Source organism: Phocoena phocoena, chromosome 3 (assembly GCF_963924675.1).
Source record: "Phocoena phocoena chromosome 3, mPhoPho1.1, whole genome shotgun sequence".
Lineage (NCBI taxonomy): Eukaryota > Metazoa > Chordata > Mammalia > Artiodactyla > Phocoenidae > Phocoena > Phocoena phocoena.
Window position 1 is genome coordinate 5490583 of NC_089221.1, and position 69761 is coordinate 5560343.

The window sequence follows — 69761 nt, forward strand, 5'->3', positions numbered from 1 at the left end:
GCTCCAGTGAGCTAAGCTGAAAGTTTTAACAGCCGTTTCTGCATATAAAGTCATTTCTAAATGAAACTAAAAAAGCCTGTGAGGAAACAGGCAGATTAGGGCTCTGCCAGGGCACCCCTGGGCCCCGCTCCTGGCAGCCGCTCAGGGGCCAGTGCCGGCCGGGCGCAGGGTGTGAGACCTGCTCCTCCGGGAGGACGCCGGCGAGCACTTGTGAGGGCGCCGACACGAGGGACCGCAGCGTGACCGGCGGCACGCAGGACCCTGATGGACGGGAGGGGTCTTCGGGCATCTTTGTCCTTTCCCTGGAGCAGCGACGGGACCGCAGTGGGGCCTGTCAGTTCCCTACGCAGGTCTGGAAGGCCGGCCAGCGGAGGGCGAGGACCCCGCACGGGGGTGCGGAACGTCCACCGGCAGCGCCGGCCTCCCGTCCCTGCGCACGCGCGGCGCGGCTAGGCGGCTGCCGGTACCCCACGGCCAGCGCGCATGTCTCCACGCCTCAGCCTTGCGCGGCGGAGGGAGGTAGGGCTGTTGGGGCAGCCCAGTTTGGTCTAGAAAGGCCCACGAAACCGCCGCCGTCGCCGCCCCCCTCCAGCCCCTCCCTGTCGCGTATCCTTCCGTCGCGGTGCCCCCCGCGACCCCCCCCCGGCCCGCGCCGAGGAGAACCCCAGTACGCAGGCGCGGTAACCAAGGCGGCGGTGTCTAGTGAGGATTTGAAATCGGCCGCGCGTGCGCACTGGCGTTCCGGCCCCGGCAAGGGCGGCCGCGCTTCCTCCCCGCCAGCCCCCGCCCCGCTCCCTCCCCGCCCCTCATTGGAGCGGAGGCGGCGGCGCCCCCTCCTTCCCCCGCGCCCTGTCGCCGCCGAGAGTGTCTTTTCGCCGCCGCCGCAGCCGCTGCAGGAACGCGGAGCGAGCGGCGCGAGCGTGACCGAGGGCCGGGTGCACGGCGGCGGCCCTCCCGCGGGTCCCGGGCTACGCGGCGCCTGGGCCCGCCCCCTCGGCCCTGCCGCCCGCCCCCTCCGATGGCCTCTCCCGCCGGCCCGAGTGGAACGCCGCCGCCGCCGCGGCCCCCGCGCCCGCCTCGCGCCGCGTGAAGGGAGCCCGACAGGCCTGAGCAGCCCGCCGCGGCCTGCCCGGGCCCCTCCAGGCCGCCGCGAGCCGGGACCCCGACGGGAGCCGCCGCTCGCGAGCCGGCCTGAGCCGCGGCGCAGGCCCGCCCGCCCGTCCGTCCGCCCGGCCGCGCGCGGCCCGTCAGTCCGTCCGTGCGCGGCGCGGCCGGGGCTCGGGGCGCGGCGGGGGCGGGGCCGGGGCGGACGGGCGCGCGGGCCCGCGGGGCGGCGCGTGGATGGATCCGCGCGTGGCCTGGATCCAGCCCGAGCAGAAGGGGCCAGCCAATGCCCTGTGGATGCAGATCTGGGAGACCTCGCAGGGCGTGGGCCGCGGCGGCTCGGGCTTCGCGTCCTACTTCTGCCTCAACTCGCCGGCACTGGACACGGCAGCCGCGGCGGGGACGGCCGGGCTGGGCGGCGGCGGCCTGGCGGGGCCCGCGCTGCCCGCCGCGTCGCCCCCGCCGCCCGCGCCTGGCCCCGCCGCGCTGCCCCCCGCACTGCTGACGGCGCTCGGGCCCGCGGCTGAGGGCGCCCGGCGCCTGCACAAGTCGCCGTCTCTGTCGTCGTCGTCTTCGTCCTCGTCCAACGCCGAGTCGGGCACGGAGAGCCCCGGCTGCTCCTCGTCGTCCTCCAGCAGCGCCTCGCTCGGCCGGGCGGGAGGAGGCCGCGGCGGCGCCTTCTTCCACTTCGCCGACGGTCCTTCGACCGGACCCGGCGCGGCCAACGGGCACCCAGGGCCGCGCGGCCCCGCGCCCGCCGGCTCACCGCCGCAGCACCAGTTCCACCCGGGCCGCCGGAAACGCGAGAACAAGGCCAGCACGTACGGCCTCAACTACCTGCTGTCCGGCAGCCGCGCGGCCGCACTGAGCGGAGGAGGCGGCCCCGGGCCCCAGGCGCCGCGGCCCGGCACGCCGTGGAAGAGCCGCGCGTACAGCCCGGGTATCCAGGGGTGAGTGCGCGCGGCGCGGCGCGGGGACCGGGGAGAGGGGCGGGGGGGGGGGCGGTGCCCTCCCGTGGGGATCCCGGCCCGGCCGGGCGCGCCACCCCGCCGCGCGGCTCCCCGGGCAGTGCCGCGGGAGCTCGGAGGTCCCCATCCGGGCTCCCGAGGGTGCATGTTGGAGGCCAACGTCCGACTCCCTGGGAGGTTGTTATTTCCATTTTAAACTCCCCTTGACAAACGAGTGAAATGTCCGGATTCTTGCACTAACAGTGTAGGAGAGGGACCGTTGAGTCCGATTTGTGCAGATGTTTTCCTTTTCTCCCTGGCGAAACTGGAAAGGAGGTCGCCTAACTTTCTCTCCATCTCCTCCCACCCCACCCCGACAGGTTAGGGACCTTTTGTCAGAGTGGGGTGCAGATAGGTGTGGAGTTTGTTACCTTGCAGACAATTATAGTATTGCCAGGAAGTTGAATTAAGTGGAAGGTAAATATTGGTTAAATGTTAACTTTGTTTCTCCGCGGAAATACATTTGAAAGAGGATTAGATTTTTTGTAACGATACAATTTAACCAACAGCGAATTTAAAAATTACATTTTCGGGAGGGGGTTTCAATGTTACGGTTTAATTTTGTGCCGAAAGTGACAAATAGCATCATCTGCATTTTTTTTTAAACGAGTTAGTATCATTCAAAGAAAGTAACAGAACGTTTGTAGCAAATACTTATTCTCTGGAAAGCGTCACTTCTGCTTTACGTATTTCCACATCAGCCTAAAGGGGATTAGAAGTTCCTTTTAGGGTTAGTGCAATTACAGGCGCAAGGACTGGTGAAAAAGAGGTGTGTGTGTGTGTGTGTGTGTGTGTGTGTGTGTGTGTTGTGTTGGAGCAGTCCCAGGTGACGATGCTCAGGTGTGAGTGCTACTTACCCAGCCCTCTTACCTTCCTGTGCTTTTCTGAGCACTGGAAACAAGATATCTGTATGTAGGTTTTATGTTGGTATTTCAGGACTTAAATCATAAACTCTCCTTGTACAATCTCATGCTGACTTAAAGGGCATCTAATGATTTTCCTGGGTGTTAGGGTTGGAAAACATTAGAGGCTTAGAAATCCCTCAATTGCTAGGTATTGAAATTATCTCTTCAAGTAACTTTTTCTTTTCATAGGTCTGTTTATTCTGCTTTGAAGTGTGTTGTAAAACACTTAAGTTGATACTACTTTAGAGAGTGTATGATACACAGTAATAGCTGCGTTCTGCAACTCGTTTCACCTGGTGTGGGTTGGAAGCATTATTACTTTCTTAAATTCCTTGAAGCGTTGAGCATGCACTCAGCCCCAGGGAGGAGCCCAGACTCCTTTTCCCTCTCTTTCTCCAGTTCTTACTTGTAGAACTTTCTGAGAATAGGTGGTGGGGACACAGTTTCTTCCTTTCTTCTTTTCTTTCTTTCATTTATTTATTTTTTGGGCCGCGTTGGGTCTTCGTTGCTACACGTGGGCTTTCTCTAGTTGTGGCGAGTGGGGGCTACTCTTTGTTGCGGTGCGCGGGCTTCTCATTGCAGTGGCTCCTCTTGTTGTGGAGCACGGGCTCTAGGCACGCGGGCTTCAGTAGTTGCAGCATGCAGACTCAGTAGTTGTGGCTCGCAGGCTCTAGAGCGCAGGCTCAGTAGTTGGTGGCGCACGGGCTTAGTTGCTCCGCGGCATGTGGGAGCTTCCCCGACCAGGGCTCGAACCCATGTCCCCTGCATTGGCAGGCGGATTCTTAACCACTGTGCCACCAGGGAAGTCCCAGACACAGTTTCTTGATGTATGGTGTTAAAACGTAAGAGTTCTTTGGGGGACCTGTAGGTTTCCAGCCTGCCTTGTAACTGGAATTGACTCTGTGTCTTAGCACTTGGAAAACAGAAGGCGCCTGGTCTTTGCTTGTAGAGCATTTTTGGGCCCAGACCGTCTGGAGTCCCGCTTCTTCCTCTCATGAGCTGCCAGCAGTGCCAGTGTGATACCCCTGTGCAAACTCCTCAGGCTCTGGAAGCTGTTTCCTCACCCATAGTTCCTAGTACGCCTCAGTACATAGGTTGCTGTCGCTTTCCTTATAAATGAGCCTACTACCTGCCAGGTGCTGCCCTGGGATCTGGGGGTGGGGTCGGCATGGGAGGCACAGCCTCAGGACCCTGACTTGGAAACCTGAGTCCGGGTTGCCCGCACCTAGGACCCATGAGCCCTGCCTGTCCAGTCTCTCTCTGCCTTTCCTCCTCACTGTCACGTGGCCTGTCGTCGTCTCTAGTGAGGTTGCTCATGAACCCCGAGGTGGTCATCACGCCTTCTTGCCCCCCTTGGACCGTTCCTGGCACAGCCAGTGGGCTTTTCTCCTCTGGCAGCAGCTTGGGTCAGGTCCCACCCCCGGGCACCTCCCTCGCCCCCCTTAGGTTAGAGGCAAAGCCTGATACCCTGCCTGCTTCCCAGGTGCTGCCCCTCTGGGCCCTGCCTGGGGTCTCCACTCCCTCTCTGTCAGGGTCCCCCGCCTCCACCCCCATCAGCCTGTTAGAAGTCGGCTCCAAGTCGTGTAGGGCTGAAGAGTGGGCTCCGAAGCGGCCAGGAGTTCTGTGTTTCGGCCCACACCTAAATAGGCGGGCTGTGTTGGCCGCCCTTCCTTGCCCGCCTCTATGGGTGGCCCTGGGCCTGTCCACTCCTACCATCCCTGCCTAGAGGAGGAGTCTGCTAGGACTGCTTGTCACTTGCCTGGAAGGGTGAATACCCTACGCTTGGTTCGCTGCTCTGAATCCTAGCGGACTGCCCATCTAGAAGGGCTGAGCGGAGGAAGAGTGCCCCGGAGGGAGGTGTCGTCCTTTGTCCTTCGCGAAAAGACATTGCCACGGGCCTGCTGGGCTTCTCCAACTGACTTTTTGGTATTAAGAGATAGCTGTGTCTGGAACTTTCTTCAGGCTGCCAGCCTACCCAGAGTGATGAGGAAGGCCACCAGAAGGTCCCTCACTTGTGGCTTAGACAGGGAAAGAACTGAGATAAGAGATCGCCTAGGCCAGCCAGCAGAAAAAAATCTTGTTGAAGAGATGTTGCTCAGCCCATCTAGTCTCAGGACAGCATTTCTGGAAAGACAGTGTCTGCAGTCATCAAGAAAGGGTAAGCAGTTGCTGGTGGTGGGGGGGTGTGAGTAGCATCAGCTGAACCCCACTGGGCCTTTGCCTGGTAGCCCATGTAGCAGCTGGCACCATCCCTTCTTTCTTGGGGGGGTTTCTGCCCTTGGGAACTTTGCCTGGCGGCCGCCTTGTAAGGTGGCCAACCTGTTTGCATCCTAAGACGAAGAAAAAGCAGGTGAAAGTGCACAGGAATTAGTGCGAGAACCTTCAGAGTGGAGAAGGTCAAATTCTTGTTTTGGAGCTGCCGCTGGTTCTAGTTCTTAGTCAGTTTCCTTGGTTGAGCTCTCAGTCTTGAGACTGTCCCTGAGCATGTGTCCTGGCCTCTGGCTGCCGCCACTCTCTCTGGCCCTTGTCTCCTGACCCAGCAGTACTTTGTGACTTTGCCTGGGTCAGTCTCAACAGCTTCAGAAACCTTGCCAGTTCAAAGGTAAAGAGAAGTCCTGCATAAGTGAGAGTGGGAGCATGAACCTCAGATACTCTGCCGCATCCTTCCTGGTGCCCTGCAGACCCCCAAGAAGGAGATCCTGGAATGGGAGAGAACCCAGCGCTCTGGCGGATGCCTGCAGTCTGGGCCCTGCCCTGGCTTATGTTCAGCGTTTGTCCTCTGTGGCCTGCCCGCAGTGTGCAGTCACACGCAGCACCCTCCCTGCAGGTCCCTTGACAGTATTTCATTTTTTAAACATCTGTTCCCTCAGAGAAAATTCACTTAGCCTGAAGTTTGTGAGAAGCTGACAGATGTGCCCTGCTGGGCCCCGGCCTGGGTTCTTTCTAACTCCACACATGTTCTCTTTTCCCCTTTCTCCCGAGTCAGTGCCTGGAGAAGATTCAGGATCCCTCCTCTCCCTCTGTGCCTCCAGCCTGACGTGACACTACCTACAGTCCAACGAATGGCCTCCCACGGCTCGTCCTTAGGGGACCAGTGGGAGGGCACAGGTGAAGGGCCAGCAGGACCTGCCATGGACCATGGCTGTCACCACTCTTGTTGCCTTTGTCTCATTCTCATCTCTTCCTGCAGACGTCTGGGGATGCACAGGAATGGTTATTGTGAGATGGTGGCACACGTGGGCCTTGTTTTCTGAGTCTTTATCCTTGGAGGCCCCGAGGGTGACGCGCTGGGCACGAGTTTGCTGCTGCACTGACCGTTCATGAAATTAGCTCCTGCTCGGACACTCCTCCCTGTGTGAAAGTTGCATCCTTGTCCCTGCCCCTCGCGCCACGGCCAGTCTCTCTGCTAAGTGAAATTGAAAATCCAGCACAAGATGGTGGCTGTGACAGTCAGGGAAAGTGATGCCTGGGTGCTGGTAAAGGAGGACAGGCAAAGCTAGCACAGCTGACGCTGGGAGACGGGGCTGCCGGGGAGGGGGAGGGGGAGGGGCGGGACGGAGCTCTGGAAGTGGAGGGTCAGGATATGAGGAGTCCTCTGAAAAATGGGCCCTCGAATGATCTTGTAAAGAATGGCCTCCCGACTGCTCCTGCTGTGGAGGTCAGGGTGGGATAAAGCGGACGTCCTGCTGCTGTGAGCTCTGGATGGAAAAGCAGTGCCAAGGCAGTGCCATTGTGGCCTCTTAGATGTGACACGTGGTTGTGACTTGATTGCTCCTAAACATATTCTTGAGTGTTTTAAAGTAAACAAGTTTTTCAGAACTTAAGATATGTTTTTCAAAGTAAAGTCTCAGACCTTCTTTTGGTTGCTGTTTAATATGAAATTTTGGTCCCCATTTTAAATGGATTCATGTAAATAGAAGGAGCGATAACAGTCATCCTTGGAAAATAAGGCTTTGTGTGCCACAGTTAGGTCATTATGGTTTAAGATTTGGGTTTTGGGTTGTGAAGTAGAAGAGGGTTGTAGTAAACAAACAAAAACCTGTGATGTTCGGATCCAGAAACTTGATTTTGATGGTACAGCCAGAAGGCAGGGTCACCGGGGAGGGGTGACTGAATCTCTCACTGGAGTCATAGGAGGTTGTCATAAGCCACGGCGTCACCTGGAAATTGCCACTGGCCAGCACAGCTGTGCAGAGGCCTGCCTAGAAGACTCTGGTCAGCTTGTCAGGGATTTCTCCTCTCAGAAGGCTGCTGAGTGGGTGTGGCACCCAAGGAAGGGCAGGTGGGTGGTCTCGGTAGTCGAGACAGGTGCCCCAGACATCTGCCCCCAGTACGAACGAGCCTCCCAGTGAGGTGCTCACAGGTGCCTCTCCCCAATGACTTGGGATTTGCACTAAAAAGGAAATATGCTAGGATTTCCATGCTGCACTGGTTTGCTGCTGCTGTGTAACAAATGTCCACAGGCTCAGTGCCTTTACAGCAGCACTCATTGATGTCTCACAGGTTCTGTGGGTCAGAGGTTGGCGCTGGGGGCTGGGTTCTCTCTGGCTGAAGTCTCGGGGCTGCCCACTGTGTTCTCTGCCGGGGCTCAGGGTCCTCCTGTGAGCTCACTCCTGTTATTGGCATGATTCCATTCCTTGCAGTTATAGGACTGAGGTCCCTGATTTCTTGCTGGATGCCCACTGGGGCCTCTCTCAGCTCCTTTAAGCCACCTGCATCCTTTGGCTCGAGGCCCTTCCATCTTCAAACCCACCACAGGGCTTTGAATCTCTAGATGGCGCTGCCAGCTGAAGGAAGCCTTCTGCATTAAGGACTCATGGAGTTGGGTCAGGTCCACCCAAGTGACTGTCTGTGTTTAGGGCATGTAATCATACAGCATAATCACAGGAGCAGTGACAATTTCCTCACGGCCGCAGGTGCCGGGGGTCAGGGGCTGCCTGCTGTGCATGCAGGTGTTCTCTCATACGTAGACTTCTATGCTGTGGGAACACAGGTTGTGTTTTTCTTTTCCAACACTTCTCTCCTTTGACTGGACTCCAGCCCATCACGATGACTCTTGCAGATTGTCTGTCCTCTGGCTTGGTTGTCACCCCTGAACTCAGGGACAGCCAGAGTGATCATAGCTGCGAGTGCCTTTCTGTGCATTTCTCACGTGGACTGTTGTTAAAATATGTCATCTGAGAAGAGGTTATGTGAAAGCCATGGGGATGAACATACAGAAATTACAGTGATTGAAAAGTCCCGTTTGTGAGGTATCCTGCACTGGTCAGCTTAGGAAAGGTGCCGTTCCTGTGCTGGGGGAGGAAGGTCGGTGACTCACCCAAGTCGCCTCCGTAGTCAGTACATGGATCCCCACAGTCCATCCTTGCTTTGCAGAAGACCCTGCAGCACAGGTTAACGGGAGTGGTGTCCTGCCCAGAAGCCCCGCCTCAGAGCTCTGTCCCTTCCTGTGGAGTCACTACTACTCTTAAAAACTGACCCCTGCTCTGCTGGGTCTCTTCGGGGGAAGATGGGCAGCGTCCTAGCCTGCATTCCCAGTGCCAAGCATGCACCAAGCCGCTGCTGAGTAAGTGTCTGGTGAGTGAGTGAATGAAAGAAAGAAAGGAAGAGAGAAGGACTCTGGCAGCTTAGAGGGGCAAGTGAGGTGCGGCCAGTCTGCAGAGTTTAAATAAACCAAATGCTAAAAATAACTTTTGCTGTTTGTCTTAGAATTTCTGCAGACTTGATTGCCAACTCTGAAGTTATTTAAATGCAGAATGAAGTGAAATCTCTTGCAGTGTATCTGCCTGCCTTCCTGAAGAGTGCGGTTAAATCAGTTTTATGCCTTGTGACAGAATGTAAAAACAAAGCATTCAACAAAATTCTATTCTCCATTAGAAAGGCATCTCCATTTAGTTCCAACTGGTCTTTTTCTTACTATAAAATTAATACCTGACATGAAAAGTTAGAAAACTTGGTACCTGGTGAGCATCCTGTCACCTGTTCGCACGCACGTGGCCTGGGCTTCCAAGGCCTGTGTTCCCTTTGCTGGTGGGAGGGGACGGAGGCTCGGCTCAGAAGTTTGTCCTTCTCTGCACTGACAGGGTGGACTTGACTGAGGGCTCTGAGGGTCCCCCTGGTGGGGAGTGGCTTTGATGATCAGCACCATGCCTTTTTATTGTGGGTTTGTGCTCTTTTTTAGTTCCCAAATCAGCTGCTCCGAACAGTCATTTAAGCTCTCTGTGGTTTGAGATCAGAGTTAATTTCCTGAGTGATAACATGTGGATGTAGGTAGTTTATATCTTTTCATGTTTGAAAGAGATTTCAGGTGATCTTAACGTTTCTGGAATCCTGGGAATCTGAAGGAATGGCTAGAATGCTAGTAGTTAAAGGGAAATGAAAGATCGAACTACTTGTGCGTTCTTTTTCTTCCATCCCTTTAGCATCGGGAAGCATGTGTGTGAGGCCTTGAGCTTGCCGGCTAGCCTGCATCTCGGGTAGCCTGGCTCCCGGGTCTGGACATGGCTGTCTTCATCGAGGGTTCTCACTTCTGAGCCTCAGCGTCCCACCCGTGGAGCAGGGCCTGCCCCATTGCCCTTGCAGGGCTTATTAGAGAAAGGAGACGTGGGCTCGCTGTGTGAGTGGTCACGTGGGGGAATTAGGAGGGCTGCTCCTTTCCTTTTCTCCTCTCTTCTCTAAAGAAATGGAAACCAAACTTCTTGTTGCCAACCGGATACAGACAACTTTCCCTCTCAGGCCAAAACTTTTCTCTTGGAGAGACTGCTGAAGACTTGCAGTTGGTGTTTTCAGGGCAGGCAGCGGGCACAGCTGGAGACAGACCCACCTGATGCGTGGAAATGCTTTCTCCTTTTGAGCCAAGGCAAACTTTTCTATTTTTAAAAATTTAAACAATGCCTGAGTCATGTGTCCTCTAGGTTTTTAAGTAAGAATCTTGTCTTCCCAGAGCTTTCAGGGTTTTCCTGATATATTTATCAGGTATGTGTGTGCTGCCCTGTGTAACTTGCTTAGAGTTGTTTGGGATTTTGGTCTTGTTTTCTGCAGAGTGGAAGGAGTGGATGTTATGCTATTTCTCTGAGCTCTTTGCAGCTTTCAGCACATGTTCTGTGTATAGTGCAGGAAGCAGAAGTGAGGGCCTGGGAAGGTCAGGACTAGAACAGCACCACCTGTGGAACATCCTGGGGGGCAGCTCTAGTTCTGTGCTGCCCAGTATAGTAGTCGCCGGCCACGTGTGACCACTGAGCACTTGAAATGGGACTGATGGGACTGAGGAACTGGAGTTTAATTGTTTTTAATTTTAGTTGAAATTTAAATGGTCTTTTGTTTGGACAGCACCGAACTGCAGTAACTTTAGATTCCTTACTTGGAACACAGATTCCTTACTTGATTCAGTAACTGCTGTCTGAATAAATCCAAACTCCAACAGCAGCAAAAGCTGCGCTACTCAGCAAGTTGCCACTGGAAAGCTCCAGAAATTGTTTCTGCGTTTCTAGTATAAATCCTTTTCAGAGGGCTGCTGTTTCAGTAACACATGAAGTATAAAATGGGTTCCTACGGCTCGGGGTGTCTGGTCCAGCAGGCAGGTAGTGGTTCTCTGCACCTGTGCACACGGGCTAATGACATAATCCAGCCTCTTCCCACCGGGCAGTGTCCTTGGGCAGCAGCAGCAGAGCACAGGGACTCCAGCATGGGGTCGGCCGTCTGCACGAGGTTCCTCCCTGAGTTCTCAGAGCAGGCCCATGAAACGGGTAGTTTTTCTCTTGCTTTGGAGACAGAAAAGCAAAGCCTAGACAGGCTAATGTGATCTGGCCAAAGGTGCTGCATGTGGAAATGTCAGTCTAGCTCTGACATTGGGGAGCTGCAAACAGTTCTTAAATGAAGAGCTTAAACGAAGTTCCTGAAACGAAGGAGCCGCCCCCAAGACGCGGGAATGGAAACTAGCAGCTTGCTCTGCAGACCTGGCTTTCGTGTGTCTGCTGAGGGCCATTTGCTTTTCTGCCTTCCTAGAGAGAGCAGACTGAGGAAGGGGGCCCAGCTCCTCCCATAAGGACTTTGCCAGTCAGGTGACCAATGACAGATATGCGGGAGGTGGGTGGGGGAGCGCTGGGGGAGGCCCCGGGGACCAGAAGCCCATCCTGCTGCTGTAGTACAAGGAGTTCCTGCTTCCCCCAGACGTCCGAAGCTGCCTGGGGGCAGTCGTGGTGGAGGCAGCAGGGCTCCTGCCATCTGGGTTATTCTTAGAAGTTACACTTTATGAAAAACGAAGCATCCGATGAATCGTTGGCTTGTGTTTTTCTGGAAGACAGTGGAAAGGCCGAGAAACAGGACTGGCGAGCGTTGGCTGACTTCCTCCTTGGTGTCAGGCGCTGCCTTCGCTGCAGATCCTGCTTTCTCCCAATTCCCCCGGACAGTAACTCGTTTTAAGTCTTGGTAGATGAAGAAGCATCTCGCCCAGGGTGCTACTAGAAGGTAAAAGAGCGGGCGCCTCAGCGCAGGCCTGCTTGACAAGAGAGCCCCTGTGTTCACTGGTGCCTCCCAGGAAGGGGTTGGTGCCCCCAGAGAAAGAGCCAGAAGCAGGAACTTGGTGTACTGGGGGGGGGGGGGGGGGGGCTTAGCGCCACGCAGTAAGGAGGATTTTGGTGACTGGCATCTTTTCTAAACGTAAGCAAACAGATCAAAAAATTGAAGTATAACTCTGAAATAGAAAAGAGGCTTGTGAAATGCAGAGAAATTCTGAAGTATTGTTAGAAATTATCTCCTGTAAAAACGTGGGTGAGGAATCTGTCTAAAGAGTCGGTGCCTCTCTTGAAGACTGCCTCACAAGAGACAGACGAACAAAACCTAAGTACAATATGATGGATAGAAATAAGAGTATAGAACTGAGACCAAATTCCAAAGAATGGGGACCTGTGAGAATTGTCATAGGCTAAGCCCTGGAATGAAGGGAAGCTTGCAAAATTGGTAAGAGTAAAAAGGGCCTCTTGGGATCAGAGTAAGCCCCTAGGAAGTAAGTAAAAAGCTGGGCTGGGAAGACGGCTCAGTGTGCGGCCGTAGCAGATGGATGCTTCACCTTTTCCTCTGCTCCCATCAGGTGAATGGTCCTCAGTACTTGTCATGGTGTTAATCCTCACTGGCCCTACTGAGCCCTCGCCCCTCCCAGGAGAGGGAGGGGCTCTTGTCTCCTTACTGTGTAGGAGAGGGTGGTGTAGGAGAGTGTGTGAGGCTCACACTGCCCATAGGTGCAGAGCTGGCACAGGAGCACAGGCAGTCTGATGCCACAGCCCGTCTTCTTAACTGCTGGACCCTCGGAGCAAAGAGGGGATTGTCCAAAGAGGAATAACAATAGGAAGAAAACACTTGCTTACGTTGAGTTCCAGTCTCTAGGTCAAGAGAAATGACTACTGGCTTCTCAGGAGGGGTAGCACATGACATCATGAAGCTCCGCCCCACCCCTGTACATCTCTCGGGCACCCCGCAGATGGACCCAGGAGGAATCTGAGTAGCTTCCTGCAGAGCCAGCAGCAGGCCCTGGTCTATCACCCTGCGGCTCTCCAGTGGCTCCTTTACGAACCGGTGACAGCACGGCTCTGTGTGACACCGTGCATCTATGGTTCTGTTTGCTCGTTGCTTTAAAATGAGAGACTGATTTGGACTGTGCTTTATGCTGATTTTTAAATAATGATATTGTTTTTATAAAACAGATTTGTGTGTATTTTTCGGTAAAAAGCAGAAAGCTTTAAAAATCACTCAACCCCACCACCCAGAAATAACCACGGACCCGTTAGGTGACTGCCATTGTAGACATCTCTCTAAGCCCTGTATGGACGGACACATGCATTGATCTACAGAAATACTTCTATTACAATTTATGTTCTCCTTAAATACAATTTACTAAATTACTAATTTTGCTTGAAAGTGAAAGTAATGTTCAACTTCAAAAAGAAATAATAGTTTCTAAGAGATGTTGCTGAGACTAAGAATATAAAGAAGATTAAAAACCTTATGTGGCTAAGTGCAAAGAAAAGTTAAAGTTTTAATGAAATCACTTCAGTTTGCCTGCTGCCATGTAGGTTAGCGATGTTAGCCCTTGCTATGGACTGAGTTGTCTCCACTCAGATCATAGGTTGAAGCCACAATGTGGTGGTATTAGGAGGTGCGGCCTTTGGGAGGTGATGGGTTTAGATGAGGTCATGGGTGGGGCCTCATCATGGGATTAGTGTCCTTATGAGAAAGACCAGAGAGTTCACTCGTTCTCTCTCCACCATGTGAGGAGGGCACATTGAGAAGTCGGCAGTCTGCGAGCCAGGAAGAGGGCCCTCCCCATAACCCGGCCTTGCTGGCACCTGGATCTTGAACTTCCAGCTTCCAGAACTGTGAGACATAAATGTCTGTTGTTTAAGGCGCCCAGCCTGTGGTATCCCTTTGCAGCAGCCCAGGCAGACTAAGACAACCCTTTATGTAGCCTCCCAGCTCCTGATTTGCATTATGTTGTTTGTCTGCCACCATGAGTTAGGCATTTGTATTTTGTTCTGCAATTATGATCACTACCATTTGTTGAGCTCTTACTGAGTGCTAGACCCCACTCTAAATACTTTGTCTGTATTCATTAAATCCTCCTGACAGTGCCACGTGAGGGAGCGCCATCAGCATCCTCATGTTTCACATGAGGAGACTGAAGCCCAGAGCAGCTGAGGGTCCCGCAGGGTTTCGTAGCGGATCCTGCCATCCTGCCTTGGCCCTGAACACTACAGTTTGCAGTCGATTAGTCTGGGTTCTGTCTTTGCATAGACTTCATGCTGTGTGCTAGGCTCTCACCGGGACGCCGGCAGCTTTCCACGTTCTGATGGACATCTTCGGCAGGGCTCCAGGGGCCGTACTGCCTGGCCCCACTGCGGGATGGGCTCTTTGCACAGCCCTTCACTCCACTCTGACCGGCCCGGCCTGGTAGCCCTCAGCCCGCTCCACGGGTCCATGCAGCCCTGCTGTGTTCCGTCTGTGCTGCGTGCTGGGAGTCGAGTTTGTACAGGAGAGCTCATGAGCTCCGCGTTCCTCGAAGCCTGCCGGGTGCCTGGAGAACGGGGTCCCCGCTTCACGACCTTGGCATGCTCCCCGATGTCTCTGGCTGCGAATGTTGTCAGAGATCTGGGGCGAGACTGATCCCGCTTCAGGGAGGTGGTTTCTTCTGGATGCCCGCCTGGCCGCGCCTTCCTCTTGTGCTCACCTGGTCCTTTCCGCAGCGTTGGCCCTGCATCAGCCCTTCCTGGACCGCAACTGCCCTTCCACCCGCAGGCCGGGCTCTGCCTTGACCTCAGGGGCTGGTCCCCTGTCGGGCCTTCAGCGTGGCCCTGGTTTCATCTTCCACCTTTTCCACGTGGACGGCTTGACTCTCTTTCCTCTCTGTCCGTCTTCCTTAAATGGGCCCTTCTCAGGTGTTGGCACAGTGGCCTCGCTGTCCTCTCCTGCAGCTCCTTGCCCTCTTTTCACCCTGTGTTTACGACCACGTTCTCACTGAGGCTTTCTGTAGCACGAAGCGTGGCAGTGGGTTTTCCTGATCCCGGCTGGCGTCTGCTCCCACACTGGGGTCCTTGTCCTCATGATGTCCTGGGCCCCTTTTTCTTCCTCTTTGTTTGTTGTGCCACGTTCATGGGTTGCCATCTCTGCTGATGAGACCTGAGGGTGTTCTGAGCCCTCCGACAACCCCTAGAACTTTCCCTCTCAGGTCAGGCTGCAGGTTTGAGGGGCTGCTGCGTCTTTGGCCGGCCTTCTGGGACCTGTCGGCCCCCGTGTGGAGAGTCGAGTCTTGGGGCGGGTCCGTGGGCCACCTTGTTGGGGGCCTGAAGTCTGTTCCCTGAATTAGTTCAGCCTCTTAGGGCCCAGCTCATCTGGCCCGGTCCTTTCATGGCCTCGGGGTCCTCAGAAGCCTGGTGTCGTGTGCTCTGAAGTCAGCCCGGGGAACAGAAGACCCTCGCTGCTGGTGTGTCAGACTCAGGCTCCCCCTGTCCTCTAGGCCCTGCTGACTTCCTCTCAGGGCCTCCAGGTTCGTCCCCTGATCTTTGCACATCTGGCTACTTCTTGCCCTTCTGTCTTGGCTGCAGTATCAGCTCTTTGGGAGGTCGTCCCTGACCATACAATATAAAGTAGCCGTGAGGACGGCCGTGGCCACCATTTGGGATCTGCGTAGTGTGCTTCTACTGGGGGTTGATCTTGGTTATTTACTTTGCTCCCTTCTCCGTGCCTCTAACCCAGCTCAGCAAGCATGGGGGACTTACTGATTCTGTCTTGCTCACTCTGTAGCCTGTGTCAGAGCAGCACCTGGTCCATCGTAGGTTGGCAGTAAATAACTGTGCAGTGATGACTTGCGTCTGCTTTCTGTACTTCAATATTGACTTAAACCTTTGGATCCGTTAAGTTCTTTGCTTTGCCCTCCCTTCCTCCCTGCCTTTCTATTTTTGCTAGTTTTCCAGCGCTGTTGTGTTGTCCTTTTTCTTAACATTTTTTTCTGGTCATCATGGTGGGGTCTTGGGAGGTTGATGTGTGCTCTTCCTGCCATCTTGAGCCAGAACCCTGGAGCCTGGCCTGTCTCCTGAGACTTGAAGAGGTAGACACGCCCAGTTCATGCTGAGCAGAATTGGTACAAATGATTTACGGCCTCCTTTACACTGGATGGAGACATTCCTGCTGATTGAATGAAAAGTAAACATTTGATAATTAAAAGTTATGTTTTTATTTTTCTGATACTGTAGATCAAGCTTTGATATATATGCAAATATTGGATACAGGGACGTTAAGTAGCTTTAATTACAGCAGACGCTCAGATATGCTGACACTCGGGTGTGTGGGGAGACCTGGCTTTCGTGTGGCCATGCGCACTGGCCCCTGGCGATGACGAGCGCCCACTCTGCTCACATCTGCAGGCCGCACGGGACTGGACACAGGCTTAACGAGTGCTTTGGTGATGTGGAAGGTGATTGGCATGCCCTCCGTCAGGTGCGTTACACACATGGGCTTTCCTGTCCTGAGGGTCATTGGGATGACTTATCCTGCCAGGACAGTGTCTTGGGGAGAGGCTGCGCACGTCTCGCATCACCTGGCATCACCGTCTAGCATCATCTAGCATCACCACCGAGGGGTCAGGGCCAGGGAGGGAGCAGCTAGTGCCGTGGAAGTGGAGCTGAGGCCCCAGAAGTCTGCAGGAGGCAGATGGGAGGGGCAGTCGATGGGGTGTGGAGGCTCCGGGGCACACTCTGAGCAGTGTGAGCACGGACACACTGTAGAGGTTTGTGCCAAGAAGTTTCACGCCAGACGTGAGGCTCAGGCTGGTTGTCCAGCCTCTGAGCATCTGTAAAACGGGAGGTGGTGGTGGTTCTCAGGATCATCCTCATGAAGCGTGTCATACGCTGACTGGACAGAGCAGGCAGGTGGTACGTGTCAGTTACTTATCATCGTAATAAGAATACTGGTAGGATAGTATCACTAATGAATTTTAAGTTTCTAAGTCTGAATATAGCCTCAGAATCCTACTCAACACAGCGGTCTGACAGCAGTGCCGTCAATGGGCGCTGGGACAGTGGGGAAGCCCGTTAGCTGTCCCTGGTGTGGTGTGGCCAGAGAGGGTTGGGGTACTTGAGAGAACACCCCCTTCCTCACAGGTCTCTGGGTTCAGTCACCTACATCTGCAGAGGTTTTTCTGGGATTGTAGGCTAGCTTTTTCAGGAGCCCTGTCTTTTGAGGGGGGCGTGTATGCTAAACCAGTGACTTGGGGTGGCACTAGAACCAGAACTTTAGGGGTGAAGGGGCCTTTAGCCTTGCTGGACCTTGGAGCTGAGCAGAGTCACACGAGTAGTTCCTTGGCCCCCAGGGTGCTGGGCATGGGCCGAGCCAAAGGGAAAGCCCACGTGGGTTTGGCCTTAATGTAAAGGCCAAAGGCAGCCAGTCTCAAAGAAGACTTAAGCACAGCGATGTCTGCCCTTTGATCTTTGGAGTAAAGTCAGTGTCAGTAAAGCTGACATGATGACACTTTTTCTTGGCTATGATTATAAAAGCAGTAAAGTACTTACTGAAGAAACTTGGAAAATACAGAAAGGAAACTACCCATAATTTTCCTGTTGTTAACACTTTCCTGTTCTTAACAAAGCATACGTCTCTCTTATTTTTAATGCTACTTTAAATGTGTCATTTTTTTTTTTTTTTTTTTTTTTTTACGGTACACGGGCCTCTCACTGTTGTGGCCTCTCCCGTTGCAGAGCGCAGGCTCAGTGGCCATGGCTCACGGGCCCAGCCGCTCCGCGGCATGTGGGATCTTCCCGGACCGGGGCACGAACCTGCGTCCCCTGCAGCGGCAGGCGGACTCTCAACCACTGCGCCACCAGGGAAGCCCTAAATGTGTCATTTTTGTATGTTTGTTTAAATCTAACTCTAGATAAGTGATTCCTCCTGTCTTAAAAAGCTCTTTTAGGGCGTCCCTGGTGGCGCAGTGGTTGAGAGTCCGCCTGCCTGGGCAGGGGATGCGGGTTTGTGCCCCTGTCCGGGAGGGTCCCACATGCCGCGGAGCGGCTGGGCCCGTGATCCATGGCCGCTGAGCCTGTGCGTCCAGAGCCTGTGCACTGCAATGGGAGAGGCCGCAACAGTGAGAGGCTCACAAAAAAAAAAAAAAAAAAAAGAAAGCTCTTTTAAACAATTTTTAAAGATGGAATTGATGTATATTATTTCCTAAATAACTAGGGAGAGATGTTTACAACTTTTCACTTTTTGTAAACAGCCCATAGTGCGTATTTCTGCATGCTTCTGTATGTTGGGCCACTTCCTGAGTGTGGCTTCACAGCCCTGTGGCTGAACGTCAAGATCGAGAGCTGCACAGCTCTGGGTTTGAGTCCTGGTCGTGGAATCTTGGGCCATTTACCATCTGTCTAATGAATAGTTTTCTTAAAATCTGTAAAATCTTAAAATCTGTAAAATGGAGAAAATATTGAATGATACTTGCCTCAAGGACTATTTGGGAGACTAACGAAAATGCTGGTAATATGGATGGTATTGTGTAGTATCTCAGGGTAGTCATCTTTTCAGGCTCTCACACATACTGCTTCCCAAAAGATTATCCAGCTCACCTTCACGAGGGTAAGCATCTCTGGAAATTAGGACAGAGGATATAGCTGTTTTCATCTCAAAAATGATCCAGCTACTTGAGCTAGCGAGCAAGGCCGGGCCATCCTGCTTTCAGACTTGGCGGTTCCCTCCGAGCACCGTGGCCTGCAGGGGTCTGTGCTGTGGCTGTCCGGTGAGGCTGCGTGGCCGGTGGCCTGAAGCAGTGCACAGGGCCCAGCCAAGTGCCTTCTTGGCACCCCTGTGTCCCAGCGGCCCTCCCGGCCGTGAGCTCCTCCAGATTGGGGGTCCTGGAGTGCACTGTGGGTTCCGTAGGACACCAGTGTTGGGGGGCTGAGGCCCACTGGTCGTTCTTGCCCGTGATGGGTTGAGGACGTACCGCGTGAGTGGGGTGCTTCCCTCTAGGTTGCTCCAGCTGTCCCGGCTCTTTTGTGGGTCTGAGCCCTTTCTTTCCTGGGCTGGCCGTGGCCTGGGCCGGGTGCAGTAGTGCCCCCAGCCTGGCTCCCGCTGCCGCCTCTTGTCTGTCACTCAGCTCTCAGGCCCCTCCCTGTGCAGCAGCTTCTCTGAGGGCCTCCCTCTCCCGTTAACATTTTAGAGGCTCTTTAGAGGCTCTCTCCCTCTAGAGAAGGAGCTGTGCACAGGTGGGCGCTGCAGGAGTGGAGAGAGGCTGAGGTGCAGAGCCCGCGGGCAGGCTGATGGGGGCGCTGGGAGGAACACTCTGGAAACACAGGCTTTCTGCTTTGCAGTTTCAGTCAGCTTCCTCCCACTTTTGAGCTTAGATTATAAACAACCTTTGAAGGTCTGATTCAAGACTTTCTAAATAGTGGTACAGACATTAATTGGCCTGTAACATAATTAAAAATAAATAAAATGATTTATAATTAGCTCATTAACTGTGTCAGGAAATGGGAGTTTTAAAAAGGATCATCTGGGCTTCCCTGGTGCCGCAGTGGTTGAGAGCCTGCCTGCTGATGCAGGGGACGTGGGTTCGTGCCCCGGTCCAGGAAGATCCCACATGCCGCGGAGCGGCTGGGCCCATGAGCCATGGCCGCTGAGCCTGCGTGTCTGGAGCCTGTGCTCCGCAACGGGAGAGGCCACAACAGTGAGAGGCCCGCATACCGCAAAAAAAAAAAAAAAAAAAAAAAAGGATCTTCCATCCCCAAAATAGAAGTGATTCAGTCACTCGCTGCAGGTCTCACTGGTTGCTGCCCAACAGAGCCCTTCTTTGCAGCTGGTGGAGAGGCAGCTGCCAACTCGGGCCGCCTGGGCCGCCGGGGCGCTCGGACTCCGCCGTCTTAGTGTAAGTGCATCCATGCGGGCTTGAAAATCTGCCGTAAAACTCCAGTAGTTATAACTCCAAATACTTTCCCAAAGCCGTTGCTTTTGGCAAAAACGCAGACAGTGAGCACTGTAGAGCTGAGGGGAGGGAGCTCCAGCTTCTGAGAAACCGCTGGCTTTTCAAGGCTTTTGAGGGTTTTAAGAAGACTTGGAAGGAGTGGGAGAGGGAGAGAATAAATTAACAGTTGAAGTGAGTTTCTAGTGTTTTCTGTGGCATTTTACATTGTAATCAGAAAGCCTGGTTTTCCACAAGCACTTGGAGTTGAGCAGGTTCCCGGAGGGTGTGGAGGGGAGGCGTGACTCAGGGCAGCAGTAGGGCGGGGCCCTGGGGACGGTGGGCTGGGAGAGTTGGATGAGTTAATACTTGAGAGCACAGCTCTTACCTACAGGACTGGGTGCTGACACGTCTCGTAACCACGTTGGAGGAGGTTGCGTTCATTCATCTGGCTCTTCTGTTCCTTAAAGCCGTGAATGAAATCTGACCTCTGACCATGGCTTTCCTTAGAAAAAGCTGTGGGGATATCAGATCTAGGGGAACAGGCAACCCTCTGTGCTTCCCCCTTGCAGACCCGCATCAGTAACTGCTTGGCCCGTTAGCTTTGCCCCTTTTCTGTCCACACTGTTTTATTTTAAAGGTACTTCACTGTCCTCGCTTCTGGTCCCTTGTGTCATCGTGTCTCTTACCTGCTGTAGTGCATATCTGCCTGTCCTCCTTGTTTGCGTACAGAGACGTCACCGTGGAACAACCTGCAGGTGGCGCTGGGCTGGGAATGGGAGAGGGAGCAGCTGTGCTTGGGGCTGGACACCGAGGCTCCCAGGCCAGGAGGCAGGGAAAAGCCGGCAGTGGGTGCCCCCTGCAGAACCAGCCAGCCTTCCCCGGCTTCCATTCAGATTTAGACAGAGTCAAGGACCCTGCAACCCTGCCAGCCCAGCTTCTGAAATCGAAAATCCTCCTCCTGCAATGGGTCATCTCTTTTCATGAGTAGCTTTATTAGCTATGAAAGTAGATAGTTTGGTTCTCTAACTTAACAGTCCATCTTTTGCTCTTTAAAAAAGCTCATTGAGTTGGATTTCATAAATGTTCACAGCAACCGTATACCAGCTGCTGAGATAGATACGGAAGCATTGCCGATCTTGATAAGTTGGGACCAAAAGCAAAAATTAATTTGGGACATGTACTAAAAATTGAAAAGTCAGTCATTACCTTTTGAATGGGTTTGGCCTCTTACAAGAGAGCGATTGTAAATGAGAAATGTCTTTTTTCATTTTCAGTGAACTTTATTTTCTAGTATCTAGATTAAAAGCATGCTTGGTAATAATGTTCAGAAGTTTGTTTTCCAGTAGTTTCATGATGAAAACTAAAATGCACTGAAAACTCTGGTCTCACCATTTTCATCTTTCTTAAAATAGCCAGGAAGTGAATCAGTTCAGGGCTTGCTCCACTGCATTGTATCAATTTGAGATTCTTCCAGATTGACTCTCAGAGTCGCGTGTGGTCTGTATGGGCCAGTAGCCAAGGCTAGAGTGTCTCAGAATCCACTGCTCGGAGACAAGGCATCAGGCGCGCGGCGCTTTCCTGCCTCCGCTGCCCGCAGGGTTCCTTTTGCACACAGACAGCAGACCTTTCCCACCGTGCCCCACCTGATGAGACCACTTAAGAGGCTCAAGCCACCACCACACAAAGCCATCCAGAGCGCCGCTCCTTGCCGACCTTATCCCTTTAGGGCCCACAGTGGCGTGGGCACTCGGGTCCTCAGCTTAGGATAAGGGCTGCGTTGTGCGGAGGTTTCCAGAGTTCGCTCTCGGCCTTGGGGCTGCAAAGTGGCCGCACGGGCCTCACATGCCAGTGGGTCCTCTCTGTTGCTCTTGCTGCCCTCTCCCCACAAGATGCCTTGTGGTCAGCTTCTGATTCCCATATTTCTTTGGATTTGAGGTGCTGTTACTTGCAAAAACCCAACCCATTCGAAGTTGTCTTTTTCTTGCAGGGCAGCAATATTGGGTTGGCCAAAAAGTTCGTTCGGTATTAAGTAAGAGACGCCTTTTTCATTTTCACCAAGAACTTTATTGAACAACATATGCATTAACCGAGCGAACTTTGTGGCCAGCCCCATAGAAACTTCATCTAGACAACTTCCTGCAGATCAGCCAACCTAAAGAGATGCGCTGTTATGAAATGTACCATGAAGAAAGAAAAATATTTAGTTTTGCATTGATTTGATGCTCAGCCATTGATTGAAAGATGTATCCCAATTTTAGACATGTTGAAATGTTAAGGAAAAAAGAGTACATTTTCGTGATGACGAAAGAATAGCCTTGCTCAATTGCACAATTACATCAGTTACTTTGGAAAATGCTTCAATCAGGCACCATTGTTACAAACATCTTGTGGGGTTCTTAAATCCTAGTTTCGTAAATGGAGCAGTGAGTATGTGTTTAAATTATATCAAGAACTATAATGCTTGCTTTTGACAGACATGGCTCTTATTTGTCCACATTTAGCCCTAAGATTCTAAAACGTTTACTTAGAGAACCTTTGAGAGCCCCAGGACCAGGGTGTGTTTTTATCCCTTGTCTCCCGTTGGAAGGTGTGTGGGCAGGGTGCACTCTCCCCAGGCCCCCAGGCCAGGCCTGTGCCCCCTGGGGAAGCCGCCCCTCATTCCTGGACAGTGGCGTCTCACGGGATGGAAGGAGTGAGGGTTGCAGAGATGACGTGCGGTCCTGGGGCCGCCTGCTCTGCCTGTATTGAGCGTAGCGTTGCTCGGCCGTCGGGGTGGAGACGGGGGAGCGGCGGCCAGGACTGCAGCCACGAGCCCCACGTGCTGTCGGGACTGAATTCAGTGAAGCCACAACCTGAGGCCCTCAGTCGTAGCAGCCACGTTGTGTGGCAGTTGAGTTGTCACAGGAGTCCTGTCCGCAGCCTGTGCCTCCCCACTCTGCGTGGATTTTAGGGCCTGGCAGAGGGGTCGGCACCAGGTACACTGAGGGGCTTGGAAACCTCGCTGCTGTTTAGGGGCGGGATGGGAAGAGTGGCGTCAGGGCTTAGAAGCCTGACCGACTTGATGTTCTTTTCTTTAAATTAAGCGATCAATATTCACTGTTAAAATTAGGAGATGAATACAAGCAAAAAGAATTTAAAAATTACAAGTAATCTCGTCATCTAGAAATACAGTTGACTTTTTTGTGTGTTGTATTTAATGTTTTGTTGTTTCCAAATGTTAAATATAATCAGTGGTGTAATGAGCATCCTCTCGGGCAGTTTTCCCTCGAAAATGTATCTTCTTTTCTCCTTTTCACTTTTAAATTTATACATATGATGAGTACATTCTTGTAAAAACCCAGAATTCCAGCAGCGCCCGCGTGTAGAGTAGGAGGTGGCCATTCTCACCAGCTCATCCGTCACCTGCAGGAGGAGGCCTGGCCGCCTTGGACGTGGCCTCTTAGACCTTCTCCTGAGTTACGTGCATGCGGGGCATGTCTGTCACCTGTCTGTCACGGAGCCTCCCCTTGCTCTTCTTGGTAGGCGGACGGCGCCCGTCCTGACCCACGGCCCTGCCGCGAGCGTGTGTGGGGGGGTCTGGAGCCCAGGTGTCCAGGCGTGGGGTTCCGGGCTCAGCGAGGGATGCCTTTCTCTTGAGATACGTTGTCAGCTGATCCCAGAGCGTGAGGTCCAGCCCGAGAGAGGCCTGGTCTTTCTGAACAAGTCCTTCCTGCTTCTGACATGTGCACTTGACGTTCGCTTTTTAATTTGTTTACAGTCCGCATGTCTTTTGTTAGAATTTCTTGGTAATTATTTGACTCTCAGTCTTTGCGTTGCGATTGTCATTTTTGTGTTGGAGTCTGGAAAGGCCTCCTTCAAGTTCGAGATAGCTGGTGATTTCCCTTGCTTTTTTCCCCTGACTTATTCTATTTGATGTTTTCATTTAGTAATTTAACTCTGCGTCTGTGTTATGTTTTCAAATGTAGAACAAGGCAGGAAGCTAACTTCATTGGTTTTCTGCTGCTGTGTCAGGATTAGGCTTGGCTACAAAGAGTGAAAGTAACAGAGTGATGGTGCCCTGATCCCAGGGGACCAGCCCACCTTCTCCCTCTGCTGCTTTTCTCAGCCTTGCGAGGATCACGGTTCTGGAGGCCGGCCACAGGCCAGCACGTTGGGACTAGGGAAAGGGAAGGGGAAGGGGAAAGGGCTGTGGGAGCTCTCCCCTTAGGAAACCCTCTGAGAAGGTCTCCCCGGGGCCTTCTGCTGGGGCCTGGCAGATGCTTCCTGGCCTCTTAAGTGGCCTGGGCCCTCCAGGCGATCGTTGTTCCTGCTGGTTTTGAGATACCACCTCTCTGACCCATGATGGAGGAATTTTTCCATGGTGGTCACAGCATAGAAACGTCCTTGGAAGATTTGGAGGCCGAAAGCTAGTGGGGTGACGTGAGCTGTAGGAGATGCGGTGACTAAATTGTGAACCATGGAGGAGACTTGGGTGTGGTTTTATGTAGACGTCTTGTCATCTGTGAGCTTCCTCTGAGGATCTGATATGTGAGAAGAGTAACTGTCCTCGTTTTCAAGTAGAAAAGATTAAAACTTTTCACAGACATAATTCAGCAGAGCACTTTGGAGAACCAAATGCGTGTGTATGTTCAGTGCCGGAAGTGATGGCTGCACACGTGGTCGCTGGCACTTACTGTGAAAGTGTGTTGTCCTGACCATCATGGAAACTACTTGTAATGTGGTACTGAATAAATAATCCCAGCTGTTTTATTTATCACTGTTTTACATTTTTTTAAAAGGACAGTTGGCCATTTAAGTAATTTCTGCTAACAAAGCAAGTTATCCAGTACAGGGGTAAACTATTTCTTGGATGTTGATTTTTGATGACATTGTACAGGGAAGGTAGATCTTAAGTGACAAAGTCATAAGCAAAGTATGCATTTTATCAAAACTTGATTCATCCCACACATACTGGTTGAATGCTCACGGTAAGCAAGCAAGGTCAGGCCCCTGGAGGTCACCTTCCCTGGACAGAGCCCGGCTGCGGGGGCGCTCACCACACCGGCTGGAGGGCAGGGCGCTGCTTCTCCCGCCTGCCGGCTCTGTTGGGCTGCCCCAACCCACAACTGCACTGCCTGCCCCACCCTTGCCAGCCCTCCGTGCTTCCTCTCTCCTCTCTGTGTTCCTTCCACCAAGAGCCTGAGCCGGAGGAGGCAGCTGCAGGGCTCTTTGGATCTGCCCGGGCCTCATGACGGTCGTTAGACCTTCTCGTGTCTTTCTGCTGCACCAGTGGTGCATCGCCCTCCAGAGCCACGCGGTCCTCAGGTGGCCCCAGCGGTCGCGCAGTGCCTCCCGGTCCCTGCTTGCCTCGAGTAAGAGCCTGCAGGGGCTGGGCCGGAGCCACCCTGTCCACCCAGGCCGCCAGCAGGACCCCTTCCATTCCCAGAAGGCAAAGCAAAAATACTCTTCCTAATATTTGTTACAGCCGTTGCTAATTTTGAGATGCAGTTTAACACAAATCTCAGGCAGGCGTTTCATTCGTGTATCTTATTGGTGGAGCCCAACTCTGAAACCAGGAGGCGTGTGCTCTGCTGGCACTCCGCTCTGGGATGTGGGCACGCCTCGGCCTCGTTACTCATCTCTCCTGAATCAGGAGGGGAGGCGTGCTTGCCTGTCACAGAGAAGGGGCGCCCTTCTCTGTGACAGGCAAGTCAACAGACATCTGACGAGACTGACACTGTCACACTGGGCGGTGTCCGTGCCTCCTGGGAAGCTGACGGGCGACTTTTCATGTTGCTCTTTCACATGTGACAGTTCTCTCCACCCTGCAGGCGCAGACTGGCAGTGACATTTTGGCAAATCGGAATGGCCTGTTTCCTAGATGCTTTAATGTGTTACATTTGTGGGGTGTGGATAGGGTTTTGCCACACCAGGTTTGCTGTCCTTCCGTGTCTCTGGGCCAGTTGCTTAGGTGCTCTAGGCCCATATCCTTATCTAACGTCTCTCTGCTTCTGTACTCCTGGTGTTACCAGAGCAGCGCTGAGCTGCAGGAGACCGTGTGCTCTTAGTGCTTTGATGGACTGACTTCTCAGCGAGGTGACGGCTGGTCCAGTGGCACATGCTGTTGCCCCGAGGAGCCCTGTGCTGTCTCCCGACAGCTGCCCGGTGACAATGTTACTGTCACTTGTTAACAGGGGGAGGTCCCCGGTGTGGTCACTAACGTGACACATCTGGTCCTGCTGACGACATTGCCGAGCGCTGGGAACCATCGGCCACGCCGCCGACCTGACGTGCCTGCTGAGCTGCTGGAAGAGATGCAGTTAAAGGCTTAGGATGTAGTTGGCGCTGGGTAGTTGTTGAGATGTTAGAAGCTCTACCTGATAAATCGTGGAGTTGGGTAGATATTTTGGAAAAATTACTGCATTTTAATGTTGCCTGACTTTCTACCTTTTTGGGCTTACTAAAAACAGGATTCATGGCTGAATCAGCAGCATGCTTGGGGTGAAGTTTTGCGTGATTTTTTTTAAAAAAATTAAACGTGATAACGTCAGGGCTCCAACCAGTGATGGCCTCACTGACCTTGCAGATGCACCGTGAACAAGCGTGTCGGGCATTTATTTCCTGTGTGTGTCCCATGTGTGCTGTCAGCGGTTTCGAGTAGCTTTTAAACTGTCAGGATGGTCACTTCAAGTGAGTAGTGGGGGTGGCAGTCCTGAGGGTGAGAGAGTGAGGTTGGCCTCAAACAAGAGCCGAGGGCAGGTGAGATGTTAGACATCCTGTCCTTACCTTTGTCGTTTGGCGCTGGAAGGTCCTGTTAAGTGTTGTCTGCTGTCGGGTGGACTGTCTTGCTAGCTGTTGAGCTATAACATGATAGTATTATTGAACAAATTTCATTTTGTCTTCTCTTTTCCATGCTAATAATCAAACTTAGCATGGAAGCAGCTAGATTTAACTTGACGTAATTTCTAGGATCGAGTTATTTGCTTGCCCGTCTTTAAATCCCTAAAAGTAACCGAGGGTGACCTGTGCTTCCTTCCTGGGTCTGCGGCCCAGATCCTTGGCTGAGACTTAACTCCCCGTTGCCACCGCCGGGGACTGGCAGAGACGTGAGTTTTGGGGCAGGGGTGTGAGGCAGCTTTTGGAGCCCGCTCCTTTCTCCTGAAACCATTGCTTTTTAGACCTTTGTTAGGAAAGACCTAGAGGGAGAGAGGGCCGAACTGACTCGTGTCCCTGCGGGAATCTTGAGGGGGGATGCTCCAGTGCTGAGTTGAGTGGGGCTTTCTGCCCGAGAGATGTGGTCGTGGGCCCTGGGTGCTGGGTCTAGGGTGTTGTCCGCTGGTGGGCCAGGCAGACCTGGCTGTCGAGACTTGGGGCCGCCAGGCTCCCGAGGACACATGTCTTCCTGGCCTGGCCTGTCTCAGACCCTTTAGTGAGGGTGCCCATGGGTGCAGAGCACAGCCCGGACAGGGTGAGAAACCCACTGGGTTTCCCTGCGCTGCCTCAGTTGGGATCACCCTCCATCTTTCACGGATGGAGTTCTCTCAGTTCGTTCATGTAAAGTCCCTGAAATGTTTCTTTTGAATAAGGCTTTAAATGCCAATTGAAAGTTTTGATATTTATATCAACAAAATTTGCTCGTGTTACTCTGTGGTGCTAAACCGTACCGTGGAATTTCATCTACCACAGAGTGTTCATTTCATTATATACTTTCAGAGGAAACAAGAAACTGGATTTTAAGTGGGCAGAAATATATTTTAGTGTCATGCTGATCTAATAGCAGAATGAGAAGAGTGGTTAAGCTTAATTGTAACTCTGGTTTGTTTCTCTTTTGTCCACTAGACTTCATGAGGAAATAATTGACTTTTATAACTTCATGTCCCCTTGTCCTGAAGAAGCAGCCATGAGAAGAGAAGTCGTGAAAAGGATCGAAACTGTGGTTAAAGATCTTTGGCCGACGGCTGATGTGGGTATACCCTTTGCACTTCTGTGTCGCTACAAGTTCATGTCAGCACCCTGTGGCCGCCTGTGTCTGTGGATCAGTGCAGACGTGGCTGAGGCCATGCTTCCAGGTTCCAGGGGATCCTGAGATGGGTGGCCACCCTTACCAAGGAGCTGGTTAGAGACGCACGCGCCCTGCCCCTGCCCAGTCAGAAACCCTGGGCCTGCCCAGGTGGGATCTCTGCCGAACGTGGGTGGTTCTGACACCTTCAAGTGTGAGGACCATCGGCCCGAAGGAATTCCTTTTTGGAACAGTGTGGTTATTCTTCCTGGTTTAAGTTTACCTTAAGATGAGAAGTTTTACCTCTTCCCTGTGTCACGCATCCTAGCGCGTGTTCCGTTTTGTGAAATTACACACTACTTTTCCAGAGAGCGAACGCGTGTACGTTGAGATGCGGCCCGTGGGCACTTGGAGCGCGGAGCCAGTGGGAGACGGCCCTCTGGCCGGCCCCGGGCTTCCCCTCCAGGGCACAGTGACACACGGCACTTCCGGCTTTGCACTTCGGTGCCCTGGGACAGAGCCCTGCCCTGTACCTTCCACGGGCTTGAGCCGCTGGGCTCTCAGCAGGCCCTGGCTTTGTGGGCTGTGGGCGAGGCCAGGAATTGTTACGCCCCGTTAGTGCTGAGTTGTTAAAGATTCCTTTCCGGGGCTGGCGTTTACCTTACAGACCGAGAGGAGTTTGTTTGACCGCTGGGCCCTCGCAGCACCACAGCGTGAGAGGGGGCGGGGTGGGGCGGGGCCGTCTGCATGGTCTGAGACGCTCCCTCTCTGTTGCAGGTGCAGATATTTGGCAGCTTCAGCACGGGCCTCTATCTTCCCACCAGGTGAGGCCCAGCTGCACCGCCGCGCGGAGGACCAGGGTTGGGTCTGCATAGCCGGGTGGGTGTCTGCACGCGTGTTAAGGCTAAAGTAGGTTCCTTGCATTCAAAGCTAAGGCTAGAGACGCGAGCGAGAGGAAGAGACGGTGGAGCACGGAGGGGAGATTGCAGGGAATAAAAATTTAATGACCGTTATGGTAACTGACTGCTTTGCATTCTTCCTCTTGCACTTAATGTGGTGGGATGCAGAGCGCTGGCTCCTAGGAGCCGGGGGAAGTGGGAGCCGTGGGAGCAAGCGCGGTAGAAGACGGTCTGAGACTTTTGGATTTGTTTTTGAAAAGTTCATCCTTTGTTTTAATGAAGATTCAAGCAAACTTCTACTTGAACAGTATTTTGTAAGGATTTTTATTGGATAGAAAAACGTCAAAGAAGTTTGCATTCTAAAGCCGTTCTCCAGTGTACCCTCGTCAAGGACGCTTCAGTATCTTAGTTTTATGTGCATCGTTTTGTTAAAAGCTTATATTCTCCCAAGCCATTGTTAACGCTTGGAGGCTAAAGAGGCCACAGTCTCAGGATTTGGGTTGGCGTTGGCAGGGCCAGCGGGGAGCTGGACAGATTCGAGGTGTCCAGGACCCCAGGCCAGTGCAGCCGTGAGGGCCTCGGTTGCCTCGGGGTGCGGGAGACTCGGTCAGCGTTTGCTTTCCGCCTCTGTTACGAGTGGCTCATCAGCTGCGCTCTCTCACCGAGCGGGAGGGGCTTCCCGGCACGCCGTCTGCCTCTCAGAGGACCTGCGGGCCTGTGCCGGGGCGCCGGTCGGCCGGCCATGTGTGCCGCCGTGTGGGGAGGCGAGCAGGGCTCACACTCGCTTTTCTCCCACCCAGCGACATCGACTTAGTGGTCTTTGGAAAATGGGAGCGCCCTCCGCTGCAGCTGTTGGAGCAGGCCCTGCGGAAACACAGCGTGGCCGAGCCGGGCTCCATCAAGGTCCTCGACAAGGCGACAGTAAGTGCGGGTTCTGGGCCCCGGGCCCGTGCAGGGGCTCTGCGTGCCTGCAGGCAGCCTGCGTCCCGTGGGGTTAGCTGATGTGGCCAGCGGTTTCTGGCTGCGTGTTTGAAGACTTCCCTACTTGTAGTGTAAACGCGCTTGTATTTTTTTGTGGTTAGGAGTTGAAGCTGAGAATGTTTAGACACCATCTGAAGTACAAGTTGTGAGAGCACCAAACTGTTCCTGCTCTAAAATGTATGATGGGGTCGTCTCTTATGAGGCCGCGTAAAGAAAAGATATTAATACCCGAAACGAGGCAGATTCAGAGGCTGCCTTTTGTGGAGAATGTAGCAGAATGATTAGACTGTGGCATTTATCACGTAGAAAAGGATTACCATTTGCCAAGTTATACTTCAGAGAGAGAAGCTTGCCTGTTCCTTTCATCGTTCCAAAATTGTACACACGTGAAAACTGTGCTTCTCTCGGGAGAAGATGGAAGATGAGGCGGCTTTGGAAGCGTGGGCCCAGGTTCACCCTGGTCCAGGGCCGCCGACAGCTCAGGAGCTCCGTGTTACCTGCCTGTCGTGTGCGGGTTATCAGAGTCTCGGCTCTGCCCTTCTGTGGCTCTGCCGTTTGTCCCGTCGTGTTGGCCCCCCGAGAGTGCACGGTGGGTGGCCGGTGGTCTCTGACCAGGTGTCCTTGTTTAGGTGTAGAGCAGCTGAGGAGGCTCAGCCTGAATGTCTTGGGTTCCAGAACTTTGTGGAGGACAGACCATGTGCTGAATAGATGCTGCAGGAGCTGCATGGTCAGGCGGCCTCATTGCTGTCACACACCTCCTCAGTTGCTGGAGGCCCGTCTTAGGCCTCCACGAGTGTCAGCTGTTGCCAGGCAGCCCTCTCTGCCGGGCAGCCTCACCGGCATCTCATCACGGGCCCTGAGCCCAGCGTGAGAGCTGTGTTTAAGGTGGAAACTGGTGTGTTTTGAACAACCACCAGAAAATAAGTATTGCAGTGTTACTACTAATCTCCAGAATCTGGGGCTTCAACACATGAGTGAGGGTGGTGGGGAGAGAGAGAGAGAGAGAGAGAGAGAGAGAGAAAGAGAGGGAGGTGGGGGGGGGAGGGAGGGAGGGGGAGGGAGGGAGAGAGAGAGAGAGAGAGAGAGAGAGAGAGAGAGTGTGTGTGTGTGTGTGTGTGTGTGTGTGTGTGTGTGTGTAAGGCAGGAGGGTGCCAGGAGTGACTTGGGGAGAAAAGTCTGTGCGTATAGAAGAGGCTTCATAGCTGTGTCCAGAGGTGCCGGGGAAGATGCTGGCTCCTGAGGAGTTTACCCCGTCCGGGAGGCATGGGCCCTTGACCATAGGCTCCTTCTGAAGCAGTTTTGATCTGTTCTTTGGGAAAGTGTTTTGTTTCCTCTGCCTCCTTGGACCTCGCCCTGCCTGGTGGTGGAGGTGATCTCCAGGAGAGACTGTCACCACCTGCTGGCCTGTCCCTCTCATACATGTCCTGGGCAGTTTGCCCCCAGGTGTATATGTTTTAGAGCCCAGAGCAGGTGTGCACTGAAGAGCGTGTTCCTCTGTTGACTTCCAGACATTTTAAACCTTTCGTGAGACCCCAATTGTTTTGGCGGAGAGAATGTCCTTTTTTGTTCCTTAGAGGCTGCCTTTTTTTCCTGTAAGAACACAGTTTTGTGTGGGGCAGGTGTGGTCTGAATGGTTGCTTGGGCAGCTTTTATGAGGCCGGTTTTGGGTGCCTTTTGGTGATGATTCTTGTTACTGAGAGCATTTACAGAATAGCCTTTTACTTGATTTTCAGGGAAAAAAATTGTTTTTAAGTTAAATTGTCTTAAAGAATGAAAACCCACAGTAGAGTTGTTTGGAAAAACAATATCAGTACAAAATATAATTTAAAAAACAGCTTTGAAGTTACTTTGAATGCTTTCAGAAATTCTAGCAAATGTGATTTGGGGACCAAAAGCTCTGCCCATCCCCAGGCCCTCATGGGGGGACAGGGCCTTAGCTGGCTTCCCCTCGCGGTAGGCAGGTTTGGGGAGCACAGGTCCTGCAGAGAGCCCGTGGTTGATGCTCGGTCACCAGTGAGGCGCCGGGTCAGGCCGGCAGGGCCGGGCAGAGATGAGCGCTAGCTATAGTCGGATGGGGGGGCGGCCTTGGGGGCTCATGGGGTTGATGCTGGGAAAGTCCCTTTTCTTCTCATCTTTACAATCTGGGGTTCATGATCTCTAAGCCCCTTCTGTGTATAAGGAGAAAAACCCTCTGTACAACTTGGGAAACATCTGATGCCTGACCGTGGAAAACGTTGCCTATTAAAGCACAATTTTCTGTTTTCTAAAGCACAATTAAATCCTTGCAGGTACCGATCATAAAACTCACAGACCAGGAGACGGAAGTTAAAGTCGACATCAGCTTTAACATGGAGACTGGGGTCCGGGCAGCAGAGTTCATCAAGAATTACATGAAGGTGCTGTCTCAGCAAGTTCGCACAGTAAAAACCAGGGGGTGATAATCTTTAACGCCAAAGACTGTAGCAGTTGAATTTATCCTACAGTACTGTTTCTAGAGACACTTCGAAACTACAGAGCTGTTTTGCAGATTTGCCTTCCTCGGCTAACCATTTCATACACTCGAGCATTATTTTAGAGCACTTTGTTGAAATATTCTTTCTAGTTATGACAAAATGACCATCCCAGTAGCTCAGCGTGCCTGATTGCAAGTTGAGTACATCATAGTGGAGTGCATGTAGGTTTGCTTACTTTGGGTGGTCTCAGTGCCTGAGGATGGGACGCATTCACTGGACTCTGACCAGGTGTGTGGTGCAGTTAAACGGAGAGTCCTTCCCTCCTGTTGCCGTGGAGGTGGCGAGGCGACCCCAGCCCCATCATCTGGACCCTGCCTCTGCCCACAGTTGCGGGACCACGTGCTCCCCTTCCCTCTGCACCATCCCGCCTGCCTGAAGGGCCATTTCTACCCCAGCAGAGCAGGAAAAGCAGCAGGAGCTTCCACATCCCTCCACCCGCTTCTCAGCCCTTCTGCCCTCCACCCTTCGCCCTGCGTTTGGTGATGCTGCCTTCTGCTGGCCTCCTGCTGCCCCCCTTGCCCCTCTCACGGGTGCTTCTGAGTGCTGGCGTTTGCGCACTGCTGCTGGCGAGCGGGGAGACACTGGGAGGAGAGGCTCATTCTCTCCCCAGCCCCACTGGGCTTGGGGTCTCCATGCAGGCTCCCCACCTCAGCCCTGCTGAGCCATAACCTGGGGCGGGGGGCGGCCCAGCGTGGCCCTGACGAGCCCCTCACATAATTCATTCTCAGGCCCCTACGGTGTGAGGATGATTGGCCTCGAGCCTTCCGAGGGGCAAGAGGATGAAGGGAGCTTCCTGTCTGCCATGTGGAATTTGCTGTGTGAGAAGTCTTCAAAGCTACAGAATCTAACCAGATGATGTTTTTCTTTTGGAATTTGCAGAAATATTCATTGCTGCCTTACTTGATTTTAGTACTGAAACAGTTCCTCCTGCAGAGGGACCTGAATGAAGTTTTTACAGGTGGAATTAGCTCGTACAGCCTAATTTTAATGGCCATCAGCTTTCTGCAGGTGGGTGTGCTTTCTCTCGAGAACCCCTGACCCTGAGGCTTCCGTGGGAGTGCCCTTCCTTGACGCTCTTACCGGCTGCTTCATGGGTCCCAGCTCCTTGCTGTCCCTTCGGTATTCTGTTTGGTGTGGTAGAAATTGACTTCTAGTCTTCATCATAAAACTCTGTTTTGATCAATACTATTTCCTTTGCTCCTTCGTAGCTTATTTTTGTATCCGATTTAACTGTTGGAGGGATGGCTTATCTCGTTCTGTCAATCGGGTGTATATTGATCTAACCTTGAAGAAACACTCTTTATATTTAGAAAAATTTCATGCCTTGAGGGACAGTGAAACACTATTTTTCTCGGTTCTTGACTATGATTTATACTGCAAAATTTGTCTCAGAAAAATAGTTGGCTACCACAGAAGGTAAAAAAATACTCAAGAGGGCTTTTTTTTCTGAGTGATGAAAAGTCAGTATTTTGTCTTTAATTATCTGTTGCGCTTATTTTGTTGAGTACCATGGAAAAATCAATCAAGAGAGAACCTCCCTAAGTATTAAATGCTGTGATAAACTATACTTATACTACTTTTTAGACATATATTCTCTAAGTTAACGGAGACATGAATTGCCCTGTTGAAATTTACTGGAATGAAGGACTGTGCCTGTGTTGTAGCTGCACAGCACCGTCCTCCATATTTATCAGCAGGTTTGCATTTGTGGTTTTATGTCCAGAATTTGGTCATTTTTCTCAGTGTCATTAGTACAGCTGACAGTAGGATTGCTGGTCACAGCGCCTTTCACCATGTTGATTTCCTTGGCATGTTTTTGCAGAGGTGCTGTAAGAACAGTGAAAATGGAGTTCCACGCCCATTTTCTTACCGTTCTAATGACACTGCCTTGGCCTCCCCTTTCACCTAGGAGATGCTGCCCTGGTAGCCGTTCTTCCCGAGTTTTCGGACATTATTTTTTTTTTTTTACGGTACGCGGGCCTCTCACTGTCGTGGCCTCTCCCGTTCCGGAGCACAGGCTCCGGACGCGCAGGCTCAGCGGCCATGGCTCACGGGCCCAGCCGCTCCGCGGCATGTGGGATCCTCCCGGACCGGGTCACGAACCCGCGTCCCCTGCATCGGCAGGCGGACTCTCAAACACTGCGCCACCCGGGAAGCCCCGGACGTTATTTTGAACAGAGCACGACGTTGTGCGCTTAATTTATCTCCTCCCGTTTTCCTGATTGAAACTCTTCCAGGAGCCTTGTAATGGACCACTGCCCACTTCTGTGGTGCTGGGCTCCCCATCTGAAGTGACCATGGAGGCCGCACCTGGCCGGGGCGGGGTGGCCGCTATCCCCTGCCCATCCCTCGGTGCCTTGCCCGCCCTGCCTCAGAGCCGTGACTGCTGTAGTGTCTGTGTTCATTTCACGGCTCATTGAGGTCAGGAGGCCCAGCCTTGCCCCGGGTGGGCTCTCAGCTGGATGATTTTTGACTAAGGCCAGGAAAATAAGGAAGGGAGAAGGTAAGGCAAAAGTAAGAATGCAGCATTGTGCCTTTGTAAGGTCTTCCGAACCCTGAAAACACCTGCAGGCTTTAGAAACCGTATTTCCTTGAGGAGCCCTGTGTCATAAACATTTTCAGCCCTTGTGCTTCTGCTAGGACTCGGACTTTTACGTCCTTTTGGACTTGACCGTCCTTTTCTTGATTGCTGCAGTCCAGTGTGACTTGCTGTGTGAGGGCAGTGCTGTCTGCTCGGTCCAGCAGCATGGCCATGTGTGCTTACGGGGCGCTGGCAGTGTGGCTCTAGCAGACCAGCAAACTGAATGTTTAATTTGTTTGTTTTAATTCGTTTAAATATAAATACTCACATACGGCTCGTGGCCGTCACAGTGGGCAGTGCAGGTCCCTGTTGCTCACATTCGTGAGCCTCTTAAGTTAGTGACACTTGGGTGGGGTCAGTAGACAGGGGCTTGGAGCTTCAGAATAAATCCATTACCCGCTTCAAGAACGCGTGGTGTGGAGCTGAGGCTGACGCGCACCCGTATGCCCGGGCAGGGGTGTGAGTTTGCTGTAAATATCAGGATGCTGTGCTGACTACCGTACATGGTTAACATCAACCGTTTCACGTTGCCCTGTGGTACTGTTCAGTCTCACACTGCCCCCTGTTGGCTGTATTTCAGAACAATGGAATTGAGATTAGAATCTGTGAAAGCACCTCCACCATCTAGGTGACTCTAAATTGTGCAGAATATGGTCCACTTATTTATCAGTGCTTGGGATTTGCGGTTCATCAGATGTCTGTGTAGGAGGTAGCTATATGGGTTACAAATTTCAAAGAATTAAAGTATAATATAAAAATTCAGATGAGAAACTTTTATTTCTTTTGAGCACTCTTGATTGGCAAAAGATATCCAGGCTCTGTTGGTGCCTCCTGGCTGCCTCTGCGAGTGTCCTCACGGTGCTGGTGCGCAAGCGGGGGCCACCGACTGTGTGCATCCTTGGCTAGCTAGCCGATGCCACCTCGCGCAGCTGTCCCTAGAGAGTGACCAGAATCCGAACAAACTGTGGATGCCTTGCTTTTACAGTTGCATCCAAGAATTGATGCCCGGAGAGCTGATGAAAACCTTGGAATGCTTCTTGTAGAATTTTTTGAACTCTACGGAAGAAATTTTAATTACTTGAAAACTGGTATTAGAATAAAAGAAGGAGGTGCCTATATCGCCAAAGAGGAGATCATGAAAGCCATGACCAGCGGGTACAGGCCGTCGATGCTGTGCATTGAGGACCCCCTGCTGCCTGGTAAGGACCCTCGCTTTGCACTCGCCCCAGCATGGAGGCATCGCGCGCCAGCTGGGTGTGGAGGGGCATCCACGGGCCCCCGCCCGCCCCCCCCCCACACTGAGCCGAGGGCACGTGATCTGATGTAGGTTCCTGCTGTACTAACAGAGTTAATGGTGGCATGTTCAGAATTCATTCTTAATGCTTCTAATTAACGTACTGTAAAGTTGCAACTTCGTTTACTTTCTGTAATCAGAAGAACATAGAAAGTGAGAATTAAGAAAAAAAATTTATTTTTTCTGAATAGAAAAGTGTTACGTATCCATCATAAACCATCTGCTTCCCAGAAGTTTGTCACATAGAAAAGTGAAGTATGCCATGATCCCCTCCCTTTTGATGTGTTTTTCTCCAGTTTTCCATACGTGGATATTAACATTGATTGTTGCCTCCTTATTAATTGAATGGCGTCACATAATACCAACAGACTGCAGCTTGTCATTTTATTTAAACAATGCACGCGAGACCCTTTTCCTCTGTGCATGGGGAGTGTTCGTTGTAAGGGCTTCCTCCTTGCAGACCCCGAGGCAGGTTAGGACACTTTACACGCACACCTTTGGTGACCGTCTTTTAAATCTTTGCTGATCTGATGAGACCGTGCAATACACGTTGTCACGTACCTTACAGTTCTTTAATGATGAGTGAGGTTAAACACATGGTTACTATCAATTGCACAAAATGTTTATCGAGCATTTATTAGGTGACACAGTGTACTTACTGTTGGTGATAAAGTCAGTGACAGACAAGTGACAGGAAGGGTGGTGGAGATTGTTAGCTCCAGGTCCACTGCCGTTTGTGTTACTTTTTGTGTGAGCTCATGTGCTTTGTCCATCTGTCTGCTGGCCTGTCCTCACTGACTTTGTAAGGTCCTCTGTGCGTCAGGGAAGCCTTTCTTTGTTGACATGCTGTACTTTTGTCTCTTGTGTCTGTATTTGGTATTTTTTATTGTTTTGCTCCTGTATATGTTTTCCAACATCCTCAAATTTATGATTTCTGTTTTGTTTTGTGGCTTCTGGGGTATGAAATTTATTTCTTAAAAATCTGTTGAAAGACTCTCCTCTGTGATCTGTAAACGCTGTAGTCCACACAGGTGCTTATCCCTCAGCCCAGTAGGACAGGTTTCTCTCACCGGTTTGTCTGTTTGGATCAGTTAAATGGCAGGCAATTCCTTGGTCTTCAGTGTTTGCTGAAATATAACTGAAAAGTGAAAACCCACACAGTTACTGGGTTACATTATTATTAAACCTGGAAAGGAGACAATTCCAGTACTTAAGGATATATCTCCTAAAAAACACCCTCACCTGAATTGTGAAGAGCGAGTTACGTGTAAAAATTAAAATTGGAAACCCTGCCGTTCTTAACAAAAGTCACCTCCTTGCCTGTGGCTCTTGCCGCCTTCAGTGGTGGCTTCGTCTTTATTTGCCATCCACCCAAGAGTTCGGCCTGGCACCTTCTGTCCTTGAGGGTTTGCTCCTTCAGGCCCCCTCGGTGCTGACAGGTGCGGGGCTCAGGCTGACCTGTCCTCTCGGGCAGGCCCTGGCCGTCTGGTTAAGGTTGTGCCTTGGCTCCATTGTGCTTCCTGCCATCCGGGGGGTGACCCTACCGTTTGAGGAGCTGTCACTCCGTCTCCATGAATGACGGCTCCTTTAACGGACATGGATCCTGATCTGATGGTGAGAGGGGCCCTCGGGCTGCAACGCCCCCAGCTGCCCACGGCGGTGGGCGCTGTGCACTTCCTGGCGCCCGATCCAGCTGTGCTGGGGGGTCTGGAGGGTGTTTCAGGGCTGGGAGCCTGTGTGGGAAAGGCTCACGCGAGAGGACCACGCGGCTGGGTAGCAGCTCCCACGGCAACCTTTCTGTTTCAGGGAACGACGTGGGCCGGAGCTCCTACGGGGCCATGCAAGTGAAGCAGGTGTTCGACTACGCCTACATCGTTCTCAGCCACGCCGTATCGCCGCTCGCCAGGTCCTATCCCAACAGAGATTCCGAAAGGTAGCCCTGTCCTGGGTGCCGCAGCTTCTGCAGCACCGGCGCCCTGGCCTCTGTCGTCTGTTGACGGGTGTGCCACCCTCTCTTGGGAGAACTGGGAAGTACTGGTAAAGGGAGGCCTTTCCACCCTCTCTTGGGAGAACTGGGAAGTACTGGTAAAGGGAGGCCTTTCCACCCTCTCTTGGGAGAACTGGGAAGTACTGGTAAAGGGAGGCCTTTCCACCCTCTCTTGGGAGAACTGGGAAGTACTGGTAAAGGGAGGCCTTTCCACCCTCTCTTGGGAGAACTGGGAAGTACTGGTAAAGGGAGGCCTTTCCACCCTCTCTTGGGAGAACTGGGAAGTACTGGTAAAGGGAGGCCTTTCCACCCTCTCTTGGGAGAACTGGGAAGTACTGGTAAAGGGAGGCCTTTCCGGAGTTCAGGATGCTCATCGTGCTCAAGGGTGGAAAAGTTTTTATTTAGGGAGTTAACATTTCCTCAGGGTGTTAGTTTTGGGGAGCTCATTTCTGGCTTTTAAAGCTGTGGCACGTGGTGCTTTTTCTCAGGCCGTCTTCAAAATGTGGGTGCTCAGCTCCGAGGGACACGTCTGTCCCCCGCCCCGGCCCCTTCCTGCACACTTGTCCCCCATTCCCCGTTTTGAGTGTGCACTCTCGTGGTGTATGCTTTGATTGGCGATGAGCAATATTTCTTAGCCCAGATGCTGCTGCTGTGGTAGAGGTGGAGGGACTTGGGGTGGGGGAGAGGGAAGTTGAGAGGAAGGCTGAGGTGATGGTCACCAGTGGTCACCGCAGCAGGACCGCCCCCTCCATCCTCGGCAGGTGATGGAGACAGTGGCCTCTGAGGCCTGGCCCCAGCGGTGGCGGCACAGGGTTCTGCGGCCTCAGTCCACTCAGCGTTTGCAGGCAGAGCTTTGGGCCCGTGCTGGGCTCTCGCTGTCTCGCCCGAGTGCTGGGAAACGGGACCCCTGTGGTCACTGGGGCTGGGGAGGGCGGGCTTCCCTACTCGGCCCCGGGCTTCAGCGGTCTTTTGTAGATAGACGTAGGTCCAAAGATTTCTGCCTAAGAGCACCCATTTTTTCTGTACTGTGATTGCAAAGTATGTTTGGGCTCAAACCCCGGAAGTCATACAGATTTGTAAAATTATTTCAGCTCTTTGCCCGCCTTTCGCTTAGTGAGGTTCTGTGTTAAAATGTAAAGTAGCTGCTGGGAAGGACTATTGACTGCCCGTGTCCTCCTGCTGCAGCACCTTAGGGAGGATCATCAAGGTGACCCAGGAGGTGATCGACTACCGGGCGTGGATCAAGGAGAAGTGGGGCGGCCGGGCCCACGCGCCGCCAGACCCCGGTGAGAGGCCAGCCCCGGGCCGTCGCTGCGCCCCCCGACCCGTCGGTGCAGCAGTGTCTCTTTGTCCCTTGGTGGTAAACTGTTCACTCCAGGGGGACCTCGCTTTCTGTGAGAGTTTCATTTAAAACTGTTAAGGTTAGGCCAGTGCTGTACGGTAGAAATAACGTGTGTGCCACACGTGCAGTTCTAAAGCTCCTAGTAACTGCATTGCCAGCGTGGAAAGAAGCAGGTGAAATTAATTTTGATAATATATTTTATTCAACTTCTAGTGTTCAGAATATTAACATTTTAAGAGGTAGTCAATATACAGAGTTACTGAGATTTTTTTTTTCAGTACTGTGCCCTTGAAATCCAGTGTGTTTTTATACCTAGAGCACATCGTGATCAGGGTTTGTGCAATTTCCAGATGAAACTGTACATCCACGTTGCTCCAGGCCTATCTAAATGTTCTCCAGTAACTGAAGTGCAATTTTAAAAATTAATCGAAACAAAGTAAATTAGAAACGCGGTTGTCAGGCCCCTGAGCAGTGTTTAAGGCGCGGCGGGGCCCTCGGGCTGAGGTGCGTGACAGCTCTGTCTTCCCTCCACAGACGACAGGATTAAGACCACCGAGCGGACGGGCAAGTGCGAGGGGGAGCAGCCTCCGCGCCGGGACCCCGAGTCGCCCTGCGGCCCACGCCTGGCCCTGTCCCTGCCCAGCCCCCAGCTCCTGTCCTCCGGCTCGTCTGCCTCCTCTGTGTCCTCGCTCTCCGGAAGTGACATCGTGAGTGTTTCTGCTGGGGGTGTTTGTGTGTGTGTGGAAAACGCCCGCAGCAGTGAGTTTAAACTCTGCCCCCCTCGCTTTATCGCTTGTTCTGTGTGCCTGAGGCCACCCCGCGTGCGCGCCCAGCGGTCCCCGCTGTGCCAAGAGCCTCAGGTGGCGGGCACGTGGCCCCTCGGGAGCGGTGGGCCCGCGCAGCATGGCTGCCATGGATCGTGTCTCACCCACTTACTGAGAGATAAGACTTTGCAGTCTGGGCGTCTCTTCTGCATCTCCTTTACGTTCTTCTTCACTTACATTCTTCTGCCCAGGTCTTATGACTCGGGGGAGACCTGGGCAGACTGGGGCTGCCCACATCCCAGGACCCTGGGGGCTCACCCTTGGCCGCTCCCGTCGATGTTAGGGGCACGGGCCTCGGGTGCAGCCATCCTCTTGTCACCCCCAGGATTCGGACACGCCCCCCTGCCCGACGCCCAGCGTGCGCCAGTTCAGCCTCCAGGCGCCTGCCCCTCTGCCGGCCAGCCTGCCTGCCGCCCTGCCCGTGCCAAGCGGCAGACCTCAGTCGGCCACGCCCAGGACGCTGGTCATGGCAACTAACACCCAGGTACGTGGCTGGTGACTGCCTCGGGACCAGCTCCCAGCTGCTGCCTGCGCTGTAGGACTGGCTGATACGGTAGAACTTAGAGAAGCAACTTTAAGTCTTTGGAAGTTCCACTTCTGTCTTGAAGGAAATTCTCATCTTCTGTGGGTGGATAGGATGTAATTGTTGTTCAAGGGACGTCCGTGCAGTTGAGGCCCGCCAGGCCCTGTGTTTGCAGTGAGGGGACTCTTGGTTCCCGGGCACCGAGGTGGCTTTTCGGCAAGCGTGAGGCCACCTCCCTGGGGCCATGCTGAGAGAGGGACTCTGCTGCTGTCCCTGGGCAGAGACGGACACTGTCCTTGCTCTCCCCTAGATTCTCAGTGTTTACACTCTTACTAAGTTTTGATATAAACTTTGACTTCTCCACGTTATCCATTAGGCAGTATTTATAGGTTTTTTTTTCTATTTGAATATGTCCTCTTTTAAAAAATTTAGACAAAATTAGAGCGTAAAAGTTAATTTTAAATATTTTAAATTTGTACCTACTTCCCAAATATACATCAATTACACGTACATAAAACCCGTCACGTTAATTGACTTCTAAAGTAGAACCTGTTTCTACAGTGTGGGGTATAATCTGAGTGTAAAGCAACGTGGATGCGTGCGAATGTATTGCCGAGTTCCTCTGCGTTGCTTGGCTCTCCATCCAGGCAGGGCGTTCTCGGGACACGCCTCAGGCCGCGGGGACTGAGGGCAGTGGGCCCAGGATGCGTGGTGGCGGCCATCAGCATAGCACCCCCAGAAGCCTTCAGTTGCTACGTAAGCGTGAAATGAAGAGGCAGGTGCCTGCGCTGTGAAAGTAAACTGCCACAGATGATGAACTTGGCTCTAACCTTTCCTTGGGCTCAGCTCCCTCGAGAGCTGTGTGCCGATCCATGCTGCCTGTGCTCTCCCTCCAGGATGCTGGGGATGTCGGGGGGATGGTCAGGGCCACATGCTGTGCCGGGTCCCATCTGTCACCCGCACGGACAGTGAGTGAGGCAGAAGCTAAGGTCATTCAAGTTTTAAGACGAGGCTCAAAGCCCACATTCTCATTGTATTTCCAAACTTCAAACATTACTTCCAGTGGGGTAACTAAGGGAAATCCCACTTGAAAACCTCACGTGTACAGTCTCCCCTGCCCACTCGGGGTGCAGTGGGGACTTAGAGTTGGGGCCGTGAAGCCGTGCCCCTGGGGGCGCAGAGCCCCCACGGAGGAGAGGCCGCGGGTGTGCTCAGGCCCCGGGGTGGGGGGGGAGGAGGTGTGAGGAAGGGGCACTGTGTGTGTCCTGCAGCCCCCAAGCGCATCCCTGAGGCCCCAGCTCCTGCTGCAGCCGCTGCCCCGGTGGCCACGGTCACGCTCCAGAGGTCTTTGGGGCAAATGCATCCACTTTTAAGACGAGAGCAGTGAGGTTGTTGAAAGTGAGTGGAGGGGCTCCCGCCAGCACCTCTGCCCCATGACGGGCCAGTGACGCAAAGACGGAAGCGTTGGGGACTCTGACGAGAGCGGGGAGGGTGTCCACCCCGTCTGTGGGCCTTCACTCGGGCCAGCCTCACGCCTGTCATCTGCCTTGCTGAGGGCTCTTTCTGGAGACCAGGGGGTACAGGTATTTTGATGACTGTAATGTTTTTGAATTGTTTGGTCTTCAGTGAATATTAAAACCTCACGACTTGGGTGACTGGACATACTTCACACCGTCGTTGCCGTTTCAGAGTATAGAATGTGTCCGATTCAAGATAAGATGTTGTAGTCAGGCACAAGCTAAGGGGCCTGTTTGCAGATGGCACCCTCGTCGGCGCCCATGGTAAGGACGGGCTGGTTTAGCCTGTGTTGCGTTGGTGCCTCATGGATGTCTCTGCTCGTTCTCTCCCAGACCAGGTTTACTATACCTCCACCAACGCTCGGGGTGGCCCCCGTGCCCTGTAGACCAGCTGGCATCGAAGGAGCTCCGGCGCTGAAAGCTGTCCACCACGTGTCTTCCCCGGCCGTCCCATCTGCGCCGCCCAACGCGCTCTCCAGCCCTCACCTGTATCACAAGGTATGAGTCCTGTCCGCCCGGGTCCTGGGTTCCCACCAAGCAGGTTTGTGATAGCCTGGTGCTTAATGCTTTCTCCACCAGAGAGGGAATTCCACAGAGATTCTTTTATTTTTTTTCTTCTCTGATCATTCAGCTTCATGTTTGCCTTCCCTTGTAACAAACAAAACTTTACACGTGTTAAGAAATTATTTTAAAATTTCGTGTAGTTTAATTCATCATGCATCTCTTTTTTCTATTGAATTTGTTAGCATAAAAATTATGTTTGAAGCGAAGAATATTTTGATTTCCCATTTTTCTGTTAATTTACACACTAAAAGAACTTTGGTTTTCAAGAAGCAGATGATGAAACCAGGAACGATCACACCGTGAGCAGTGTTGTCTTCCCACAGTTTCACTCCCTCCCTGTTCTTTGCCGTGGGTGCCCTGGGCAGAGGGCCTGGCAGGGCCTGCGTGCGATTGGTTTTCTAGTGACCGGGGTGGGGTGGTCCCTGTGAATGCGTTTGTCCATTGCCCTGTGGCTGCTCTAAGTCCAGATCCCACACATTAGAAACTTGGTATCAGGAAGACAGGTCGTTGTTAAGGTGCCAGGATGTTGGAAAGAACCATGACCGTGTCCAGGCATGGGGGTCGGGGTGTGAGGCCCGAAGGCCAACGCGCCCAGGCTGACGGCGCTTGTCCACCTCCGCTCTGGTCAGCGCTCTCTGTTGCTTGTCTAATCACATTTGCCAGTAAGTTTTGATCCCTGAGGGTTGGCTCTTTGGACCTGTGTCACTGAGTCCTGCTTATCTTTTTCATTTAGAGTTAAGTAATAGAACGTTCCTTCCTGGATTTATCCATCCTGTCGCTACCTGGCTTGCTACGCTGATCTGTTAGAAATACTCAGGATGAAATTACAACTTTGCAGAGGGCAAAAGTGCTCTTCCTTAATAATAGCATTTTGGCTTTCCTTCTTAACCCCCTTCTGCTGGTTTTGCTCTGAAACCTTCCTGAGACCAGCCATGTCTTCCCTGGTCTGCTGTGCGTGGGGCTTGGCGGCCTGGGAGCAGCCTGCACACACCCCACTGACGTGGAACCCGCTCGTGTGTTTCCAGAATGTCATGGTCGAAGTCTGGGGGAGAAAGTGAGAGGGACCCTCTTATCTCTGCGGACACGTAGAAGCAGCTAGAAGTGAGGTTCCAGACGTATTTGGATATGAACACGTGCGGTTTGAAACAGGCCCACAGTTCTCGTTGCCAACGCTCTGGGTTAGGGGTAGTTCTCCGTGTCTGGAGGTAGCAACAGGAGTCCCTGTGAGGCGTGAGCGGAGGCTCGCTGTCGGTCCCGTCGCGTCTGGGGTCACGTGCACATGCGCAGCGGGCCACCGTGCGCAGCCTGCAGCCCTTCCGCGGGCCCGCCGCCCTTCAGACCCCCCAACGGGGTCGTGTCTCCTTCTCGCTCGGGCTCCCAGCCCACGGAGGCGGCGGGTCTCCACGTGGGCCCTGTCCAGGATGGCCTCCAACCCTGTGTCCTTCTTGGTCCCCTCAGCAGCACAGCGGCATGAAACTGTCCATGAAGGGCTCCCACAGCCACGGCCAAGGCGGCAGCTACAGTGCGGTGGGCAGCGGAGGGGTGCGGCCTCCCGTGGGCAACCGGGGGCACCACCAGTATAACCGCGCCGGCTGGAGGAGGAGAAAACACACACACACGAGGGACAGCCTGCCCGTCAGTCTCAGCAGATAATACTCCTGGAGGCGCCACCCGGCCCACACCTCCCAGACTGGAGCTGGGTGGCCTCGGTGCCCCCGGGACCTGAGACCAGCACCCGGCACGCCAGCCGGGCCCCCGGCGCCCTCGGCTGCTCTCTCTGCATGTTCCTTGTGTGGTGGCCACGTCCATCATGAAGAACGGCTCCCGTGCTCGTCTGTGGAGCCTTACTGGATGTGGACGCTGCCTTCTGCCTTCCCAGGAGTCTCCCTTCAGTGCTGGACCAGGAACTGCGGGGACGGACGGGGCCTTGGCCTTTCTCGGTACCGTGTCTGTCCTTTGCGTTGGTACTTCATTCCACGTTGTCAGAGCAACGGAGATCGAACCCCGTTATTTGTTGGGAGGTCATCCTTGTTTTACTGCCCTCACATTTTGTTTCAAATTTCAGAACTCTTTTTCTATGTAAATATTGGAAATTTATGATTTGTGCAATAACTCAGATATTTTTTATTTAATTTCATATTTTCACATAAGTTATATTTAAGGGAGAAGGGAATTTTTTTAAACGAGCTTAGATCCTTTCCCGAGATTGCATTTTCTAAGTTGGGTTCATCCTGTCGGCTGGTTGTCTGATGGGCGTTGTTACGAACACCGTGAACGAGGGGCTTGGGGCTTATTTTTATGTTCCTTCTTTTGGTCAGACGTGAGGCCTCTCAGTTCGTGGTGAAGGAGCCGAGTCTCCCCCTCACCCGCCCCCCCAGCGGGTTTCCGAAGGGGTTTGGCTCCGAAGCCTTCTGACCAGCTGCCCGCCGGCTCTGCCGTCCGGCCTGTCTGTTGTCTTGCTCTGACCGTGGAGTTTTAATGTTTTGGGTTTGGTTCTTTTAAACTAGACAACAGACCCAGCATTTAGAGTGCCAGAGTGTATAACTTTCTATGGGGAGAAAAGGTTGTCACATTATGAAATCTTAAGCAAATGTGAACTTTGAAACGCCTCAGTTTTAGTAACATAGCCTGTAAACGATGGGTCTGGTGAACAGCGTCACGGACAATGGTACCCAGTTTTAGGAATGTGGAGAAAGGAATTATGTTGATTCCATTGTGGAATCTGTAGCAGTATGCATTCGTTCTGTTAAGAGCAAATATAGGAGAAGCACTTGAGCTGTTCAGTGCGCTGTGGAGGGGTTTTTAACACATTACAGGAGAGCACAGCCCAGTGTCGGGCCCCGGAGCGGCTGGCGCCCGACTCGACAAGCATACAGGTATACTATGCAAGTGTGTTCTGCCAGGACAGCCACTGTCTTTGTTACCCGTTTTTGAACACTAATATACCCATCCTGCCTCACCCTGAGTTTTTGGAGCACCACAGGTGTCCTGGGAGTTAGGTGCCTCTTCTAGGTCATCCGACTCCCATTTTTAAAATGGGAGTCCTGGCCCTGCTGACGCTACAGGTGGGATGGTCTTTGAAGTCCACTAGCAGAGAAGGTTGGGACGAGAAGCTTACTGCCGTGACCCCAGTGACATGCAGAAGCGGGGCGTCCTCAAGTGGGGTCTGAGTGTAGAGAGCTTCACCGCATCTGCGGGCCTCCTGGAAGCAGGACTGGCCCCCGTGCGTTGAGAGCGGCTGGCCGCGCCTGCAGGGCTCCCTGGGAGGCTCCCAGAGCCGAGTAGCACACTTTGTCTGCAGTTCTTGATGATCGGAGGTTATCAAAAGTATTTAAAGATATTTAAATCATGAACCTATTGATAAAGAAATATTTATAAAAACTGATCCGTAGGCCTGCACTAATCTCTACGCGTTAGCAATATTGACTGTAACCCTCCTCCAAGGAAACGCTGCGGGGGACTGTGGGGTACCGTGGGAGCGCCCTCGGGTGTGCCTCGGGACCCTCAGTCCCTGACCCGGGCGCCAGGCTCCAGCCCCGTCACAGTGAACCAATGAATTGGCCCGGCCGCCTGTGGCCACGCGCCGCGGGCCTGACAACAGGATATCACGTTTCGATTTTTTGTGTGTGTGGACAACAATGTGGGAGCTAAAATTGACATATTTTTATGTAAAGTTTTTCTATTCTTTGATTTTTAATAAACTTTGGAAACCAGGAGGTGGTTGTGTTTGAGTGTGTCTTTCCTTGCGGGGTGTATGTTGTGTTACGGCTCCTGCAGTTTATGTTCTTGACTTCTCTAAGTTCGGAGGGCGGGCCATTGTGTTACCACTGGTTTCGGTGAACTCAGAACCTGGTGAGGTTGCAGGCTGAGCGCAGGAGAACCAGACCCGCCACAGGCTAGGCTGGCAGGGTGCGCCAAAGCCATTTAAATGATGCTCTTTGTGCGCGGTGTGACACTGTACTGACTTCCCGACGACTCATCTGTTTCTTCCACGGCTCTCTGAGGTCAACGTTATTATCACTTCAAAATAACGCATTTTAAACCACCGAACGTCACAGTGCGTCTTAATGTAGCTGATGATTAGGATTTATAAGGAAACGTATAACATTTCTTACCAGTGAGTGACTGAGCCGCTTGTCCCGGGCTGCGATGCCCGCGAGTGGGGTGCTCCAGGACCTGGTTGGTAGAGCCTGGCGTGCTGTAAGGCTGGTGTCGTGGGTCCAGTGTTCCTTCGGGTCCTTCCACCTTCCGAGGGTGCCCTGGACAGGTGCTGTCCGGAGATGCCAGGCCTGCTCCTCAGGCACCCACGTTCCAGTGGGGTCGCAGGAGACCTCCGAGAGCAGCCGACGCCACGTGGCCTCAGCAGGGCAGGATGCTGTGGCTGGAGGTGAAGAGTGACGGGTGTGTTTTTCTTAACAGGACCGGCTGGGGCGGCCTGGAGCCCGGGGCCTGAGTGGCACCAGGGAGCTGGGTGCATCAGGAGCACTGCAGGAGGCCTGATGGCCGAGGCAGGGTGCAGGAGCTAGATAGGAGGGCGGTGGGCTGGGCGAGCCCCTGGAGGCCGCGAGGGGAGGCGGGAGGCTCTCCGTGCCACTGTGGCCACCTCTGGAGGATGGTGCTGGAATGGTCTAGGTGAGAGAGGACGGCTGCTCGGGGCACTGGACGGGCTGCAGTGCGGGTTTAGGATCCAGGGTCGGCCTGGAGGTGGAGCTGGTAAGGCCGCCTGGTGGATGGGGTGATGGGCGGGGGTCTGGGGATGCCCTTGGCCGCCTCGGGGTTTCTGCCCACAGCTCTCCGCAGGAGCTCGGATGGTGTGACCGCAGATACTTGAGGCCTCCCCGAGGAGCAGGGGCTGAACAGGCCAGTTGCACCGGGAGCCTGGAACCCGGGGGCGTGGAGACTGCGGTTACCTGAAGTGTAAGCAGGGCCTCGGGGAGCTCAGCGGGGAGGCGGTACCTGTGCTGTCCCGGCGGGGCCCTGCGTCCTCCCGGGACTTGGCGAGCCAGCGTCGGCTGTCGTGAGGGTCCCACCGCGGCTCGGCCTCAGTGTGTGTGACCCTCTGCCCGTCCAGCACGTTGTCTCAGGGCCCATCAGCGCTGACTCCCAGGCTTCCAGATAAACCCTTCGCGACCACGTCTCCAGGACTTCCCTTTTCATTTATTTATTTGTTTGTTTGTTTGTTTGAGATTCGTGGCTTGTGGGATCTTAGTTCCCTGAGCAGGAATTGAACCTGGGCCCTCGGCAGTGAAAGCGTGGAGCCCTAACCACTGGACCACCAGGGAATTCCCTCCAGGATTTCCTCTTCGAGTTGCTGCAGGGTTTCTCGTGCCCTGTCTTATCCCCATTCGAGGTGCCTGGCACGTGGGCCCCAGACAGCCTGTGTGCACGGTGGCGGTGACATTGGTAATCCAGACACGTACACGTTTTTGTTTCAGTCACCTTGTGATGATTTTTAAAAACGTATTATTTTTCTAGTGAAGTATAGTTGACTTACAATATTAGTTTCAGGTGTGCAAAATAGTATTTCAATATTTTTGTAGCTTATCCTCCATTTAAAGTTATTATGAAATATTGGCTACATCCACCCCCTGTGATGATTTGATGAAACTTCGAGGAGGGTGTGATGTTTATCATTACACTTCAGGACTTGCAAAGCTCTTGCCAATCTTTAGGCGACTTAGATGACCAGAGCAAGCTGATGACAGTGGATAGTGGCTACCATGAAGCACAGAACCCCAAACACCCCACCCTTGGGGCTACTTCCCATTGGTTAAGAGCGACTCAAGAATAGGTTTCATTACTGTGTTTCCTTGGCTGCGTGCGGGCAGGGCAGTTCCCCAGCAGTTGATGAGGAAGGCACCCTGGCCACACCGGCTGGTGTCATCCGCTGTCAGTCTCCCAGCATCACAGGGTCCTGGAGAAGGACCAATTCGTGATTCACAGGCCCCAGAGTGAATTCTGGGCAAGATGGATAAACCCGGTGTTTGTTAGTGGGGTTTTCAGAAGGTAGGGCGAGTTCTGCCTTCATTGGAACCGCGTGCCAGCCCGGAGCACCTCAAGGTCTCCCGTGATCCCCGGAGAGACTGCTGACTTCAGGCTGAACCCCTTTGCCTCACACTGGTGTTGAGGGCCAGCTGGAAGCCCCCTGGGTTGATGTGTTCAAATGGTTATGAGAAAACCACCTGGACTTGGTTTTCATGGCCAGTGTTTATGTCGTAAGATAGTGGCCCTCATAAAGGCGGATTCCGGAAAGTGCGCTCTCATCCCACCCTCTGGTCCTTTCGGCTCCTTCCTGATGGACCCCATCTTCCTCTGCCCCTGGCGCCTCCTTTCTCATCCAGCTTCAAGCGCACTCAGGCCCTCGTGGTCAGATCCCTCACTGTTGTCTCTCAACTGCATTCTCCCGGCAAGACCCGCACCCCTCGGCCCTTCGCACAGGGGAAGGGACAGCGGGGGCGGGGGTGGGGGTCAGCTAAGGCCGGGGCTGAGGGCCCCGCAGAGACAAGGCTGACGTTCTAAGTACTTAGTGGGCCCGGATCACCCTGTGACGCCACCAGCGCTGTGGCTTTGCATGCCTCCACGCTGGGCACAGGTGCCGTCCCATCTGCAGGTGAGTGAGGGGAGATGACTCTGCCAGGGTCACTTAACAGGTGTGGGGTGAGATGGGACACAACTCCCCGTACCCTCAGGGCTCAGGTGGTCCTTCCCACTTTCTTAGCGAGGAGGGTCTCGACCCCTACTTGGTTGAAATCCACACCCCACCTCCCTGCTCCCCTCCTTCCCCTCTCAGACATGGCCTTGCCTCCTGGGTCAGAAAGCAAGCCCGGGCCCCAGTGTGCTTGCAGCACCGGCCCTGCTCCTTCCCCGACGTTGTAAATAAACACAGGAAGTGCAGCCCGGCCTTTGCTGGGCCCACTTGTCCTGTCCTCTGTCTCAGACCCCTGCTTCTGTCTCCCACCAGCCTCCAAACCCTTCAGGTCTCCCCCGTCTCCTCCCTCTTTGGAGGCTCCTGGCCTCTTCTGGAACCAGCTGCCTGCATGGCTCTCTCCACCCTCTGCCTCCCCTCTGGGCTCGCATCCCTGCGACTCTGTGAAACCTCGGGGCAACCTCAGCTCTGCTTCTCTTGGGCTGGGCTCCCAGGACGCCCTCACCTCCTTGGCCTCCTCGACGGCATTTTCTCCGCATTTTCCTGTCTCCCAGCTCTGCTTGTACCCTGGCTGGATTCCCAGGAGCAACTCCCAAGGCCACACTGGTCTCTTCTCCACCTGTGACCTCACCTGCTTCCAGGGTGGCTGCCCTCAGCCTTCCTCGATCATCCTACCTCATCCACTGGGCATCTGTTGGCCTCTAAATCTGCTGCCTACAACTCCTCAGGACCTAGACCCATCCCTTCCTTCTCAACCTGACTGCCTGGGACTGCCCTACCCGCCTCACCCTCCCTGCTCTCCCTGTCGTCCCGCCCTGGGCCCGCCCTCATCCCCGCCCCTCTCCCGGACGCCCCGCCCCGGGCCCGCCCTCTCCTCCCCCTCCCCCGGCCCTCCCCTCCCCCTCCCCTCCCCCTCTCCCTCTCCTGGACGCCACTCCAGGGGTCAGCCTTCAGTCCATTCTCCAACTTCCCTCCACGGAGCACCATCTTTCAAAAACACAACCTCAACCCTGTCTCTGCTTCTCAAATCCCGGCATGTCTCTCCGGGGTCCTCAGGACGGCCTTCCCCAACATCAGGCTTTATAGTACTGAATAGTTCCTTCCCAGTTTTATCTCTCTGCGTGTACTGCCTGAATTGTTACTGAATTGTTACTTACCTCCTTTTTTTTTTTAACGCAGGTCCATTTATGTAGGAAGGAAAAGATACCCCTTCTTAAGTGGTTTGGGGCTGAGACTTGCAGGTCGTACAAATGCTGCGGGGCTGGCCAGAGCACTGTATCCTGTGACCAGAATTGGGAGCTTCTTGGGGTTCTGCACCCCCAAACACGCCTGGTCCAGAGAGGAACAGGGAGGAAGCCAGTCACCTCTCATTTCCTGTTTGCCTCCTCATTCTCAGTTAGGGGACACTGGCCAGCCCGGGCGCTGGGGCACTGGCTTCACCACAGCCCTGCATAAGTTTGCCTTAGAGCTCGGCCTGAGCCTTCAAGAGCCCTGGACAGTCGTGGCTGGCTGGTAGGACCACCCTGGCTCCCCTGTAGGGGGCCGGGCAGCCCTTTTGAAGAGGAGGCTGCCCTTTCCGATGACCTCTGAACACTTGTCTCTCAAATGGTCTGTACTGAAGGACTTGTGAGTTGTTTATTTTTTAATATCTGGTCAGCCATTACCAATAGTCATGTAAAATACAATAAAAAATGAGTTAGTAGGAAAAAAAAAGTGGAAAAACAAAACCCTGCTTATAAATATACAGATTAAAAGCTCACGTGGTTCGTTACTGGATCCGTCAGACCAAAGCTGTGCTGTCAGGTGTTCGGGTGTCTAAATGTTCCCATCCATGTTCATACCTCCCTATGTGGCCGTGGCTGGGCTTTGGGGACCCAACTGGTCCCTCACCTTGCTCTGAACCGTGGCTCCCACCTGTCCTCAGGTCTCTCCACGGCCCTCCTGGGGAGCATTTATCCTTTGGGAAGGCCCGTGACACTTATTTAACACACGACTTGTGGTGTTTCCTTCTTGTGGGTGGCCATCAAGTGCCCACGTTACACCACTGCTCTTGACAAAAGTGATTGGAAGACCTGTGTGGGTGTCTACATGGAGGCTGGCTGCCTGAGCCCCACCTGTAGGGATCTGAATTAACTGTATAGATGGAGCCTGTGCCCACCAGCTTTAAGCCTCAGGGGATTCTCCTGTAGGGTCAGGCTGAGACCCATTGCCCAGCGCATCATGTGTCCTATCTCTACAACCGCCTCACCAAAAGGAATACATGTTACTTTGCCGCCACGTACATACGACTCTGCAAGTTAAATGAACCACTGCCCATGTTTACATGTGGGATCGATTCTGTTCTATCCTGCTCTAGCTCATTACAAACAAACAAACGAAAGGGGAAGGGGAGGGGCTTCCCTGGTGGCGCAGTGGTTGAGAGTCCGCCTGCCGATGCAGGGGACACGGGTTCGTGCCCAGGTCCGGGAAGATCCCACCTGCCGCGGAGCGGCTGGGCCCGTGAGCCATGGCCGCTGAGCCTGCGCGTCCGGAGCCTGTGCTCCGCAGCGGGAGAGGCCACAACAGTGAGAGCCCCGCGTACCGCAAAAAAAAAAAAAGGGGGGGGGAGGGGGGAAGGGGAGGGATAAATTGGGAGATTGGAATTGACATATACACACTACTATATATAAAATCAATAGCTAATAAGGACCTACTGTATAGCACAGGGAACTCTGCTCAATACTCTGTAATGACCTATATGGGAAAAGAATCTAAAAAGAGTGGGTATATAACTGGTTCACTTTCCTGTATAGCAGAAACTAACACAAAACTGTAAATCAACTATACTCCAATAAAAAATTAAAAAATAAAAACAAAACAGAGTGCTGGTGGCCTCACCCACTGCATCTCTCTCGCCAGCCCTGATGGTCTGGACCCATCATTTGAAGCACAAGACCCCGGAGCCCAGAGAGGACATGAGCTGCCTCGGTCGAGGAGGGTGGGAAGCCAGCGGAGTGCAGCTCCTTCCTGGGGTCCCTGAGCCAGACCAGCATCCCCTGTGCTGCTTTCAAGAGAAACTGTCTGGGTGGGGTCTGAGGGGCTTGGCCCTTTGAGAAGCATCTCATTGGCTGGAGGTGACACTGTGGTCACAGTCTAAATGCTGCTGAATTCTGTTTGGGGTGCAAAACAAAGAGCAGTTGGGAGTTTTTTTGGCTTCCCTCCCTCCTCATGTCCCGAATTTCCAGCTCGCTGTGAAGGTGTAGAAGCCCAGGTAGGTCTGGTGCAGGGCAGGGGGTCCTTCCTGAGTGTGGGAGGCCCTGACACCCCTGGCCTCCACCTGTGTGTCCCAGGTCCCTCTCTGGCATAGGGAAATGTTGGCTGTGGTTGGGGGTGACTGGGCCCTCCTTTTCTCTGTGCACTTATTCCAGGGCTGGCTCCTCCGTCCACACCCAGCGGCTCCCTCCTCTATTTGGAGCCTCCTGGAGGGTCAGAAGGGCTGTCTGCACCTTGCTGGGTCCCGTAATTGTCATTGGTCAGTCAGTCAACTTGCTTTCTGATATTTACTATATTTACTATACCATGGTAAGAAGGCTGTTACTTGACTTTTTCAAATTTATCTTCTTTACTCAGTAGATCGTGAGCTTTCTGAGGTGTGTGAGTGTGTGTGCGTGCCTGTGTGTGTCCCTCACAGCCTCAGTGCCAGGCGGGACATCGCGAAACTGCTTGCTGAGATCTTACCGGTTTATGGGGAGGTGCACATGCTTCTTCCCTGCTTCTGTTGTTACACAGGGAGGAAAGAAGCAAATAGACAGCAAAGCTTCAGTGAGTTAAAAAAAATGCTTTTATGTGGAAAAGTGCAGCAGGAAATAAATAGTAAGACTCCAGGTTCATTTTAGGAAAATTGGAGTCTAGATGCACACTAGAATTTAAAAGAATGCCAAGTCCTCCCTTTAGCTGTAACACATCACACTGCGGTGTTGCCTGTCCTGGAGAGTTTTGTTTGGTTCTTTAATACCCTGCCTGCCAGCTAGTCGAACGGGAGGAAGAAAAGCTGGAGCCACAGTGAAGCCGGACAATTGTCAACGTTTTGTTTGGCCGCTTTGTTCCATCTCACCCCATCCCATCTCCAAGTTCCGTGGTGGGGTGTCTACTGGCGGCCAATCTGCCTCCCTCACAGGTGCTCCAGGCCTTCCTGCCGTCCTGCCGCCGCCGCCTGCCCGGCGAGGGGACCTCTATGCGACGACCGGGGTCTGGGCGGGCCTCGCTGTCGTCCCCGGCCCGGGACTGTCCCCTGGGGGCTGCTTTGCCGGTCCTTCGCAAGGCCTGAGGGAGCCTCGCCCCGCGGAGGAGGGAGGGACGCTGCTGGCTCAAAGTCGACGCCCCGGCCCAGCATCCCCGCGGCCCCTCCCTCCCTCCCTCCGCCCGGCGACCCCGCGGCCCCTCCCAACCTCCGCCCGGCGGGAGGGTCCCTTTACCGACGGAGGACGGCCCCCTGCGGCGGGCTGTGAGCTCAGTTAATATTTGGAAAGAAACCACGTGCCCAGGTCTTACAAAAGCACAGGGAAACGGGGCAGCAGCTCTTTTCTTCTACCGCGACCAAGAGAGGTTTGGGACCTCCCAGCAGTGACAGTGTGGGTGGGACCGCGGCCGCTCCTGCCTCTCCGGGGATGCCCGTCGGGTCCGACAGGGGGCGCCCCGAATTGCCGAAATCAGGCGTCCACCCTCCGTGCAGACCCTACGGCGTGTCTGGCCCGGGCAGGGGGGTGGTGGCCCTGCTGTCCACAGGTCCCCGACGGCGACGATGTGCTGCGAGGGAGACCGGGAGGGGGGAGCTGCCGCAGGACAGCGACTGGACCTCGGGGAGGGATCCGTAGTGGAGACGGCGCTCAGCCCCGCAGGAGCAGAGCGGGGAGCATCTCCTGGGGGGAGAAGAGTTTCCCACGCAGAGAGGGGGCACTGGCCCTGGGGGTGGCGTGGCCCTGGGGAGCCCGTGGGCAGTGCGGGTGGACAGAGGTCTCTGGAGCTGCGGCCGCCACCGCGGGGAGGGGAGGGTCACTCGGCCCCATTGGAGGGACTGCTTGTGGCCCCGACCTGCAGCCAAGGACGCTGGGGGCTGGTAACTCGGGTGGTTGTTAGGTTGACGGCCCCTTTCTGAGAACAGCCACGTCGGCAAACACTCTGCAAATAGACGCTCCGAGCCTGAGCTGGTGGAAGAAATATTTCTTATTCTCTCTCTGCTTTTCCTTCAGGGACCTCCACCTCTCTCTGCCTATTTAAGTCCTGGGGCGCATTGGAGGCTCTGTTCCTACAGGCCTGGTTCCTCCATGGGGCTGGGGCCTCCCAGCCCCTTCCCCTCCCCAGCAGACACAGCCCCCCCAGGTCCACCAGAGGGATTCCAGGAAGTCCTGCTTTCTTCTCAGAAACCCAGCTCGTCCCAGAATCCAGTTTTTTTGTGTATCTGACAGTTTGAAGCAAACAACTATGAAAGCTAGTTTTTAATATACAGTGTTTGTGTTTTTATTTTATTTTTTATTTTTTAAATATTTATTTATGCCACACCGCCTGGCATGTGGGATCTTGGTTCCCCGACCAGGGCTGGAACCCGGGCCCTCGGCAGCAGAAGCTTAGAGTCTTAACCGCTGGACCACCAGGGAAGTCCCTATGAAAGCTATCTTAACTTCATAAGTGTCCAACTTCTTTTTGCTCTTGGTGACGTTATCCAAGTCACAGCCCAGGCCGGGCTCTCGGCCTCCCCCTGCCGGCCTCATTCCTCCCTCCCCCACTTCAGGATAAAGGTGGGCGCAGCACCCAAGACCCCGGGGGTGCATGGCAGTTGGGAGGGTGACTCAGGAAAGAGGGAGAGGGTGAGGGGGAGTTGACCCTGTAAGTGGCGGGAGTGAGTGTGGCCTGATCCTTTGTCTGAACCAAGCTTCTTTTAAGGCTTCCCACCTGTGGCCAAAGTGCCACCCTCGAGGACCAGCACGCTGGGGACACTGGTTCCCTTGGCCTGGGGGCTCCTTGGATGACAAAGGGCAGGGTGGGGTCTGTGTGGCCAGCGCACCCCACAGGCAGTGAGCTCAGGTGACGCTGGAATCCACAGGGTGAGTTCCAGACATCCGAGATGCTGGTGCCCAGCCCGAGGTCCTCTGGTTGGGAGGGGCTGGGAGGGGCTCCCACCCCGCTTCTGTCACTGGCTGGGAGATGTGTCTTCACGGTGGCTCAAAACCAGCTTCAGGGAGACTGTCCTAACCAGGCAGAGCCTAGGTGGACCAAAGCATCGTTGTCACTCAAATCCCTACTTGAGAAAAGTCCGCTGGACTCAGTGATCATAGTCATCGTCACACGAGAAATTCACGTTACGTTTATCAGCGAAGGGACAGAAGGATTGTCAGGTGCTTCACCCTCATTCCAAGGGTGGTCACTGTTTGAAGGGTGATGGGGAATGCCCTCCTGAACTCTGTTCCCCAATCACGTTAACAGAGTGTCTCACCCATGGGGTCAAAAAGAATTTGAAGACATCGTCACAAAAAACTCCTGAACAGGGATCACACAACCATTTCAAACACATAGCTTGATATAAAAAAGTCAGGCTCAGAGAAATCCACCCCAACTTTCTATTACAAACATAGTAAAAGCTTTAATTTGGAAATTTCACACAAATGTAACATTTATTATCTCCATACACTGTATTTCATTGTAAAATTATAATAATATACAAAAGGGAAAAACTTTTTTGCCACACTTCATGTCGATGCCCCCAGTTTTTTCCAGTTTACCCAAATGTACTATAAAAATACAGTAAAGTAATAGTTTCTGTGGACTCAGAATTTGCTCTGATTATCACCAGTATAGGGAATCCCTGTCCTAGAGGGCAGTGAGTTTTGTGGTCACAGCTTCATAAGAGTTTTTATGTTAGCCTTATATTTATACTGCTTTTATTATAAAAATCTACAACTGATGTGGGATAAAAACTAATGAAGCTATGAAGCATGTTTACTTTTCACTACCTGTGAGATTGCTATTCAAGGCTCTAATCACAGGACCCGGGTGGGTGAGAGCTTCTTTTCCATCCAAAGAAGAAACCTTCTGAGGTTCCATCATGTTAGAAGCCCAGTCGGCGCCGCACAGCCACAGAAACACAGGGGGTTAAATTGGGCAGGTCCGGACATGTGGTTCATCTGGGGGCCTGGATCCTGGTGGCCGTGGCTTTGGCAATAAAAGCTCTGGAGCTGGGCTCTGCAGAGAGCATCTCCCAGCAGGATCAGCCGTGACAGGGTTTTTAGACGCACAGGCTCAGTATACAGGGAAAGGCTCACTCAGCAGGGTGATAAATCCTGCACATCCTTCCAAAAGTTGTGGTCCTTGACCATCCTAGGGGGGTCACCTCTAAGCCCCTATGTCCTGCCTGATGAGGGGGTCTTCGGTTATCTGGTGCTTTGGGCCCTGGTAGATTGTCAGGCTGGCAGTGTGATTCCTGGGGTCCTTGGTTCACGCTGTAATCAGTTTGACCTCTAGAGGGTCCAGAGACTGAGGATCCAAGGTCAACCCCCAGGGAAACCTGGGACACAAGGCCCAGGTAAGCTTCCCTCGTTGGCGATACTTCACACTGTGGTCCCATGTCACTGCTGGGAGGGTTCAGCACTGTCTATACAGCTCCGTGGACACTACAGCAGGAGGCTTATGCGTTGTCTGCCCTGGACTCTCTCAGGAGCCTTTGCCTTTGCCGATTTTGGTCTGTATCCTTTTGCTCTCGTAAATTCAGCTTTTCCAGGTTCCATGTGTCCTTCCAGCAAATCATTGAACCTCAAGATGGTTTTGAGGACCGCTGTGACACGTGGGGACCCTTCTGCTTGTTGTCATTTTCAGATAGGAAGAGGCGGGTGAGGGAGGAGATCCAGCACGAACACACTGACATCCATGTTGCTGGGACACAGGGATTTCCTGGGGGTCCAGCCATCTCCTCCAGAGACACAACCACTAATTGTCTTGGTGAGGGAGGCCCAGCTTCAGGGACGGGGGCTCTGGAGGTGAAGTGCAGGGGTCTCACTGTCATCAGGGGCTATCGGTGGGCCTCCTCTTCAGAGACAGGCACAGGTGCAAGCCCACCACGCTCAGTGCTTGTACGGAGCTTCCTGAGTGGGGAATCTCTGCGTGCTGATGCAGTTTGAGCTCTGTATCTGGTGCCGACACTGGCCCAGGTGAGACGGCAGTTGGAGTGCAGTCTGTGGGTCGAGATGCTGGAGAAGCACAGCCCCTGCTTCTCAGCTAGTGGAGGATAAAATCTGGGGGCGGGGCAAGGTGGTCCTGTGCCCCAGATCATGCTGGGCTGGCTGCCCAGTGCTGGGCACACAGTGCTGGGCTGAGGAATGGCCCCAAGATGCTGTGTCCGTTTCCTGAGGCAGCTGTGACAAAGCACCACAGACGGGGCAGCTAGACAACAGAGCTTTATTGTCTCTCAGTCCTGGAGGCCGGAAGTCCGGGATCCCGGTGTGGGCAGGGTGCATTTCTCTCCCGTCCAGGCCTCTCTCCAGCTTCTGGTGGTCTGCTGGCAACCCTCGGCTCAGAAGCATCACCTGGATGTCTGCCTTCATGTTCAAGTGGTGTCTCTCTTCATGTCCGTCCCTGTGTCCAAACTTCTTTTTTTTGATAAGAACACCTGTCAGATTAGGGGCCTGCCCTCCTCCGGTCTGACCTCATTTTACTAGCTTCATCTGCAGCGACTTTATTTCCAAATAAGTTCACATTCCGAGGTTCTGGAGGTCAGGGTTCAACATATGATATTGGGGAGGGAATATTATTCAGCCTATAACAGCTGCCCATGTCCTAATTCCCAGAACCTGAGCATGTTACCATGCACGGTGAAGGGCACTTTGCAGATGTGATGAAATTAAGTATCTTAAAATGGGGAGATTATTCTGGATTGTTTGGGTAGGTCCTGCCTATAATTGCAAGTGTTCTCCTAAGAGGAAGGCAGAGGGAGATTTGACTACAGAAGAGGAGAAGGCAATGCAGTGATAGGAGCAAGGGTTGGAGTGATGTGGCCACAAGAGGAGGGACGCTAGTGGTACCTGAAGCTGGAAGAGGCAAGGAATCTCTCTCCCCAGAACCTCCAGAAGGGGCCAGCCCTACCGACCCTCAGCGTTAGCCCCCGACACGGATTTTGGGCTTCAAAACTGTAAGAGAATAAATTTGTGTTGTTTTCAGGCACCAAGTTTGTGGTCATTTGTTACAGCAGCTGTAGGAACTGATACGGCATCGCTTCCTCTTCCTGAGGCAGAAGGAAGGGCCCTGGAGCTGCGTATCTGCTCCTTTAAATTGGTTTTTCCATTCGGTTGGTTCAGAGGAGGACATGAGAGACTGAGAGTCAGTGAAAGAAGGTTCTAGAATGAGCTTGGTTCACTTAGGTGAAAAGTGTGCCATGTCCTGAGGGATAGTAAAGCTCTAGCCTTGGGGATGCTTCTACCACCTCACAGAAATCCCTACAACTTGTCAACATCCACAAGTTAGCACGCGGCTTGCCTGGTCTTCACCAGCAGTCACGAGGGGGTCACAGCCGTGTGTGTCCTGTGTCCTCCGGAGGGCTGGCCTCGGGCTGCTCTGATCTGACTCTGCAAGGACACAGGACCTGCCTCTGGCTCGCTTCCCAGCCTCGCGGGGTTTTCTCCTCACTCGCTCAGACATGGCGCCACCACGTGGATGGAGCGATCACGACGTGTCCTGGGCACGGAGGCAAGTCCCAGGGGAGCAGAGAGGAGCTGCCCTCTGGCCGCCCCTCAGCGTCTAGGAGACGGTACCGAGAACAAGGGAATCACCCTTGTGTCCAGACTGGCTCTTCCCAGGGTCTTAGAAGTGCTTTTAGATACAAGGCAGCGAGTCTGCTGCTGGTTTATGTTGTGACATCAGCACTTCTCTGCACGCGCACAGCTGTGAACAGACCCGCACCCCCTGCCCTCTAACCGCCCGCCTTCACTGCCGGGGCAGAGACCGGCTTGCTTTCCCCGAGCCTCTGGGTGGATGCTAAGGGCGGGGCCGGGGGCTTTGGCAGAGTTGGCTCACATGTGCTTCGTCTCTGACAACTTGTCACCCAGCACTGCTGCGGTGGCTGAGCTGGAGGTGAGCTAAGCTGGGTAGTGAGTGGGGCTTCACCCCGACGGGGACGCTCTGAGAGCCAGATGCTCAGCCGCTGTGAGCCCCTAACACTGTCTGTCTGGGGTTCTGGGGGGCTTGTGTGGGATCTCCACAGGGCCACCCCATCTCAGGGATTTGTTTGGAGGGCTCACAGGACTCAGCATGCGATCGTACTTGTGGTTCAGATTTATTCCAGCAAAAGGATACGAAGCGAAACCAGCAAAGAGAAGAGGTGCACGGGGTACAGTCCAGAAGGGACCAGGCATGAGCTGCCAGGAGCCCCTCCCGGGGGAGCCCCACGGTGGGCGGGGGAGGCCTTAATTCCTTCAGGGAGGAGCTGAGATAGCGCGCGAGAAGTGCTGTCCTCCAGGGAAGCTCAGCCGTCCCCGGTGCCCAGGGCTTTTCCTGGGGGCTGGTCACGTGGGCACCCACTGCCCAGCAGGGCCGGAAATTTCAGACCCCAGAAGTAAGCAGCTCTTGCCCGCATGGTCTGGACACAGTGAGCCCCTCTGGTCCGTGAGGGGTGGTGGGACCCTGCAGCCCGGGACGCGGGGAGAAGCAGGCGCGGTGCCTCGTCCCCGCCCTCAGGAGAGGTGTTTGTGTGGGCACTTACCTGCAGGGGCCGAGTGGGCAGGGCACATGCCGTTGGGCTCTTTCTGGCCGTTCAGAGCTCAGCAGGTATCACCAGCACTTAATCCTGAATCTTAATCCCTGATCTCCCCCCCAATCCCCGGCATGGTGGGTGCTCAGCAGATACTCGTCAGGAAGCGAGGGAATGAAAGAGGGAGAGGGCTGGCTTCCAGAACACTCCTTGGGGCTGTTCCTCCACCCGTGCACCTTGGCAGAATCCCTCAGCCCCACGAAGCCCGGCTCTGGCGGGGCTCCAGCTGGATGGGGAGTTTCAGACCACACTCAACTCACTGGCTCCCTCTGCCTGATGTGGGAGCCCTGAAGCAGGGCTTGAGAAGCCTTTTACTTTGCTTTCTCCACGGCTGAGTCCTGAACGCTGCCCAGCACACAGATGCTCAGAAGCGCCAGTCCTCTGTGACTAGAGGCAGGTGTGTCCCCATGGGCTCAGCTCGGACCCCAGCTTCCCTGGAGCCTTGGGGAGAAGGGAGCATGCCTTCACGAACCAGAGGTCCCGTGGGGTGGGGCTGTCCCGGGGAGAATTGTGCTCTGTGGGTGTAACATCTGGCTGTCCTCTGCGGTCAGTGTGCCTGGGCTGATTTCTGCCTTGAGCTGTCTGTCGCCTATTTGCTCCGGGAGGCGGGAGCCAGCAGCCCTAGGGACAGGAGTTGGGGGTGGGGGAGGTCGGCAGCTGCAGGAGGGCCGGCCAGTCGTCATCTCTGCCAGCAGGAGACCTGCAATCCCATCTTCCCTGTTCCTCAGCCAGAGGCTGAAGCCACGGCTGGCCAGTGCTAGGCTCTGTCCTCGCTGGAGCGGGTGCTGCCGTCCGTTGCGTGAGCTCGCAGGCCCGGGCCTCCCTCTGCCTCACCACCTGCCCTCCAGCTTCTCTGTGGTCCCGTTCCATGGGCTTTGATGCCACGGGGCTCCTCTGGCCGCTTTAGACTGTCCCGTCCTGCAAGGGTGACCCCCCGCTGGGCCAGACCCCCTGCCCCTTGGGACCGACTCTGGCCCTCCCAGGACGTGTGTCTGCCCAGGAGCCTGGGATTTTGATGGGCTCCTCGGGATGCTTCGGGCTACACAGAATCTTCTCTGCACGAGGGGCCTGGCTGAGGGCAACCTGCAGCGGGGCTGTGTCTTCCCAGAGGAAGGGGCATCTCCTCCTAGTTGTCACAGAGGCGTGTGTGGCCTAGCAGGGCAGGGGGACCCAAGCACAGCCGGGTGGCGTTTGGATGGTGGTCTGTGGCCTGGATCCTGGGCTGTTCCTGCCGGCTCTGGTGCAGCCACAGCACTAAGGGTGCAAGAGGTAGGGGCCTTGGCACTGCCGGGGGCTCTCAGAACTTTCCCTCAGCACTTGCCAGCCACAGGGAGGCAGGCCTTCAGTCCCGACGTTGCTGAGGGTGGTGACTGGAGGCACCCGCAAAGAGACGGGAAGGTCAAGCCTGGGCTGGTGACCACGGCTATGAGGACTGGTTGTGAGGCTGACCAGTGTACCTGTGGGTCCAGGGGACTGGGTGGGAGCTCATGTTGGCCTCACCACGAGGCCCAAGTACTTTCCCTGTGCTGGGAGCTCTTCTCCTTGTCTGTCTGCAAAGCTCTACTGAGTCTCCAAGAGCCACCCGATGTCACCTCCGCTGTGAAGGGACTTGCCCCAGCCGGACTCTCACAGACAGAATTAGTGACTTCGAGAAGAAATGCACACTCATCCCCACCTTCCTGGGATAGCATTGTGCAGTAATGACTCAACCTGGGAAAGGCGTGGATGATGGAATTGAGGGAACCGTGTATATGTGTGTGTGTACACACGTGTGTGCCTGTGTGCGTGTATATGTGTGTTTACCTGCACACATGCAGGAAAACACACCCTTAGACTTAATGCAGATGCTTCTAGACAATCACCCAGGGGCCTGCGATGGGGCCTGTTGATTTTATTCTCTTATAATTACATTTTTTTTCCCCGAAACAATTTCCAGTTAAATTTCTGTTTGACAAGGTACCAAGTGAAACCCTTCTAACCCAGAAAATGACAGGAACACGTTTAATCTTTCCAATTTAACCTTTTCATCCTGACTTAACCTTTCCCTTCTTGACATAAATGCAGAAATTAGGGCTCCTGACTTATCGATGTAAGGAAATTGCAGAGGCGCTGCTTGGGAGAATGAGCAGGGCATTTAGCTCCCCTGAGCCATGGAAAGAAGGTGCTCGGTGTTTGGGGTCTCAGACCCCTGAGAAGAGGCAACTCAGCCAAAAGCACAGCCCTGCTCGTGGCCCCATAGGACACGCGGGCAGTCTCCACGGAGGCTGCTTATGCACCAGGCGCAGCTCCGAGCACCAGGGAAGGGACGGTTTATCTAACGCTCAGCAGATCCTAGGACATGGGCACTAGAGTTGTCAGCAGTGTGTGTGCGGGGGAGAGAGGAGGGAAGTGTGCGTGAACCGCTCCCCTCCCGGCTGGCAGCAAGCCAGGCTGGACTCCGGCTCCGTGGCTGCTCCCGTGGCGCCTGTGGCCCCCGGAACACCCCTCCCCCTCCCCCAGCACAGCAGCACCCACAGGGCGGGCGAGGGATGCCGCCAGCTAATGTTGGTGCGCCATCAGGGTTGAAGGCTCAGTGAGCCAGTGGTCCAGACGAATGAGGGCATGTGCATGGTAATTCACTAGAGGCCGTGCTGGTGTCCTAGGGCTGCCCTGACAGCACCATAGGCTGGGAGGGCTGAGACAGCAGACAGTAATCTTTTCATATTCTGGAGCCGGAAGCCTGAGATCAAGGTGTCAGCAGGCCCACGCTGTCCCTGAAGGTTCCAGGGCGGGAGCCCTCCTGCCTCTTCCAGCTTCTCACGGTGGCTGGCAATTCTCTCGTTCCTTGCCTTGTGGAAGCATCGCTTCATCTTCACATGACCGTCTTTCCTCTGTGTCTGTGTCCAAATTTCCCTCCTCTTATAAGTATACCAGCTTTGGATGAGTTTAATTTATCTAATTATATCTGTCAAGACCCTATTTCCAATTGTTGTCCTATTCTGATGTTCCTGGTGGACCTGGATTTTTGGAGGACACTGTTTCAACCCAGTACACCAACCAACTACTCGCTCACCCCCGTCCTGGTCAGCCTGGCTGCCACAACAGAGTACCACAGCTTACTCTGAGCCTTAAACAGCAGATGTTTATTTCTCACGGTCCTGGAGGCCAGATGTCCAAGATGAGGGTGCCAGCAGATTTGGCTCCCGGGAGGCCTCTGTTCCTGGTTTGTACACGACCATCCTCTCACTGTGTCCTCATGTGGCCTTTCCTTGGTGTGTGCCCACGGAGGGAGATCTCTGTCTTCCTCTTCCTGGGAGGGCAGTAATCCTGTAATAGGAAGAACATTTTGCATTCTCTTACAAGTTCATCACTTACAACATCACTAAAGGGATGTTGCCTACAAGCTTAAATTACACATCATGGCCCACCTCTGGGAACCCTGCCTCCCATGTAATGAGCATGAAGCTGAAATACCTTTGTTTAGCTCACAGGAAACATCCTGACCAGACTCACCGGTGAATGGCTGCAGGAAGGAAGAAATGAACACATCCCCTCTAGAAGCTGATGGGAACCAGGAAATGTTTGACTTTACTCCCTCCCTTTGTAGTATAAAAAGAGGCTGAATCCTAAGTCAGGAAAGACGGTTCTTTGGGGCACGAGCCCACCGTCTTCTTGGTTTGCTGGCCTTCTGAATAAAGTCGCTATTTCTTGCTCCAACACGTCATCTGCACCCCAACTGCTCACGTGAGCAGCACGAGCTTAGAGTTGGTAACAATCCCATCATGAGGGCTCCACCCTAATCTAACCCTAGCCATGCCCCAAAGCCCCGCCTCCAAATGACATCACACTGGGGGTTAGGGTTCCACACGTGGATTGTGGGGTCCCAAACCTGCAGCCCAGAGTGCTTGCTTACTGTCTCTCGGAGGAGGTAAGCAGGGGTCTCCTACTGGGCATGGCCCAGATGCCAGCTTCTGTAGACGTTACCTCCTTGATGGTACAGAAGGGACTGTCCAGTGATGGGGCTGATGGAGAGGAGGACACGAAGGTCTGGGGTGTCTCGAGGGGCTGAGGCAGGTCACCTGTTCAGCTCTCCGCATGTCATGTCTGTGATGCCAAGGCGGTGATGTGTGGTCAGCCTCATCGGGCGTTGGACCACGGGTCTGAGTCTTTGGCATGTGAATCAGCTTGGGGACCGCTCCCCTGCTCCCGTGGGTTTCCAGCGTTCCCATCCTCTGAGAGAGAGATCATGGTGGGTGCAGGATCTAGCCTCTCGACTGGCCTTTGTGGAAATCGGAGTGTGAGTGCAGACGTTTGGGGCCAGTGTGAGTGGGACCCTTTCCATCCTCCCTCGGGGCACGTGCAGTCAGGACGGGAACTGCCTGTTCATCCTCACCACCCTGTCATCTCCTTGAGGTGGGGTCCTGGCCTGGGGTCTTACCTTTTGCATCTGTGAAATGGGGGTAAAATAATATCCACCTCCCAGTGTTGTGAGGACGAAGAGTCAATTCCTGTTCAGAGAGAGAATTCAATGCAGCTGTTTTTGTTGTTATTACTTTCCCCACTATTTTCACACACTCTCCATCTGCTAACGTCCTGTTCCTACAAATGGAATCATGCAATATGTCACCTTCTGTGTCTGGCTTATTTCACTGAGCATAATGTATCAGTGCTTCATTCCTTTTTATGGCCAAATAACATTGGCTTGTGTGGGTACCACATTTCATTTACCCTGTCAACGGTGGATGGATTTGGTGTTTGTTTCTACTTTTTAGTCACTTTGAATAATGCTGCTATGGACGTTCATATACAAGTTTTTATGTTGACATATTGTTCATTTCTCTTGGGTATATACCTAGGCGTGGCGTTTCTGGGTTATGTGGCAATTCGATGTACGACTTATGGAGGAACGGCCAAGCAGTTTTCCAAAGTGGCCTCCGCATTTCACATGCCCACCAGCCATGTGTGAGCATTCTGATTTCTCCACATATTCACCAACGCTCACGATTATCTGGATTTTTTTAAATTGAAGTCTAGTTGATTTACAATGTTGTGTTAGTTTCTGGTGTACAGCAAAGTGATTTAGTTACACATGTATATGTACATATATATATACTTTTTCATATTCTTTTCCATTATGGTTTATCACAGGATATTGAATACAGTTTCCTGTGCTCTACAGTAGCACCTTGTTGTTTATCCACATCCTATATATAATAATTTGCATCTGCTAACCCCAAACTCCCAATCCATCCCTCCTCCACTCCCTTCCCCTGCAACCACGAGTCTGTTCTCTATGTCTGTGACTCTATTCTGTAGATGAGTTCATTTGTGTCATATTTTAGATTCCACATATGTGTGATATCATGTTTTACTTGTCTTTCTCTTTCTGACTTACTTCACTTAGTATGATAATCTCTAGGTCCATCCATGTTGCTGCAAATGGCATTATTTCATTCTTTTTTATGGCTGAGTAATATTCCATTGTATATAGGTACCACATCTTCTTTATCCATTCATCTGTTGATGGACATTTAGGTTGTTTCCATATCTTGGCAACTGTAAATAATGTTGCTATGAACACTGGCGTGCGTGTATCTTTTCGAATTAGAGTTTTCTCCAGATATATGCCCAGGGGTGGGATTGCTGGATCATATGGCAACTGTATTTTTAGTTTTCTGAGGAACCTGCATACTGTTCTCCATAGTGGCTGAACCAATTTATATTCCCACCAACAGTGTAGGAGGGTTCCCTTTATTCTACACCCTCTCCAGCATTTGTTATTTGTAGACTTTTTAATGATGGCCATTCTGAATGGTGTGAGGTGGTACCTCATTGTGGTTTTGATCTGCATTTCTCTAATAATGAGCGATGTTGAACATCTTTTCATGTTGCCTGTGTCTTCTTTGGAGAAATGTCTATTTAGGTCTTCTGCCTAGTTTTTGATTGGGTTGTTTGCTTTTTTGTTGTTGTTGTTACTGAGTTGTATGAATATCTGAGTTCTTGATTCTAGCCATCCTAGTGGGTGTGAAGTGATATCTCACTGTGGTTTTGATTTGCATTCGTCTAATAGGCAAATCCATGATGAACTCATGTCAAATACCACAGAACACCCATGTGCTATGGTGTCTTAAGCATTCCATACATGAGCGTTTATCTGCGTGGTGGGATTAAAGTTGATTTCATCTTTTAAAATCAACTTCATTTCTCAAGTTTTCTAAATTTAGCATGCATTTTTTTCCAATATTTATTATTTTCCTAATGCTTATAAAAGGCAATGACAGATATTCTTTTTAATAAGGGTAGTCCCTGGAGGAAAACATTTATTTAAATTTGTTTATTAAATTTATTAATTAGCTCAAATTCTCATAAGAACTGATGTCTTACGAGGTCAAATATTGGTTTGAGAAGGTGGATGAAGGGAAGCACCAGAGAGAGGGCAGCAAGTACCAACAGCTAGTGGAGGGGGCTCCCTTCAGAAGGATCCAGGAGCTCACCTGTGTCTGTGACTGTCCACTTTCTTAGGTGACTACTCAATCCACACAATTATGTGTGATTCCCAACTTGGAGATCAATCTTATGTCCATGGAAACCTACGAATCCCCATGAGGACTCTTTCCCTTCGGAGTTGTCAAGACCTTCTCTTCACCCAAGACAAGTAGCTTCCCATCCTTACGTAAGGGGACCCCGGGTCCTCTGCGAGCTCCTCTCTCTTTTACTCAGCTCCCCTGCCTGGAAGGAGGCAGAGTTGCTGGCTTCACTGACAGGGTCCAGAGAATGGGACTGATTCACAACTCACTCCATCCTTTGTCCTCTCTGTCAGCTTCTTGTGTTTGAAAGCAGACCATGGAGGCTGGAGGCCCTGAGTACATTGCTTTGCATCCTCGAGGACAGCCTCTGTTGGGTACCATATCCAGGTGTCTGACAGCTGTGCTGAGCCCCCTGGCAGTGCCACTGGCACCACAGGGAGAGTTGATGTTCTTGTGTGTTTCCCAGGTGGCTGGAGGTACCTGCGGATGAGTGAGGAGACACTCCCCCTGGAGAACAGAGGTAGCAGGAAGGTGCCCAGGAAGCTGGCCGAGCTGTCTGCTTCCACTAATTGTGAGGTCCACCCGGCTGCATGAATCAGTCACACGACAACTATGCTGGGATGAAAGACAGGTTTCACTCAGCCATCACCATCACAACCAGAGTGCTTTATATGCTCAACTTCCTGAGACGCTGTGACCTAGCAGAGCTCTCTGCTGCTTCGGTGACAAGATGCTCATCTTCTGCAGGAAACAGGAAATGAAATGCATGCAGCAAAGGACGGCAGTTCAGCTGAGAGAATTGTTCCACGTAGTGTGCAGGGGTGTTTGTGAAAGAATACATCAAACTCTCCCTTAGGTAGTTTTTAAAACTAGGAGACAAACATCTATGCCACTTTCCAAAGTGATTCTTGCACAGGTAAGCTGGGATAATTTCTCTGAAACATGACACAGACTCATGGTTTAGTCAGGTTTGGGGAGTGGAGCATGGAGTCTGTCCTGAGTCCCTGGTTCCCCGTCTCCTCTGGTGAGAATGGAGCCTGGTGTGCCCGCTCACAGCAACCCTCACACATGGGAGATGTGTCAGCTACACACATCGACTGGGCTCTGGACTTTCAAACCACGACAGAGTTCAAACAGCCTGAGGGAAGGAACCTGCAGTTGACTTTCATTCACTTCTTTTCTCCACGCTGCCATTTGGAAGCAGGTCGGCAACTTTATGCTATTTTACAACAGATATTGCTGTCACTTGCAGGAAATTAACCTCAGTCTGGTGGTGGCGGCCCCAACACAGGGGATGTGCCCCAGATCCCTGCTCCAAACCCTGAAGGACGTCACAGTACCTGCTGTTTGAAGCCTTGCCCTGGGTGTGTGTTTGGCGAGGTGGGGGGAGTGTACCAACAGTGGGCCAAGGGGCTCCATTCAGAAGGATCCGGGAGCTCACCTGTGTTTGTGACTGTCCACTTTCTTAGGTGACTACTCAATCCACACAATTATGTCTGATTCTCAATGTGGAGACCAATCTTATGTCCACGGCAACCTAAGAATCCCCATGAAGGACTCTTTCCCTTGGGAGTTGTCAAGACCTTCTCTTCACCCAAGACAATCAGCTTCCCATCCTTCTGTGGGTGTGGGGGGGCCGACCCCCTGCAAGGTGTTCTCCTCTCCTCAGCTTGGCTCCCCTGCCTGGAAACTGACAGACAGAGGTCAGGGGTCAGGGCTAACTAAGAACTCAAGAAGCCTTCCCCGTTCCTCTGTGTGGCTACTCACCTCTGAGAACAGAACAGTAGCCAAGGCTGATCCTTGGTGTCCAGGGAGGGACTGCAGATGTATGGGAACCTGGGGGCCTAGAAACACCTGCTGCTCCTCGTGTCTGCGGGGGTCCCTGGACTCTTTTTGGAGGAAGAACTTTTACTCTGTGTGTTGGCAACTGGGGTTCTGTTGGCTGCGGTCTCCAAACTGGGGGTAGAACTCAGCTTGTGCCTCTTTCAGTGTGTTCCAGATCCTTCAGGGTCCTAAGTGGAGCTAAGAGGTGATTCTGCCATGAAGGCTTATCTCCATCTGTCCCCAGTGGAGTGACCCTGGCTGTGTAGACACTAGCCTCCTGGGTGTGGAGGGGGAAGTTCTCCTCATGTCTGAGCGGGGGTCTGTTGCTGAGGATGCATCCCATTAGGCAGGTTCTAGTTCAGTCTGGCTGGTGTAGAGACCACGGTCTCTGTTTTGGGCTGAATTGTGCTCCCCAAAAGATAAGTTGAAGTCCTAACTCCCAGAATCCGTGGACATGCTTTTATTTGGAAATAGGTCTTTGCAGATGTCATCAAGTCAAGATGAGGTCATACTGGATTACAGTGGGTCTTAATCCAATGGCTGGTCTCCTTATAAGAAGAGAGAAATGTAGACAGAGGCACACAGAGAGGAGAATGCCGTGTTAAGACAGAGGCAGCAATTGGAGAGACCTGGAGTGATGCGTCGACCAGCTAAGGGTTGCCGGCCACCATCAGAGGCTATGGAGGGGCGTGGAGAGGAGTCTCCTCTAGAGCTTCCAGAAGGACCCAGCCCTGCTGCACCTTGATTTTGGACCTGTAGCCTCTAGAATAGTGAAAAAATAAATACTTGTTGTTTTAAGCCATGCAGTTTGTGGTATTTTGTTACAGGAGCCCTAGGACTTTATAGCCCTCTTCCAGACTTTGCTAGCCAGGTCTGAGGCTGCCCCCAAAGGCCGGAGAGGCAGGGCTCTTTCTGGTTTGGGGCTCTTTCCCACCTCATCCCCATCCCTGCTCTTGGCCTTATTGATGGTTGAAACATAGTATCTCTCTCTCTTTTTCTTTTAATCTTCATTTCATTGATTACTATTTAAACATCTTATATTTACTGGTCAATTGAATTTCTATATCTGAGTTGCCTATTTAGATTTGTTGTCTGTTTGTAAATTCTTTTTCTCATTGTTCAGAAACTCTGTAAGGTTAAGGTGTACAATGTGTTGATGTGATACACTCACACATTGCAACTTATACACTGAGTTGATTTGTGTGTGTGGTATAAGACAGGAGTCCAGTTTCATTCTTTTGCATGTAGCTGGCCAGTCTTCCCAGCACAATTTATGGAAGAGACTATCCTGTCCCCATTGTAATTTCTTGGCTTCTTTGTCATGAATCAACTGACCATGTATGTGTAAATTAAATTTTAAAGGAGACAAATTAGAATGTTTTTTCCATATATATATATATATATACATATATATATATTAGAAAGGCTTTTCTACTCCAATACCTTAAACATCATTCTCCTATACAATTTTTTTTTCTTATTTTCATAGTTTTGTATTTTATATTTAGGACTTTAATCGATGTGAAACATTTTTTTAGATTTGCTTATTTTATTGAAATATACTTG

General features: G+C 53.0%; 1 protein-coding gene across 2 annotated transcripts; it reads left to right on the top strand.

The window, feature by feature from the left end:
* The first annotated feature begins 1341 nt into the window (after positions 1 to 1341).
* On the top strand, positions 1342 to 44104 carry TENT4A (terminal nucleotidyltransferase 4A). 2 transcript variants are annotated; one of them, XM_065874106.1, is made up of 13 exons: positions 1342 to 2054; positions 27267 to 27390; positions 28204 to 28250; positions 29126 to 29246; positions 31595 to 31702; positions 32699 to 32827; positions 35386 to 35599; positions 37501 to 37627; positions 38867 to 38967; positions 39558 to 39730; positions 40173 to 40331; positions 42221 to 42385; positions 43910 to 44104. In XM_065874106.1, the coding sequence occupies exons 1-13, from the start codon at positions 1342 to 1344 to the stop codon at positions 44102 to 44104; spliced, it is 2376 nt and encodes a 791-aa protein (XP_065730178.1). The 2 variants fall into 2 exon arrangements, with proteins under 2 accessions (XP_065730178.1, XP_065730179.1); XM_065874107.1 differs by having other exon boundaries at positions 43913 to 44104.
* The last annotated feature ends 25657 nt before the right edge of the window (positions 44105 to 69761 follow it).

Coding starts and splice junctions, on each gene's coding strand:
- TENT4A (XM_065874106.1), top strand. CDS start 1,342: ATGGATCCGCGCGTGGCCTGGATCCAGCCCGAGCAGAAGGGGCCAGCC. Junction 2,055..27,266: donor TACAGCCCGGGTATCCAGGG/GTGAGTGCGCGC, acceptor TTTGTCCACTAG/ACTTCATGAGGAAATAATTG. Junction 27,391..28,203: donor ATCTTTGGCCGACGGCTGAT/GTGGGTATACCC, acceptor TCTCTGTTGCAG/GTGCAGATATTTGGCAGCTT.